Genomic DNA, 60,948 nt, shown 5'->3' on the forward strand with positions numbered 1-60,948 from the left:
CATGCCAGCTCCCTGCAGAGGTCCTCTCTAAGGCTACACCTATAATGGTCCATCAGGGCCCTCTCATTCCACCCTGAGCCAGCGGCCAGGGTCCGGAACTCCAGCGCGAAGTTCTGAACACTTCTCGTCTCCTGTCTTAAATAGAACAGCTGCTCACCCGCTGCTCTGCCCTCTGGTGGATGATCGAACACAGTGTGGTGGCTAATTTCCGCATTACCAAATGAGGAGTTACAAACACACCAGTCCGAGTTAAACTACATCTTTAATACTTAACCTCTTGGGGCTAGGTGGGACGCTAGCGTGCCACCTGTGGTGCACTCCATCAACAGCAGGTGCATTTCAAGAGCGGCAAATTTGAATCCAAATAAATGTCAAAATTCAAATTTTTCAAAAATACAACTATGTTACACCATTTGAAAGATAAACATCTCCTTAATCTAACCACGTTTTACGATTTCAAAAAGGTTTTACGGCGAAAGCATAAATTTAGAGTATGTTAGGACAGTACATTTACAAGAGTTGTGTGTAATGTTTTGTCAAGTCAAAGACAGGGTCACCAAAACCATAAAACCAGCTAAAATGATACACTAACCTTTTACAATCTCCATCAGATGACACTCCTAGGACATTATGTTAGACAATGCATGCATTTTTAGTTCTATCAAGTTCATATTTATATACAAAAACAGCGTTTTACTATGGCATTGATGTTGAGGAAATCGTTTCCCTCCAATAACCGGCAGTCAAGTCAGCGTCACAAATTAAATAATTAAAATTAGAAAACATTGGTAAAATATTATATTGTCATTTAAAGAATTATAGATTTACATCTTTTGAACGCAATCAACTTGCCAGATTTAAAAATAACCTTACTGGGAAATCACACTTTGCAATAATCTGAGCACTGTGCCCAGAAAAATACGCGTTGCGATACAGACTAGACGTCATGTTGGGGAGATCTAAAATCGAAAATACTATGTAAATAATCCATTACCTTTGATTCTCTTCATCAGATGTCACTTCCAGGTATCACAGGTCCATAACGAATGTAGTTTTGTTCAAAAAAGCTCATCATTTATGTCCAAAAATCTCCGTCGTTAGCACATGATGTAAGCCAGCCGGACTTCTCGTCATGAACGAGGGGAAAAAATATATTTCCGTTCGTTCAAACATGTCAAACGTTGTATATGCATAAATCAGGGCTTTTTTAACCAGAAGATATCCAAGCGTGCAAATGCTGCCCCCTAGACCCAACAGGTTAAGATACTTTTGCAAAAGTTCTTGACCCCCAATAATGCACTCTCTCGAATGAATCATTTAATGAGGTGATTACAGAATGGCTACAGGGATCTTTTATAGCAACGATACAGCCCCTTCAACGTACATTGACAAACCACAGATACTTAGTAACAGTTCACAAAGGTTAAGTTTTGTATGACAGATATCAATAAAACACATCAGACAGTAACTGCTATGTCAACAGGATTAATGGTATAGCCCAGTATCTGGTCTCCTTAGTACCGTCCCTCCCTGGTACGGTATTGAACAGAACGATTTCATCCAATGGCATATATCAATTGTCAACTCTAGATACTCCCATCTCAAGCAAACCCCCTCTTGACCCCACTCCTGGACAGGCTCACTGGGGGGAGTGAGCCTCTAGGCCATATATTATCACAGGATAAGTGTGAGATCTAAGAGAGGACATACAAGGGTCCATTTACTGCCATAATCCTCCCCACAATAAAGAAAAGGAGGGAGTGACTTGCTCACAGACATTGTGGAGACAAGTCATTGGTTCCCCATTAATCACGCCATCCCTTCACATGGTTTAAGAAATAGGTAAAGACACATTCCCATGACGACAAGTCTGACCTCTCCCTTCTCTGGGCCCCAAGTGTCTGAGCCCCAGCTAAGGTAGACGTGCAACTGAAAAGACACCAGAGTCCAATGGACACTTTCTAATGACAAGTACCTCAAATAAGCATATTATACTAATAAAACATCTTAATTATCTATGTTACCCAACTAATTCTGATTCGTCCACGACAACAGCCCGGAAGCGACGGGTGAATTCTGGGTAATGGTCCCTAGCAGAATCCGGACCCTCCCAGACTGCGTTGGCCCATTCCAGGGCTTTAACAGTAAGACAGGAGACGAGGACGCTGACGCTCTCCTCTCCCGAGGGAGTCGGGTGAATGGTCGCCAGGTAAAGTTCCAACTGGAGCAGGAACCCCTTACACCCGGCAGTCGTCCCATCGTATTCCCTCTGGAGAGCGAGTTTAATCCTGCTGGGGCTGGACGCCGTCGGTGATGGTGGTGGCGCAGGTTGGAGAGCAGCTGAAGGTGGTGTAGGGAGAGCGCTTCTCTCCCAACTCTCCATTCTTGCTAATACTTGGTCCATGGCCGATCCCAGACGATGTAGGATGGTGATGTTTTGCGCGACACGCTCCTCCATAGATGAGTGGGGCGCGTCCACTCCTGCTGACTCCATTATATTTGGTGCGGGATTCTGTCAAAGCTCACTAGAGTGATGGGGTGAAGTCAGGCGCAGGAGACCAAAGATGCGTTAAGTCCAACAATACCATAACCAGGCTATGAACAAGGAAAAATGAACCAGACAAAAAATAATGTCCACCTCAACAGGGTCGGAACACAGTCCAGAAATAAAATAATGTTCTTCCACGAAAATATATCGGGAAAACAAAACAACCCCAAAACCCCACGACAGGTAACAACGAACAATCCCGCACAAAACCTAAACGTAGAAAGCAAGACTAAATACCCCACTAATTACCTAAACTCAAAACAGGTGTGACACAAAACAGACAAAACCAAACGAACAGGAAAAGGGGATCGGTGGCAGCTAGTAGGCCGGCGACGACGACCACCGAGCGCCGCCCGAACAGGGAGAGGAGCCACCTTCGGTAGATTTCGTGACAAATTGATTGCATTCGCCTGGCACCTTGTTTGTGTGAACATGCCAATGTAAACTGACTGACTGACTGCACCCTTCTGACTTAGCATTGCTCAGAAAATACCATAATTTCACAATTGTAATATGACACAGATGATACACTTTGGATTTGAATCCATTTCAACTAGATTGTGGTCTAGAAATTACTGCTTCAGGATGTCTTCTTTTAGACATACAGTTGAAGTCGGAAGTTTGCATACACCTTAGCCAAGTACATTTAAACTCAGTTTTTCACAATTCCTGACGTTTAATCCTAGTAAAAATTCCCTGTCTTAAGTCAGTTAGGATCACAACTTTATTTTAAGAATTTGATATGTCAGAATAATAGTAGGGAGAATGATTTATTTCAGCCTTTATTTCTTTCATCACATTCCCAGTGGGTCAGAAGTTTACATACACTCACTTCGTATTTGGTAGCATTGCCTTTAAATTGTTTAACTTGGGTCAAATGTTTCGGGTAGCCTTCCACAAGCTTCCCACAATAAGTTGAGTGAATTATGGCCCATTCCTCCTGTCAGAACTGGTGTAACTGATTCAGGTTTGTAGGCCTACTTGCTCGCACACGCTTTTTCAGTTCTGCCCACAAATGTTCTGTAGGATTGAGGTCAGGACTTTGTGATGGCTACTCCAATACATTGATTTTGTTGTCCTTAAGCCATTTTGTCACAACTTTGGAAGTATGGTGGAGGTCATTGTCCATTTGGAAGACCCATTTGCGACCAAGCTTTAACTTCCTGACTGATGTCTTGAGATGTTGCTTCAATATATCCACATACTTTTCGTCCCTCATGATGCCATCTATTTTGTGAAGTGCACCAGTCCCTCCTGCAGCAAAGCACCCCCACAACATGATGCTGCCACCCCCGTGCTTCACGGTTGGGATGGTGTTCTTCGGCTTGCAAGCCTCTCCCTTTCTCCTCCAAACATAACAATGGTCATTATGGCCAAACAGTTACATTTTTGTTTAATCAGACCAGAGGACATTTCTCCAAAAAGTATGATATTTGTCCCCATGTGCAGTTGCAAACCATAGTCTGGCTTTTTTATGGTGGTTTTGGAGCAGTGGCTTCTTCCTTGTTGAGCGGCCTTTCAGGTTATGTCGATATAGGACTCGTTTTACTGTGGATATAGATACTTTTGTACCTGTTTCCTCCAGCATCTTCACAAGGTCCTTTTTTCTGGGATTGATTTGCACTTTTCGCACCAAAGTACGTTCATCTCTAGGAGACAGAACGCGTCTCCTTCCTGAGCAGTATGATGGCTGCGTAGTCCTATGGTGTTTATACTTGCATACTATTGTTTGTACAGATGAACATGGTACCTTCAGGCATTTGGAAATTGCTCCCAAGGATGAACCAGACTTGTGGAGGTCTACAATTTTTTTTCTGAGGTCTTGGCTGATTTCTTTAGATTTTCCCATGATGTCAAGCAAAGAGGCACTGAGTTTTAAGGTAGGCCTTGAAATACATCCACAGGTACGCCTCCAATTGACTCAAATGATGTCAATTAGCCTGTCAGAAGCTTCTAAAGCCATGACATCATTTTCGGGACTTTTCCAAGCTGTTTAAAGGCACAGTCAACTTAGTGTATGTAAACTTCTGACCCACTGGAATTGTGATACAGTGAATTATAAATGAAATAATCTGTCTGTAAACAATTGTTGGAAAAATGTACTTGTGTCATCCACAAAGTAGATGTCCTAACTGACTTGCCAAAACTATAGTTTCTTAACAACAAATTTGTGGTATTAGTTGAAAAACAAGTTTTAATGACTCCAACCTAAGTGAATGTAAACTTCCGACTTCAACTGTATTTGTTCATGCGAAGGAGGTCTGTTTGTTCCTACGTTGGGGACATTGTGTTTGCGGAAGAACCAGCTACAGAATTCCAATGGACAGAGATTGAGTTCTGGGTGAATCTAGGGACTGTCAGTGGCTCTATGTGCTGTTGCGCTCGGCTCCGCTCTCTGTGACTTGGTTGTATACAGCCACATACAACCAGGAAATTAGTTATGAGTAATTAAAAGGCAAAGTCAGGTGAGGAGGTATATTTTAGTTTTTACAAACTTTAGACAAGTCTTTGGGCAACATTTATCCATTGTTTTTGAACTGAGGCTGGACCACTCAGGAAAACTCAACACCTCTTGGAAAGCCTTTCTGGCATGTCTTTGGCATTAACATATGTGTAATTCTCCCTTTGCTCCTTTCATATTTATTTTGATCCTGACAAATTCTCCAGTCCCTGTCTTGGTACATAACAGTTAGAGTTAAATAGCCATTCAGTGTTTAAAAAAATATGCTCAGGAAACATGGCAAAGCTCACCTGTCACAGCATGTAAAAATTATACTGTGTGTGTTGACCGATTGATTGACCTACCTGGGGCTAGTAGAAGCAGGTTTGTTTATGCTTTCAACCAGACGCTATTACGGGAGAGGAATTCCAACTATTTATAGGTGTTGGCACTTTTATATGTTTGTGCAGGCAGACGCCATATATAGAGTGAGATGGGGAGTGTAACGCCCTGGCCATTGAGAGGGGTTTTTGTTCTTTATTTTGGTTAGGCCAGGGTGTTACATTGGGTGGGCGTTCTATGTTCTTTTTCTAGGTTTTTGTATTTCTTTGTTTTGGGCCGTGTGTGGCTCCCAATCAGGCACAGCTGAAGTTCGTTGTTGTTGATTGGGAGTCACACATAAGGAGCATGTGTTTCCTTTGGGTTTTGTGGGGGATTGTTTCTGTTTAGTGTTTTGCACCTGACAGGACTGTTTGGATGTCGGTTTTGTTTTTGTATAGTGTTCTTGCTTAAATAAATGCAAAGATGAACACTAACTCCACTGCATATTGGTCCACTTTCTCAGACGATGACTTCTCTGTTTTGTCTGAGGACGAAGACAGCCGTTACAGGGAGAGTGGAGTTGCACAACATTAGTATATTTTCAATATTTGCGTATCCACACATACAGTACATATCTATCCTCTTCCATCTCCTTCTGCATCCTAGCGTGTCAAAGTATGGGGGAGGATCCCCTGCCCTATATGTGGTAAATCCTCCCTGTATTCCTCCCTTCTCTACTCCTCCCTTCTGCCTCTCCCACCCATGTCCACCTCCCACCCTCCCTCCCTCATTCCGCCCTGTGCAGCATAAAAAGGGAACAGAGGCTGGGCAGTGCACCACATTCTCTCTGCTCTTCATCCCAGGCAGGCAGACTCCCTCTCAGCAGCCATGTCCTTTTCCAGATCTAGCATGTCCTACAGCAGCAGCGGCGGTGGAGGTGGAGGTGGCACCATGTCCATGAGGTCTGGAGGTGGAGGTGGAATGGGTATGGGCTCCTCCCGCTTCTCCTCGATGGGTGGTGGTGGCGGTGGAGGAGGCCGTGTCACTGCCATGAGGGCCGGCAGTGTGTATGCAGGTGCAGGAGGCTCTGGGGTGCGCATCTCTAGCTCCTCGTTCGGTTCCGGTGGCGGAGGTGGTGGTGGCGGTTATGGTTTCGGAATGGGAGGGGGTGGCGGCGGTGGCGGTTTTAGTTTTGGCATGGGAGGGGGTGGTGGTGGTGGTGGCGGTGGTGGAGCCGACCTCCATGTGTCGGTCAATGAGAAGGCCACAATGCAGAACCTGAACGACCGCCTGTCCACCTACTTGGAGAAGGTGCGCATGCTAGAGGCGGCCAACGCCGAGCTGGAGCTGAAGATCCGTCAGTTCATGGAGAGCAAGACGTCCCCCAGCGCTCGCGACTACTCTGGCTTCTACGCTACTATCGCCGACCTGCAGGACAAGGTACGTGACATGTTTCCTAGAGCGCAAGAGCACTCAATAACGACATCACAGCATGTCAAAACATGATAATGTCTGCAAAGTGACAATGTTATGCTTTATTAGAGAGTATAGGTACATGGTGAACACATGTCAGTTACTGAGAGTGATATATGACTATAAGAAAATGCAAAATGATATACATTTGTTATAATTGAATCAACCAAGATATTTCACCGAAGATAAATGACAAGACAGTATGCATATTTGCAGCTGAAGCATTGAAAACAAAGCAGACAATTGAAGCCAATCCTTCCTCTCTTTTATGAGCCCCTAGGCGATTGCAAAAGGTGCAATTAGTTTCTTTGTGTAATTCTTTACAATGTTCACCAAGATAACAGGTTCCCTGTTATGCTTCTATTAGCTATAGTGCAGCTGAAACTCAGAACTCAGTGATAACAGTGTGATTTAACAGTTTGTGTCTACTGTATTAGTGTGAAATTCCATGCATGCCCCATTCTGAAATGTTTTGAAATCCTCCACCTCTCAGATCCAGGCTGCCACCTGCTTGAACGGAAGCATCTATCTGAACATTGACAACGCAAAGCTCGCTGCAGATGACTTCAGAACGAAGTAAGTACACCCAACACCATCCACAGATACAGTACACTGCTGGTGCATTACATTAACCACATGGAATAACCCCAAATCTGTAAAAACCCTCATACTGTATTTTATAACTTTTGTGTAGAATCTATAAGAAAGGAAATCAAATGACATTACCCTTCAGCTCCACCATAACCACACCCACCCAACAGACAAACCAGAAGCATGATGTTACTTCTTGATATTTTCCCAAAACTTAATGGAATACTAGAATCTATAACCCCCCTGCTATTCTCACAGAGGAACACATTCCGGCAGTTCTTTGACCTAAGCTCTCTCTATCTCTCAGGTATGAGAACGAGCTGGCCATGCGTCAGTCAGTGGAGGCGGACATCGCCGGGCTGAAGAGGATGCTGGACGAGATGACCATGGCCAGATCTGACCTGGAGATGCAGATCGAGGGGCTGAAGGAGGAGCTCATCTATCTCAAGAAGAACCATGAGGAGGTGGGTGTGGGCTGATGGAACATATCCATACATCCTTAATGTATTACATCTATTGACCATGTCAACCTGCTAAGGGTCTTCATTAGAACACCATTGCTGGCTTTCAAGCACATCTGTATCAAGCAATGGTGTTCAAATGTATAATGAAGACAGAGGGCAGGTCAAGTTGTTACCATCAGGCAGTGGTCAGTCATGTCTTAATCCTTTAAACTCACCCCTATGTTTTTCTCCACAGGAGCTGCTTGCCATGAGGACGCAGATGACTGGACAGATTAACGTGGAAGTGGACGCAGCACCACAGGAGGACCTGTCCAGAGTCATGGCTGAGATTCGTGAGCAGTACGAGGCCGTTAGTGCCAAGAACCAGCGTGACCTGGAGGCCTGGTTCCAGACCAAGGTAGAACCTCTAGAACCCCTAAAATATGTTAATGGTGTAGATGTTCCTTTACTTCTAGTTGGTAACGCAGTCACATTCTATCATGAGCTGAAATGTTGACTTCTTTCTGTGATGATTGACCACTTATTGTGTTTAACAGACAGAGACGTTGAACAAGGAGGTGGCGTCCAGCACAGAGGTTCTCCAGACCTCCAAGTCAGAGATCTCAGAGATCCGTCGCACACTGCAGGGCCTGGAAATTGAACTGCAGTCACAGCTCAGCATGGTGAGCCGTAATTACAAACATCTGACCAAGGACCACAGTTTAGGGCACATTACGTACACAACTTTCTGCAACTTTTATCAATAATCAATATTTGACACTTTCATCATTCTCTACCATTCCTCAAGTACCTTACTTTCACTTGGACTCTAACACTATCCCTCAAGTTGTTGGGACCAGGCACCACTCCATTACTATAGCTAACCTCTACCTGCCTTCACATTCAATTACTAGAGCTAACTTTTTTAATATGACAGTAAACATTCCAAACTCCAAACCTACTCCCACAGTTCTTGACCCATCATCTCTATCTCTCCTGGCCAATAGAAAGGCTCCCTGGAGAACACGCTGGCGGAGACGGAGGGCCGTTACTCCATGCAGCTGGGACGCCTCCAGAACCAAGTGACCAGTCTGGAGGAGCAGCTAATGTCCCTCCGCAGTGACATGGAACGCCAGGGCCAGGAGTACAAGATGCTGCTGGACATCAAGACACGCCTGGAGATGGAGATCGCTGAGTACAGGAGGCTGCTGGACGGAGAGGCTAGCGGGTAAGGCAGAATGAGATGGGATGTCTCCCTCAACATTTGATTTTAAAAACAATGTTAGTTTGAAGTTGACCTTACTATGAGCCATGGTTACTTTTGACATGAATCTACAGCTATGTGACCTTTAATAGATATTTATTATGATCATAGATCATAGATGCTAACTATGCTAACCATTGGTTTCCCTTCCTAACAGACTTGTTCACAGCTCCATGAAATCCGGCCACGGCTCCTCCAGCTCCCACATCAGCTCCTCCAGCTCTGGCCTCAGCTCCGGCGTCAGCTCCTCCAGCTCCGGCCCCAGCTCATCCACCTCCACCACACGCAAGGTGGTGATTGTCACAGAGGAAATGGTGGATGGCAAGGTTGTCTCCTCAAGTGAAACCAAACACACCTCTTAAGGTTCTACACACAGAGCAAGAACTGCAGCAAGCAATGGGTTAACCACATAGAAATATAATTACTAGAATGGTTATAGGAAATGAGAGGCCAGAAAGTGGAATATTACGGTTCCCCAGTCCTTTATTCATGTAACCTAAAATACAACGTTCCAACTTATAAAAAGTATTTGTCAGATAAAAAATCCCTATTCTCGTTATCAGTGTTATTTGTTTAGGCCAGCTCTGGTTTACTCTAGTTTAAGATGTGCATAACGTCCTCCTATACTTTCTAGAATGGCTAAAGCCCCTCAGACACCCATCATGGAACATTGACTTGAATGGGGATTTATTTTCTGGTAATTCTATTTCTATGGTTAACACCTCCAGAACAACATATTCTACAACATCTGGATGGAACACCAACAACAGACCCCATTGTGAATGCAATAAAGATGCTCTGACTTGCTGACACCATCATTCTGTTTTCTGTGTCTTTCAACTTGATGTATCTGATCTGGCATGCTCCTATACATCTGACTATCATATAAGTTGTCATCTTTTGAACATGAGGCCAATTCTATTGTCTTGAGAAAGTATATGTGTCAGTATAATCTTGAATATATTTAGGACATTCACTTGTACTGAGTTTAATACTTGCCAATATTTTTAGAAATGCTGATAGTAGAAACTTAAATGCAAGTTCTCAGCAAAAGTATATAATTCTATCTCTATTAATCAAACTCAGTTTTTCAAGCATTAGATTCAGAGTTATATACTGTATGGAGAGTGTTTGTGGAGTCAACTCTAGTGCTGGACACAATGTTTTGGTGGAAAGATGTAAATTGAAATCAAGTCATATGAAATGAGAGCACAAAATGTATCTGCTATGACATCCATACTCACAGATTCATATAGTCAGTCTATGATAAAGCATTAATATCTCTGAAACAAGTGAGACCACACAGTGGAGTTAGAGGGTTAGTGTTGACAGATATGACTGTGGGAGACTTGAGAAACTCATACAAGGCTTGAAAAGTAGAGTGCTCTACTCACAGTGGTGCACAGCCATAAATCAAGCTGCAGACCACATGTAAGGGAAAGGGAAAGGGGGATACCTAATCAGTTGCACAACTGAATGCATTCCACTGAAATGAGTCTTCTGCCTTCATCCAATATAGTAATTCATGCATTCAGATGAATTGCTTTTATCTAAACTGATTTCATTGCCCTGGCTCCTTCTTTGAGTGAACATGTCAATGCGGACTGACAAACTGACTGCACATTTCTGATTTAGCATTGGTTGTAAAAGCCATAATATCACTAGATTGTGTTCTAGAGAATATTGCTATAGAATGTCTTCTTCATGACATATTTGTTCAAGAAAAGAGCGTCTGTTTGTTTCTACATTGTCTGTCTGGAAGAACCAGTTACGTAATGCCAATGGACAGGGGTTGAGTTACAGGTGAATCTAGTGAGTGACAGTGGCGACAACGTTGCACTGTGTCGTGGACGAATCAGAATTAGTTGGGTAACATAGATAATTAAGATGTTTTATTAGTATAATATGCTTATTTGAGGTACTTGTCATTAGAAAGTGTCCATTGGACTCTGGTGTCTTTTCCGTTGCACGTCTACCTTAGCTGGGGCTCAGACACTTGGGGCCCAGAGAGGGGACAGGTCAGATTTGTCGTCATGGGAATGTGTCTTTACTTATTCTTAAACCATGTGAAGGGATGGCGTGATTAATGGGGAACCAATGACTTGTCTCCACAATGTCTGTGAGCAAGTCACTCCCTCCTTTTCTTTATTGTTGGGAGGATTATGGCAGTAAATGGACCCTTGTATGTCCTTTCTTAGATCTCGCACTTATCCTGTGATAATATATGGCCTAGAGGCTCACTCTCAGTGAGCCTGTCCAGGAGTGGGAACAAGAGGTGTTTTACTGAGGATGGGCCACTATGAGATAGCACTGACAAAGGAGATGTATGATGTATTTTGATAAAAACGCCTAAAAAGCATTCCAGAGGACATGAGCTAATGGTTCTGTTCAATACCATACCAGGGAAGGACAGTTCTAAGGGGACCAGATACTGGTCTATATAATGAACCCTGTTGACATAGCAGTTACTGTCTGCTGTGTTTTATGGATATCTGTCATATAAAACTTAACCTTTGTGAACTGGTACTAAGAGCTGTTGTTTGTCAATGTACATTGAAGGGGGTGTACCTTTGCTATAAAAGATCTCTGTATCCATTGTGTAATTACCTCATTCAATGGTTCATTCGAGAGAGTGCATTATTGGGGGTCAAGTACTTTTGCAAAAGTATCTTAAGTATTAAAGATGTAGTTTAACTCTCATTTGGTAATGCAGAAATTGGCCACCACAACTGCTGTACTCTGCTCCGTGTGACAGCCACAAACAAACAGATAATAAGTTATGAATTATAAAAGGTTGAGGCTAAAATGAAGCGGTATACCTTAGTTTACAAACAAACAAGCTATTGTATGCTCTATTCATATAAAGAATCAAACTAAAATCAAAGTAAAACATAACATAACACTTCATGCCACTAGCTGAATGTCAGTGTAAAGTACATTCTAGTAGGGGGAATAATAATAAAAGTATTCCTAAACTAAAGTGAGGGAAGGGAGGGTGGCTGCCGTCACCGACGGCTCCCGTGCTACACCCCCCCTCCCTAAACCTCCTACAGTAGAGGTGGCTCAGGCTCATTCCTGTCCCCCACCTGACCAGTCCACCCCTACTGAATACCTCGGCCTGAAGCGTGTCACTGTAGACCCTGGACTGTACTCTGGGAGCTCCAGACTGTAGCGCGATTCTGGGAGCTCCGGACTGTAGGTTGACTCTGGGAGCTCCGGACTGTAGGGTGACTCTGGGAGCTCCGGACTGTAGGCCGTCTCACTCGGTTCTGGACTGTAGGCCGACTCACTCGGTTCCGGACTGTAGGCCGGCTCACTCGGTTCCGGACTGTAGGCCGTCTCACCCGGTTCCGGACAGTGGGCCGTCTCACTCGGTTCCGGACTGTAGGCCGTCTCACTCGGTTCCGGACTGTAGGCCGTCTCACCCGGTTCCGGACAGTGGGCCGTCTCACCCGGTTCCGGACAGTGGGCCGTCTCACCCGGTTCCGGACAGTGGGCCGTCTCACTCGGTTCCGGACAGTGGGCCGTCTCTCTTGGTTCCGGACAGTGGGCCGTCTCTCTTGGTTCCGGACAGTGGGCCGTCTATCTTGGTTCCGGACAGTGGGCCATCTCTCTTGGTTCCGGACAGTGGGCCATCTCTCTACGGGGCACTGTCGCCGGAAGCTCTGGACGAGGCACTGTTGCCGGAAGTTCTGGACGAGGCACTGTTGCCGGAAGTTCTGGACGAGGCACTGTTGCCGGACACTCTGGACGAGGTAATGTTGTCGGAAGCTCGGGACTGGGCTGACGCACTGGAAGCCTGATGCGTGGGGCTGGTACTGGAGGTATCAGACTGTAGACACGCACCTCAAGGCTAGTGCGAAGAGCGGGAACAGGATGTACTGGACTGGGCTGATGCACTGGAAGCCTGGTGCGTGGTGCTGGTACTGGAGGTATCAGACTGGAGACACGCACCTCAAGGCTAGTGTGAGGAGCGGGAACAGGACGTACTGGACTGGGCTGACGCACTAGAAGCCTGGTGCGTGGTGCTGGTAGTGGAGGTACCAGATTGGAGACACGCACCTCAGGGCTAGTGCGAGGAGCGGGAACAGGATACACTGGGCCGTGAAGCATTACTGGCGGTCTGGAGCATACAACCCCTACGGCCTGAGTACTCGCTCGAGCATGGCACTTGAGAGGGGCTGAAATCATTTTTACCGAACTGTTCGTGCGCATAGGCGAGATCATGCACACTTCCGCATAGTACTGTGTTCCTCTGATCCTCTGTTCCCCATAATAATCACGGATAGTTGGCTCAGGTCTACTGCCTGCCCTTGTCAAACTACCCGTGTAGTTTGGGGGGGGTGCCTCTCCTTCTTCCTTATCGGTGCATATATAGCCTCATACCGGCACCGCTCTGCCTTGGCTGCCTCTATCTCCTCCGGTGGGCGACGGTATTCCCCAGCCTGGTGCCATGGTCCAGCCCCGTCCAGAATTTCCTCCCATGTCCAAAACTCCCGATAGTCCACCTGCTGCTCCTTTCTCCGCTGCTTGGTCCGTTGGAGGTGGGAGGTTCTGTCACGGTCGTCGTAGTGAATGGACCAAGGCGCAGCGGGTCGAGTGCTCATCTTAACTTTATCAGTGAACACTTAAATAAACAAAACAAGAAACGAACGAACTAACAGTCTTCCAGGCTAAATACAGCAGTGCTAAGAACAACCTCCCACAATACCCATAACAAACATAGTCCTAAATATAGGACCTTCAATCAGAGGCAACGATAACCAGCTGCCTTCAATTGAAGGCCCCAATCCCAATTACCTAAACGTAGATCTAAATACCCTAGAACAGACAGAACTAAACCAAAAACCCCGGAATACATAAATCAAACGCCCCTCTACATAAACAGACACTCAAAACCATATAAAACAAATACCCCGTGCCACGTCCTGACCAAACTATAATAACAAATAACCCCTGTACTGGTCAGGACGTGACATTAAGATTAAGATTAAGAACTTTATTGGTCAATTGCACACAAGGTCCAAACCGAAATGACTTCCTCTTTTTACCCGACCCACACATACATACAGATTTTTTGGAGAGGTGTGGGGTGCTGCCACACTGGATGCCTGGGGAGCTTTTGTTGTGGGGGGTTAAGTGCCTTGCTCTAGGGCACAACAGCAGGCAATGATGTCTAAGATTTGATACCAGTAATCCTCCGGTTGCCAGCTCACTTCCCGACTGATTTTTCCCGTCGGACCCGGGATTCAATCTTGCAACCCGGTTGTTGGCTCCCCTCTCTAACTGCTAGACTACCTGCCACCCTTTATGGGTGATTGCACAGTAGGCACAAGCTGCAATCCAAACTTAGAGGTGGGTGTACACCATTGCTTTATTTAACCTTTATTCTACCAGGTGAATTGACTGAGAAGAGAACTCATTCTTATTTATAGCAACAACCTGGGAATAGCTGCAGGGGAGAGCTGAGGGGGTGAAAAAGTCCATTAGAAAGCTTGGGATGATTAGATGGTCATCACGGTTGGAGGGCCAGATTTGGGAATTTAGCTAGGACATAATCAGATTGTGCGGTCTCATCTTTTTGGAGGGGAGAGGACAGGCAGAGGTCACTTTACATAGTTCACGCTTCATACATTTTCTCCTGGGGGTGTTCTGCATGTTCATTCCTGCCAAACATGTACATTCTTTGCTTGTGTCTGATCAACAGAGTAGCAGCAGCGAATATGATGATTGTGTGTGTGAGTGTGTGTGCATGTGTGTAGAGTCAGCATGAATGTGTGTGTGTGTTCTGTGTGTGTGAGAAAATTAAGTGTGTGTGTGTGTGTTTGTGTGTGTCAAATCAAATCAAATTTATTTCCAGGGGGTTTGGGGTTAAGGTTAGAATTAGTGTTAGGGTTAGAATTAGGTTTAGGAGCTAGGGTTAGTTTTAGGGTTAGGTTTAGGAGCTAGGGTTAGGTTTAGGGTAAGGTTAGGGTATGGGTTTAAGGTTTAAGGTTAGGGTTAGGGTTAAAGTAAGGCTACGGGTTAAGGAAAATAGGATTTTGAATGGGACTGAATTGCATGTCCCCACACATGCAAGACAGTGTGTGTGTGTGTGTGTGTGTGTGTGTGTGTGTGTGTGTGTGTGTGTGTGTGTGTGTGTGTGTGTGTGTGTGTGTGTGTGTGTGTGTGTGTGTGTGTGTGTGTGTGTGTGTGTGTGTGTGTGTGTGTTTGTTGGAGTATCAATGTGAGTGTGTAGAGTCCTGCAAGGGTGCATAAAGTAAGTGCAAAAATAAAGAGATCCATAAAAAGGGTCAGTACAGATAGGCCGTGTAGTGATTGAGTTAGCTATTTAAAACCTCATCGACAGATTTTCGTGGACAGATGAAACGGCGAGAATCTGTCAAGGCTCACGTAGAATATTGTGATTACCAGCGGCAGTGGTTTCTGATTTTCCGTTTTCATCATTGAATATTTGGAAGAATCAGAATTGGGGCGAAGGCGGTGCGTAAACTGGTACATTGATTTTTAATATAGAAGTCATGGATGGTAGGGAACTTGGCCCCAGGGATGTACTGGGCTGTCCACCCCACCCTATGTGGCACTATGAAATCGAGGGTGGTGCAGTTGCCATACCAATCAGTGATGCAGCCAGTCATGATGCTCTCAATGGTGCAGCTATATAACTTTTTGAGGACTTGAGGGCCCATGCCAAATCTTTTCAACCTCCTGAGGAGGAAGACGCGCTGTCATGCCTTCTTCACGACTGTGTGTGTGGGCTATTTTAAGTCCTTAGTGATTTGGACACCGAGGAACTTTAAGCTCTCGGCCCACTCCACTACATCCCCATCGATGTGGATGGGGGAGTGCTCACCCTCCTCTTTAATGTTGTCCACAATCAGCTCCTTGGTCTTACTGATGTTGAGGGAGAGGTTGTTGTCCTGGCACCACACTGTCAGATAACTGACCTCCCTGTAAGCGGTCTCATAGTCACCGGGGATCAGGCCTACCACCGTCGTGTCGTCAGCAAACTTGATGGTGTGGGAGTCGTGCGTGGCCAAGCAGTCGTGGGTGAACAGGGAGAACAAGAAGGGACTAAGCACACACCCTTTTGGGGCCGCCATGTTGATGGTCAGTGTGGCGGAGGTTATGTTGCCTACCCTCACCATTCAGGATCCAGTTGCAGAGGGAGGTGTCAATGAACAGCATTCTCACATAGGTATTCCTCTTCTCTTGGTGGGTGAGAGCAGTGTGGAGTGCAATTGAGTATACGTTGATCTGTTGGGGCGGTATGCAAATTGAAGTGGGTCTAGGGTGTCTGGAATGATGGTGTTGATGTGTGCCATAACCAGCCTTTCAAAACACTTCATGATTACAGATGTGAGTCCTACAGGGCGGTAGTCATTGTGGCAGGTAGTCTTAGAGTTCTTGGGAACAGGAATGATGGGGGTCAGCTTGAGACGTGGAGATTAGAGACTGAGACAAGGAGAGGTTGTTAATGGCTGTTCTGCGCACGCACTGAGAACGTGCCCTGGAATACTGAGTGTTAACCGGATTAGCGAGATCCCTCAGACCTCTGAATCGGCGGGTGCGCTCATGCACGGCTCGGTGTTGTTTTTGTTGAAGCGTGCATTAAATGCATTGAGTTCTTCTAGTAGAGTGACATCATTGGGAAGATCATGATTGGGCCTTCCTTTGTAATCCGTAATGGACTATAGCCCTTGCCACATGCGGCGGGTGTCGGAGTCTGAGTAATAGGATTCCAACGTGTTCCTATGTTGTCCTTTTGCTTGTTTGATGGCTGTCTGGAGATCATAGCAGGACTTCTTGTACTTGTTTGTGTCCTCAGCCATAGCCTTGGAGTTGGCTGCGATATTCCTGTGTGCGCTAAACCTGTCCTTTAGCTTAGCGCCAAACTCTGTGTTAAATCAGGGCTTTTGATTGGGGAAGCAGCGTCGCTGATGTATTTCCTAATAAAGCTGTTGACGGAGGTGGTTAGCTTGTCGATGATATCGGCTGAGTAACGTAAAATATTCCAGTCAGCGCTAGCAAAGCAGTCTTGTAGCTTAGTCTCCGATTCGGGGGACCATTCCTCTATGGAGCGGGTATTTCCTGTTTGACCTTGTAGACAGGAAGTAGGAGTATAGAGTCATGATCTGATTTGCCGAAGTGGGGACGAGGAAGGGCCTTGTATGCTTGCTTGTGAATAGAGTAACAGTGGTCTAGGACTTTATCGCCCCTACTGGAGAAGGAGACGTGTTGATTGGAAAAAACATCCCAGATACAGGTTTCTGTGATTATATTAATTATCAATACCAATCATTAAAAACAACATACAGACAGAACATTTTATTTTTGAGGTTGCAAAGGCTAATGGTGAAGACAAGGAAGTGTATAAAAGAAAAGGGCTATTATGGACCACATGAACCCCTTCCACCTCCCACAATCCTCGATCCCACGCCAGCACCAAGATGCCAGTTTCTGAGGGTTTGTAAAAGCCTGCAGAGTGCAGGTATGGTCATGAGAGTACATTGCACACTGCCATGTCATAGCACATGTTATTCTATATAGTTGAGAGATGCATATATGCACGACACAAACCAGGAGAGTTTAGGAGATGTTATAGAGATAGAAATGTTTGACTAATGCAAACTTCAACTTTTGTGACCAGAGGCAAAAACACTATTTTAATTTTACTCCTCTGGGTTTGAGAGTAATGAGGGTACGAAAGAAAGTGGGGAATGGAGAGATAAGATAAGAGTGGGATATGGATGTGCAATTTACTCTAGACTACATTTTATCATAATTATTATCATGAAATAGCATACCCAACAATAGATGTCATGCTGTCACAGAGTTCGTTGGGTTGTACAGACCAAAACGCAGCCGGGATGTGAATGCTCATCTTATATTTTAACCTCTATGGGCTAGGTGGGACGCTAGCGTGCCACCCGTGGTGCACTCCATCAACAGCAGGTGCATTTCAAGAGCGGCAAATTTGAATCCAAATAAATGTCAAAATTCAAATTTTTCAAACATACAACTATTTTACACCCTTTGAAAGATAAACATCTCCTTAATCTAACCACGTTTTACGATTTCAAAAAGGTTTTACGGCGAAAGCATAAATTTAGAGTATGTTAGGACAGTACATTTACAAGAGTTGTGTGTAATGTTTTGTCAATTCAAAGACAGGGTAACCAAAACCATAAAACCAGCTAAAATGATGCACTAACCTTTTACAATCTCCATCAGATGACACTCCTAGGACATTATGTTAGACAATGCATGCATTTTTAGTTCTATCAAGTTCATATTTATATCCAAAAACAGCGTTTTACTATGGCATTGATGTTGAGGAAATCGTTTCCCTCCAATAACCGGCAGTCAAGTCAGCGTCACAAATTAAATAATTAAAATTAGAAAACATTGGTAAAATATTATTTTGTCATTTAAAGAATTATAGATTTACATCTCTTGAACGCAATCAACTTGCCAGATTTAAAAATAACCTTACTGGGAAATCACACTTTGCAATAATCTGAGCACTGCGCCCAGAAAAATACGCGTTGCGATACAGACTAGACGTCATGTTGGGGAGATCTAAAATCGAAAATACTATGTAAATAATCCATTACCTTTGATTCTCTTCATCAGATGTCACTTCCAGGTATAACAGGTCCATAACGAATGTAGTTTTGTTCAAAAAAGCTCATCATTTATGTCCAAAAATCTCCGTCTTGTTAGCACATGATCTAAGCCAGCCGGACTTCTCGTCATGAACGAGGGGAAAAAATATATTTACGTTCGTTCAAACATGTCAAACGTTGTATAGCATAAATCATTAGGGCCTTTTTTAACCAGAACATGAATAATATTCAAGGTGGACGAATGCATACTCTTTTATAACGTATTGGAACGAGGGTACCCAACATCAACTCGCTCGCCAGGTGTCTAATGGGACATCATCGTTCCATGGCTCTTGTTCGGTCAGATCTCCCTCCAGAAGACTCAAAACACTTTGTAAAGGCTGGTGACATCTAGTGGAAGCAATAGGAAGTGCCAAAATATTCCTCAGCCCCTGTGTTTTTCAATGGGATAGGTTTAAAGGTAATACAACACATCAGGTATCCACTTCCTGTCAGAAAATGTCTCAGGGTTTTGCCTGCCAAATGAGTTCTGTTATACTCACAGACACCATTCAAACAGTTTTAGAAACATTAGAGTGTTTTCTATCCATATATAATAAGTATATGCATATTCTAGTTACTGGGTAGGATTAGTAACCAGATTAAATCGGGTACATTTTTTTTATCCAGACGTGCAAATGCTGCCCCCTAGCCCTAACAGGTTAATTGAAAAAAGAGAACACGGAGAAAAAACAAGAAAACGAATAAAGACTAGTGACAGTTTTACAGGCAGACTAAACGCAGTGCAAAATACAACTACCCACAACCTACCAAACAAACACACACCTACTTATAGGACTCCCAATCAGAGGCAACTAGAAACTCCTGCCTCCAATTGAGAGTCCAGCACCCAAAACTACACATAGAATAACAAACCTAGAACCTATACCAAAACTAACACACCCCACTACACCACACACAAAACCCCATAATACAAAACAAATATATCTCTGCCACGTCCTGACTAAATGTAATACAAATAATACCTAAATATTGGTCAGGATGTGACATTACCCCCCCTAAAGGTGCATACACCGAATGCACCAACATAAAGAGAACCCAATACAAAAATAAACCCCCTAAATGAAAGGGAGGGAATGGAGGGTGGCTGCCGTCAATGACGGCACTGTGCTACACCCCCCCTCCCCAACCCACCTATATTGGATGTGGCTCCGGTTCTGGCCTACTGCCCTCCAGACCGTAGACAGACTTGCTTGGCTTTGGACAGTAGGCAGACTCCTTCGGTTCCAGGTCATAGGCCGACTCCTTCGGTCCCGGGCTGTAGGCAGACTCATTACATTCACAGTTAATTAATTATATTTTGGGATCGTAGCCAGACTCACCCGGTTCTGGGTCACAGGCAGATGCTCTCAGTCCCGGTTCGCAGGCTGACCCCCTTGGTTCCGGGTCACAGGCAGATTCCCTTAGTCCCGGGTCGCAGGCCGACCCCCTTGGTTCCGGGTCACAGGTAAACCCTTTCTGTTCCGGGTCACAGGCAGACTCCGGACAGGCGGGCCACTCTGGCAGCTCCGGACAGGCGGGCCACTCTGGCAGCTCCGGACAGGCGGGCCACTCTGGCAGCTCTGGACAGGCGGGCCACTCTGGCAGCTCCGGACAGGCGGGCCACTCTGGCAGATCCGGCGCGGCGGGCCACTCTGGCAGATCCGGCGCGGCGGGCCACTCTGGCAGATCCGGCGCGGCGGGCCACTCTGGCAGATCCGGCGCGGCGGGCCACTCTGGCAGATCCGGGCAGACGGGCCACTCTGGCAGATCCGGGCAGACGGGCCACTTTGGCAGCTCCGGGCAGACGGGCCACTCTGGCAGCTCCGGGCAGACGGGCCACTCTGGCAGCTCCTGACAGGCGGGCGGCTCTGGCAGCTCCTGACTAGCGGGCGGCTCTGGCAGCTCCTGACTAGCGGGCGGCTCTGGCAGCTCCTGACTGGCGGGCGGCTCTGGCAGCTCCTGACTGGCGGGCGGCTCTGGCAGCTACTGACTGGCGGGCGGCTCTGGCGGCTCCTGACTGGCGGGCGGCTCTGGCAGCTCCCGACTGGCGGGCGGCTCTGGCAGCTCCCGACTGGCGGGCGGCTCTGGCAGCTCCCGACTGGCAGGCGGCTCTGGCAGCTCCTGACTGGCGGGCGGCTCTGGCAGCACCAGACTGGTGAGGCTGGGCTGACGCACTAGATGCCTGATGTGTGGGGCTGGTACAGGATGTGCCAGTCTGGGCACACGCAACTTAGGGCTAGTGTGGGGAGTGGGAACAGGCCGAGTCAGACTGGGCTGACGCACCTCAAGGCTCGTGCGTGTAGCAGGAAACACTGGACCGTAGAGGCGCACTGGCGGTCTTGAGCGCAGGACTGGCATCACCCCTAATGGCTGGATGCCAACTTTCCCCTGGCACTTTCGGGGCGCTGGTACTGCGCGTACTGGCCTAAAAATGCTCGGCCTCGCCACCGTACCCATCACCCCAAAGCACGGGACCTGTCCAGTTTGTCTCTGCCTAAACAGGGTATGGGGAGCTGGCCTGGGGATCCATCCTCGCCCCGCCAAACTGCCCTTGTGCACCCCCAAAAGAAATTCTTGGGGCTGCCTCTCGGGCTCCCTTACCAGCCGTGTTCCCCAGTCCTCGCCAGAATTCCTCCGCTGCTTGGTCCTGTTGTGGTGGGTCATTCTGTCACAGAGTTCGTTGGGTTGTACAGACCAAAACGCAGCCGGGATGTGAATGCTCATCTTATATTTTAATTGAATAAAGAGAACACGGATAAAAAACAAGAAAACGAATAAAGACTAGTGACAGTTTTACAGGCAGACTAAACGCAGTGCAAAATACAACTACCCACAACCTACCAAACAAACACACACCGACTTATAGGACTCCCAATCAGAGGCAACTAGAAACACCTGCCTCCAATTGAGAGTCCAGCACCCAAAACTACACATAGAAAAACAAACCTAGAACCTATACCAAAACTAACACACCCCACTACACCACACACAAAACCCCACAATTCAAAACAAATATACCTCTGCCACGTCCTGACCAAATATAATACAAATAATACCTAAATATTGGTCAGGACGTGACACATGCTAAATCAGCTCATTTGGTTGTGCTATTAGATGAAGCACAGTGACAGCACATTGAGTTGTACAAACACACAACATTTCTGTCATTGTTTCGCCATTTGAACGTGGTGCTAAACGGTTGAAAGTGCAGCTATAACACATTTAGGTGATAACTAAACGAGAAATCAGACAACGTTGTTCCATTGTTTTTGGATGGTTTAAAGCATAGTGATAACACTTTGGGAATTCAACAAACTTTTGTCTGTCTTTTTGAATGGGTGAATATAGGTTATAATCTCATTGATCAACATCTCAACCAAATGTCACCCAATTGTACATGTTGAAAATGTAACGTCTGCTTCCAACTCACACTCTCAAACACATAGATCTCCTGCACATAGCTCACTCTCCAGATTCCAATCACCCTAATTCTGATAACCTATTCACACACCTGTATGTCATTATCACACACTGTTTAGTTCAGTTCTTTGCACCCAATCGTTGTGAAGTATTGTTTGTTTTTGGACACACTTCTATTCGGAGCGCTGGTTTTCGCGTGATTTAATCCTCCTATGTATGATCGTTTTTGCCTGCCTCACTAACGACGCCTTTTGCCTGTACTTTAGCCTATCGGATTTCCTGTTATCTACCTATTTCCTGATCTCATTTCCCTGCCTGTACTGTTGCCTTTTTGGACCTCTGTGTATGACCTTCTGCCTGCCCCTGGACCCAGCTACCTGCCTCCTCCTATGGTCCTTTACATTAAACACCTGCTGTGCCCTGCGCTTGAAACCAGCTCTCTGTCTCCCTCGTGTTCATTACAGAAATGACATGGTGAGCCCAGTGAGATGTCACTGCAACTTACGTGTTAATAATATGTCAGCTATGGTGACAATTTACCTACAAAGGTTAAATGTAACTTTTCTGTTACATATTCTAGTTAGACCGTGTTGACTTAAAGGCAATAGCTGTATATAGTGCAACATCTCCACCAATGTCACAATAATCCATTCTACTGCAAATCATTAACATGAGAACATAACTTCTGCAATGCTCTTTGGCTTTAACCAAATGCAAATCAACTTTCCCACATACAGAACATAGGACTCAAATGGCAACATCTGGAGCATGCTCTGGTTATATGAAACTATGCAAACAAGCAATAGCTTGTTCTTGCACGCTGCAGATGCCAAATTCCTTGCCAAGGTGTTAAGGGAAAAGAACAGTACGTTCTATCATTAATCCCATCTGAGGTGATTTTTCATGGGGTACGATGCCTGGAGTAATGACTCATCCCATGGTGCTATAAAGTTGGAAAGGGAAGGAAAACTACTTTTGTTGGACCTGCAGACAACTACAGTGGATGGAAAATGCATAAAGTTGAGTGAAACTTAATATAATGGTACCTGAGTATATGCATAAAATCACAAACACTATGAAGCAATAATGGACTGTTAAGTTTAAGGAAAAGGACAGGCGGTGATGACTGGTTGCATCACCGCCTGGTATGGCAGCTGCTCAGCATCTGACCGTAAGGCGCTACAGAGGGTAGTGCGTATAGCCCAGTACATCACTGGGGCCAAGCTTCCTGACATCTAGGACCTACAGTATATACCAGGCGGTGTCAGAGGAAGGCCCCAAAATTGTCAAAGACTGAAGAAACTGAAGTCATAGACTGTTCTCTCGGTAAGCGACACCAGAGCGCCAAGTCTTGGACCAAAAGGCTCCTTAACAGCTTCTACCCCCAAGCCATAAGACTGCTGAACAATTAATCAAATGGCAACCCGGACTATTTACATTGACCCCCATCCCCCACTGCCTCCTACACCTTTGTTTTTTACTGCTGCTACTTGCTGTTTATTATCTATGCATAGTCACTTTACAAATTACCTCGACTAACCTGTGGTGGTGCGGTTAAGGTTTCGGCATGGGAAGGGGTGGCAGCGGCGGTGGCGGTTACGGTTTCGTCATGGGAGGTGGGGGGGTGGTGACTTTCAAGCACATCTGTGTTAAGCAATGGTGTTCTAATTCATAATGAAGACAGAGGCAGGTCAAGTTGTTACCATACTTATTATGATCATAGATGCTAACTATGCTAACCATGAGTTTCCCTTCCTCACAGCCTCAGCTCCTCGAAATCCGGCTACGGCTCCTCCAGCTCGCACGTCAGCTCCTCCAGCTCCGGCCTCAGCTCTGCTGTCAGTTCCTCCAGCTCCGTCCCCAGCTCCTCCACCTCCACCACACGCAAGGTGGTGATCGTCACAGAGGAATTAGAGGATGGCAAGGTTGTCTCCACAAGTGAAACCAAACATACCTCTTAAGGTCCCACACACACAGCGAGCACTGCAGCAAGCAACGGTTTAACCCCATAGAAATATAATTACTAGAATGGGTATAGGAAATGAAAGGCCAGCACATGGAATGTTGCTGCTCCACAGTGCTTTGTTCATGCAACCTAAGATACAACGTTACAACTTATACAAAGTCTTCGTCAGATGAAAAATCCCTATTTTCGTTATCTGTCTTATTTGTTAAGGGGAGCTCTGGTTAACTCTAGTTTAAGATGTGAATTCCATCCTCCTATTCTTTCTAGAATGGCTAAAGCCCCTCAGATACCCATCATGGAACATTGACTTGAATGGGGATTTATTTTCTGGTAATTCTATTTCTATGGTTAACACCTCCAGAACAACATATTCTACTACATCTGAATGGGACACCAACAACAGACCCCATTGTGAATACAATAAAGATGCTCTGACTTGCTGACACCATCATTCTGTTTTCTGTGTTTTCAACTTGATGTATCTGATCTGGCATGCTCCTATACATCTGACTATCATATAAGTTGTCATCTTTTGCACATGAGGCCAATTCTATTGTCTTGAGAATGCATATGTGTCAGTATGATCTTGAATATATTTATGACATTCACTTGTATTGAGTTTAATACTAGGCTAAAACATTTAAATATTGATAGTAGAAATGTTGAAAGTTGTCTGCAAAATTATATAATTCTATCTCTATTAAGAACATTTCAGAGTTTTAGATTCAGAGTTGTATACTGTAGAGAAAGTGTTTGTGGAGTCAACTGTAGAGCTGGAAACCAAGTTTTGGTGGAAAGATTTAGATTTGAAAACAAGTCATTTGAAATTAGATGATAGAATGTAAATGCTATGACATCCATTCTCCAAGATTCATATTTTCAGTCTATGATAAAGAATGAATATCTCTATAACAAGTGAAGCCACACAGTCCATTCTCATTCAACCACATAATCTTTATTGATGGTTCTGTTGACAAATTATTACTTGATCTCATCCACATCCACATCGAGGTTCTGGGTGGTCTCCATCAGAACTACCATGTAGGTCTATGGAAGTAGGTCAGGAGCAAGAGCGTCCTAGGTTTTGTATTGAAAATCGATGTAGCCAGAGGAGGATAGAAAATTGCTGTCCTCTGGATACACCAGGGTGCTACCATAGAGGGTCCTTTAGAGACTTCTGTAGACCTTCATTGTGAGAGTGTGTTTTAGGAAATCAGGTTTTTGGTGACGTGAATATATTTAGTAGAGTTTTATCTAAAAAGCATAACTTTTTAATTTGTAAATATTTAGTATTTTTCAGAAATCACTGAGTAGGGTGGTCCTCATATTCCTCCTCTGAAGAGCCTCCACTGTTACACAACATCAGTAGACATTGCAGGATGGTACAGTCAGTTTTGCCAGATATGAATGTAGGAGAATTGGGAAACTTATAAAAAGCTTGAAAAGTAGAGTGCTCTACTCACAGTGGTGCACAGCCACTTAAACACTTATTAAACAGACCACTTAAACACGACATTTTTTTATTTTGAAATGTAACCTTTATTTAACTAGGCAAGTCAGTTAAGAACAAATTCTTATTCTTATTGACAGCCTTCCGGGGAACAGTGGGTTAACTGCCTTGTTAAGGGGAAGAACGACAGATTTTACCTTGTCAGCTCGGGGATTCAATCCAGCAACCTTTACGATTACTTGCCCAATGCTCTAACCACTAGGCTATCTGCCACCTCAAAACACATGGCCAAAAGTATGTAGACACCTGCTTGTCGAAAAGCTAATTCCAAAATCATGGGCATTAATATGGAGTTGGTCCTCCCTTTGCTACTATAACAGCATCCACTCTTCTTAGAAGGCTTCCCACTAGATGTTGGAACATTGCTGCGGGTACTTGATTCCATTCAGCCACAAGAGCATTAGTGTGGTCGGGCACTGATGTTGGGTGATTAGGCCTGGTTCGCAGTCAGCTTTCCAATTCATCCCAAAGGTGTTCGATGGGATTCCAAACGTCTTCGATAGAATGTCATTGTATGCTGTAGCGTTAAGATTTCCCTTCACTGGAACTAAGGGGCCTATCCCGAACCATGAAAATCAGCCACAGACCATTATTCCTCCTCCACCAAACATTACAGTTGGCACTATGCATTAGGGCCAGTAGCGTTTCTCCTGGCATCTTCCAAACCCAGATTCGTCCGTTGGAATGCCAGATGGTGAAGCGTGATACATCACTGCAGAGAACATGTTTCCACTGTTCCAGAGTCCAATGGAGGTGAGCTTTACACCACTCCAGCCGAAGCTTGGCACTGTACATGGTGATATTATTTTATTACGTTTGTAATCCCAAGAAATAATCTGCTCAGACCCCAACCAAGGAGCATCAAAAGTCGTGCCATAAATTCTCAGACAACCCAAAGATTCCTTGATGCCCTTCCAGACTCCCTCTGCCTACCCAAGGACGTCAGAGGACAAAAATCAGTTAACCACCTAACTGAGGAACTCAATTTAACCTTGCGCAATACCGTAGATGCAGTTGGACCCCTAAAAACAAAAAACATTTGTCATAAGAAACTAGCTCCCTGGTATAGAGAACATACCCGAGCTCTGAAGCAAGCTTCCAGAAAATTGGAACGGAAATGGCGCCACACCAAACTGGAAGTCTTCCCACTAGCTTGGAAAGACAGTACCGTGCAGTATTGAAGAGCCCTCACTGCTGCTCGATCATTATATTTCTCCAACCTAATTGAGGAAAATAAGAACAATCCAAAATTTATTTTTGATACTGTCGCAAAGCTAACTAAAAAGCAGCATTCCCCAAGAGAGGATGGCTTTCACTTCAGCAGTAATAAATTCATGAACTTCTTTGAAGAAAAGATCATGATCATTAGAAAGCAAATTATCGACTCCTCTTTAAATCTGCGTATTCCTCCAAATCTCAGTTGTCCTGAGTCTACACAACTCTGCCAGGACCTAGGATCAAGGGAGACACTAAAGTGTTTTAGTACTATATCTCTTGCCACAATGATGAAAATAATCATGGCCTCTAAACCTTCAACCTGCAAACTGGACCCTATTCCAACTAAACTACTGAAAGAGCTGCTTCCTGTGCTTGGCCCTCTTATGTTGAACATAATAAACGGCTCTCTATCCACCGGATGTGTACCAAACTCACTAAAAGTGGCAGTAATAATGCCTCTCTTGAAAAAGCCAAACCTTGACCCAGAAAATATAAAAAACTATCGGCCTATATTCCTCTCAAAACATTTTTAAAAAGCTGTTGCGCGGCAACTCACTGTCTTCCTGAAGACAAACAATGTATACGAAATGCTTCAGTCTGGTTTTAGACCCCATCATAGCACTGAGACTACACCTGTGAAGGTGGTAAATTACCTTTTAATGGCGTCAGACCGAGGCTCTGCATCTGTCCTTGTGCTCCTAGACCTTATTGCTGCTTTTGATACCATCGATCACCTCATTCTTTTGGAGAGATTAGAAACCCAAATTGGTCTACACGGACAAGTTCAGGCCAGGTTTAGATCTTATCTGTCAGAAAGATATCTGTTTGTCTCTGTGAATGGTTTGTCCTCTGACAAATCAACTGTAAAATTCGGTGTTCCTCAAGGTTCCGTTTTAGGACCACTATTGTTTTCACTATATATTTTACCTCTTGGGGATGTCATTCGAAAACATAATGTTAACTTTCACTGCTATGCGGATGACACACAGCTGTACATTTCAATTAAACATGGTGAAGCCCCAAAATTGCCCTCGCTGGAAGCCTGTGTTTCAGACATAAGGAAGTGGATGGCTGCAAACTTTCTACTTTTAAACTCGGACAAAACAGAGATGCTTGTTCTAGGTCCCAAGAAACAAAGAGATCTTCTGTTGAATCTGACAATTAATCTTGATGGTTGTACAGTCGTCTCAAATAAAACTGTGAAGGACCTCGGCGTTACTCTGGACCCTGATTTCTGTTTTGACGAACATATCAAGACTGTTTCAAGGACAGCTTTTTTCCATCTATGTAACATTGCAAAAATCTGAAATTTTCTGTCTAAAATTGATGCAGAAAAATGTATCCATACTTCTGTTACTTCTAGGTTAGACTACTGCAATGCTCTACTTTCCGGCTACCTGGATAAAGCACTAAATAAACTTCAGTTAGTGCTAAATACGGCTGCTAGAATCCTGACTAGAACCCCAAAATTTGATCCTATTACTCCAGTGCTAGCCTCCCTACACTGGCTTCCTGTTAAGGCAAGGGCTGATTTCAAGGTTTTTCTGCTGTCATGACGTTGGCCTCTTTGAGTACAGGGAGGACAGTTGACCCCCTCCCCCCTTGCACCATCCCCCAACCTACCTTCCCCCACCCAGGCCCTGTGTGAAAGGGTTGTAAAAACTCTAAGAGGAGAATCTCTTGCCACATGGCCCATAGAGAGACACAGGAAATTCTTCCAACTCACAGAATTGGGGAGCCAAGTGACATTTGTGTTCTGGAGAAGGTATGAAAGATTGGTGAAGAATCCAGCTACGAACTGGTCCGCTTGGTACAATTTTGTGATACTCAGAAGAGACAATATAGCCATATTACCATAAAACGGTTTATATAATAGCCTCAGCCTTGAGACTTGCATCCACATGGTTGTATAGAATGTATTAATAAGGATAAAGCTATTTGTAATACATTGAGATGCTATGTACTGATGTTAATGTGATAGAATTATATTTCTGTACCAAGCTTAACCTCTATGGGCTAGGCGGGACGAATTCGTCCCACCTACGTAACAGCCACTTGAAGCCTGTGGCGCGATTTTCAAAACCTTCCGGGGAATTCGCTAACATTTTACTAAATTACTCACGATAAACGTTCACAAAAAGCATAACAATTATTTTAAGAATTATAGATACAGACCTCCTCTATGCACTCGATATGTCCGATTTTAAAATAGCTTTTTGGTGAAAGCACATTTTGCAATATTCTAAGTACATAGCCCAGGCATCACGGGCTAGCTATTTAGACACCCGGCAAGTTTAGCACTCACCATAATCATATTTACTATTATAAAAGTTTGATTACCTTTTGTTGTCTTCGTCAGAATGCACTCCCAGGACTGCTACTTCAATAACAAATGTTGGTTTGGTCCAAAATAATCCATCGTTATATCCGAATAGCGGCGTTTTGTTCGTGTGTTCCAGACACTATCCGAAATGGTAAAGAAGGGTCGCGCGCATGGCGCAATTCGTGACAAAAAAATTCTAAATATTCCATTACCGTACTTCGAAGCATGTCAACCGCTGTTTAAAATCAATTTTTACGCCATTTTTCTCATAGAAAAGCGATAATATTCCGACAGGGAATCTCCTTTTCGGCAAACAGAGGAAAAAATCACAAAGGCGAGGGCGGTCGGGTCACGCGCCTAAGCCCAGAGTCCCTTGATCGGCCACTTGAGAAAGGCGATAATGTGTTTCAGCCTGGGGCTGGGATGACGACATTCTGTTTTTTCCCGGGCTCTGAGCGCCTATGGACGACGTAGAAAGTGTCACGTTAGAGCAGAGATCCTTAGTAAAAGATAGAGATGGAAAAGAAGTTCAAGAAATGGTCAGACAGGCCACTTCCTGTAAAGGAATCTCTCAGGTTTTGACCTGCCATTTGAGTTCTGTTATACTCACAGACACCATTCAAACAGTTTTAGAAACTTTAGGGTGTTTTCTATCCATATGTAATAAGTATATGCATATTCTAGTTACTGGGTAGGAGTGGTAACCAGATTAAATCGGGTATGTTTTTTATCCAGCCGTGTCAATACTGCCCCCTAGCCCTAACAGGTTAACTCAGTCATCGGCACGCCCCCAGGGACACAGACAGGACCAGGCGTCATTTGACATGTTCACTAAAAAACTAGACCCTGATTTACATTTCTTCAGACCTGGCCTCCACTCCATTGCGAGTTGGCCAATAGGTTTGACCATCCAAGTACTCTACTGAAAGTGAACTATACCACGTGGTTAACTTTTAGACTATTGATACCGACAGAATAAGAACAAGTCTTTGATATTAATTATTAGTCTGCAGCTAAGTAAATTATATCATTGAACGCGAAGACCAACGAAACATCCATTCTATGACGACATTAATGAATGTCGCTTTGAAAGATCCATTCTAACCGAGAGAGAGAGAGAGAGAGAGAACTCTCCATCAGAACGACGCTCCAACAAGGATCCCGACGACACACTGAGCGTAAATATATATTGATTGCAATTGTTCTCAAATGAGTGAGCGTTCATGTGCAAAGGATTAGCATGTCAATTGTTAATATTAATGAACTGTGTACCTCCTCAGCTGAACATTTTATGACCCATTGTTCTACAAGACACCAGCCATGCCTGTTTAGACCACTAGGGCACATTACTCTACCAATTCTTTGTGATGATAATTACTGTTTGTATACTTTATGTGAATTACTTAGTTTAGTAAATAAATGATTTTAAGACAATTGATGTATGGATGACTCTTAGTAAAGACTGGGTTCGGGCAGATACAACAATTTACGACGTTTGGAATGAGACTGGACGCGAGGTAAAATACACCATTTAAACCAGAAGATAATCGGCCTATACTATAATAGAATATAATATATAATGTTATAATATAGGAAAGTTATATTAGGAAAATTATAACTTTGTAATCTGAATATTTTCCTTGGTGCCCCGATCTCCTAGTTAATTACAATTAAACGATGAATCAGTTTGATCACGTGATAATAGAGTTAATTGATAAACATGTCTTCAGTTTAATGGTACCCCAAAGACACGACACTGCTAACCTACAAAGAATTACATGGGCTTGCTCCTACCTATCTTTCCGATTTGGTCTTGCCGTACATACCTACACGTACGCTACGGTCACAAGACGCAGGCCTCCTAATTGTCCCTAGAATTTCTAAGCAAACAGCTGGAGGCAGGGCTTTCTCCTATAGATCTCCATTTTTATGGAATGGTCTGCCTACCCTTGTGAGAGACGTAGACTCGGTCTCAACCTTTAAGTCTTTTTTGAGACTCATCTCTTCAGTAGGTCCTATGATTGAGTGTAGTCTGGCCCAGGAGTGTGAAGGTGAACGGAAAGGCACTGGCTGTCTCTGCCTAGCCTGCCTAGCCGGTTCCCCTCTCTCCACTGGGATTCTCTGCCTTTAACCCTACTACAGGGGCTGAGTCACTGGCTTACTGGTGCTCTTCCTTGCCGTCCCCAGGAGGGGTGCGTCACTTGAGTGGGTTTAGTCACTGACATGGTCTTCCTGTCTGGGTTGGCGCCCCCCTTGGGTTGTGCCGTGGCAGAGATCTTTGTGGGCTATACTCGGCCTTGTCTCAGGATGGTAAGTTGGTGGTTGAAGCTATCCCTCTAGTGGTGTGGGGGCTGTGCTTAGGCAAAGTGGGCGGAGTTATATCCTGCCTGTTTGGCCCTGTCCGGGGGTATCATCAGATGGGGCCACAGTGTCTCCTGACCCCTCCTGTCTCAACCTCCAGTATTTATGCTGCAGTAGTTTATGTGTCGGGGGGCTAGGGTCAGTCTGTTATATCTGGAGTATTTCTCCTGTCTTATCCGGTGTCCTGTTTGAATTTAAGTATGCTCTCTCTAATTCTCTCTTTCTTTCTTTCTTTCTTTCTTTCTTTCTTTCTTTCTTTCTTTCTTTCTTTCTTTCTTTCTTTCTTTCTTTCTTTCTTTCTTTCTTTCTTTCTTTCTTTCTTTCTCTCTCAGAGGACCTGAGCCCTAGGACCATGCCTCAGGACTACCTGGCATGATGACTCCTTGTTGTCCCCAGTCCACCTGGCCGTGCTGCTTCTCCAGTTTCAACTGTTCTGCCTGCGGCTATGGAACCCTGACCTGTTCACTATGACTTCTATTATTTGACCATGCTGGTCATTTATGAACATTTGAACATCTTGGCCATGTTCTGTTATAATCTCCACCTGGCACAGCAAGAAGAGGACTGGCCTCTCCTCATAGCCTGGTTCCTCTCTAGGTCTCTTCCTAGGTTTTTGCCTTTCTAGGGAGTTTTTCCTAGCCACTGTGCTTCTACACCAGCATTGCTTGCTGTTTGGGGATTTAGGCTGGGTTTCTGTACAGCACTTTGATATATCAGCTGATGTAAGAAGGGCTATATAAGTACATTTGATTTGATTTTATTTGATCTTAGGCTTTTGTGCCGCAGCTCGGCTATGGAAACCTATTTCATTAAGCTCCAGACGGACTGTTTTTGTACTGACCTTGCTTCCAGAGGCAGTTTGGAACTCGGTAGTGAGTGTTGCAACCGAGGACAGACTATTTTTACGTGCTTCAGCACTCGGCGGTCCCGTTCTGTGAGCTTGTGTGGCCTACCACTTCGCGGCTGAGCTGTTGTTGCTCTTAGAGGTTTCATCTTCACAATAACAGCACTTACAGTTGACTGGGGCAGCACTAGCAGGGCAGAAATTTGACAAACTGACCTGTTGGAAAGGTGGCATCCTATGACGGTGCCACGTTGAAAGTCACTGAGCTCTTCATGAAAGCCATTCTACTGCCAATGTTAGTTTATGGAGATTTCATAGCTGTGTGCTCGATTTTATACACTTGTCAGCAACGGGTTTGGCTGAAATTGCCAAATCTACAAATTTGAAGGTGTGTCCACATACCTTTTGGCCATGTACCGTATGATAGATGATATAGTGATTAATGCGTTCAGATTAATTGCTTTTATCAAAATGAATTGCACTGGCCTGGCACCTTGTTTGTGTGAACACGCCAATGTACACTGACTGACTGACTGCACCCTTCTGATTTATGGCAACATTTATCCATTGTTTTTGGACAAAGACTGGACCACCCTGGAATACTCAACACCTCTTGGAAAGCCCTTCTGGTGTGTCTTTGGCACACCACCTCCTTCTGCATTCTCGCGATTGCCAGCAGGTTGTCAAAGTGGGTGGAGGAGCCCTGCCCTGCCCTGCCCTGCCCTACATGAGGTAATGACTCCCTGTATTCCTCCCTTCTCCTCCCTTCTGCATCTCCCACCGATGTCCTACTCCCAACCTCCCTCCCTCCTGCCCTGTGCAGCATAAAAAGGGAACAGTGGCTGGGCAGTGCACCACATTCTCTCTCCTCTTCATCCCAGGCAGGCAGACTCCCTCTCAGCAGCCATGTCCTTCTCCAGATCTAGCATGTCCTACAGCAGCAGCGGCGGTGGAGGCGGAGGTGGCACCATGTCCATGAGGTCTGGAGGTGGAGGTGGAATGGGTATGGGCTCCTCCCGCTTCTCCTCGATGGGTGGTTGTGGCGGTGGAGGAGGCCGTGTCACTGCCATGAGGGCCGGCAGTGTGTATGGAGGAGCAGGAGGCTCTGGGGTGCGCATCTCTAGCTCCTCGTTCGGTTCCGGTGGCGGAGGTGGTGGTGGCGGTTATGGTTTCAGAATGGGAGGGGGTGGCGGCGGTGGCGGTTATGGTTTCGGCATGGGAGGGGGTGGCGGCGGCATGGGAGGGGGTGGCAGCGGCAGTTATGGTTTTGGCATGGGTGGGGGTGGTGGTGGCGGCGGTGGAGCCGACCTCCATGTGTCGGTCAATGAGAAGGCCACAATGCAGAACCTGAACGACCGCCTGTCCACCTACTTGGAGAAGGTGCGCTCGCTGGAGGCAGCCAATGGTGAGCTGGAGTTGAAGATCCGTCAGTTCCTTGAGAGTAAGACGTCCCCCAGCGCTCGCGACTACTCTGGCTTCCACGCTACTATCGCCGACCTTCAGGAAAAGGTATGTGACATGTCTCCTAGACGGCAATAGCACTCAATGATGACATCACAGCATGTCAAAGCATGATAATGTCTGCATTGTGAAAATATTATTCTTTGTTAGAGAGTACATGTACATGGTGTACACGTCATCAGCTTGTTTTTCCAACAAGTTACTAATAGAGAAATTAATATGACTTTTAGAAAATGCAAAATTATATACATTTGTTATAATTGATTCAAACAAGAATTTGCACCAAAGATAGATGCAAAGACAGTATGCATATTTGCAGCTGAAGCATTGAAAATAAAGCAGATCATTGAAGCCAATCCTTCCTCTCTCTTAATAGCCCCTAGGCGAATACAGAAGTCGCAAATTGTTTCTTTGTGTCATGTCATGGTTTACAATGATCATAATGACAACAGGGTCCCTGTAATGATTCTATGGTCTATCATTTACAGTGCAGCTGAAACTCAGAACTCAATCATTACATTGTGGTATCACAGTTTGTGTGTACTGCATTTGTATCAAATTCCATGAATACCCCATCCTGAAATGTTTTTGCCATCCTCCACCTCTCAGATCCAGGCTGCCACCTGCTTGAACGGAAGTATCTATCTGAACATCGACAACGCAAAGCTCGCTGCAGACGACTTCAGAAACAAGTAAGTACACCCAACACCATCCACAGATACAGTACACTGCTGGTGCATTACATTAACCACATGGAATAACCCCAAATCTGTAAAAACCCTCATACTGTTTGTTATTACATTTTGTGTTGAATCTATTAAAAGTAAACCAAATGACATTACCCTTCACCCCCACCATAACCACACCCACCTAACAGACATATCAGAAGCCTGGTGTTACTTTCTGTTATTTTCCCAAAACTTAATGCAATGCTAGAATCTATAACCCCTGCTATTCTCACAGAGGAACACATTCCGGCAGTTCTTTGACCTAAGCTCTCTCCATCTCTCAGGTATGAGAACGAGCTGGCCATGCGTCAGTCAGTGGAGGCGGACATCGCCGGGCTGAAGAGGATGCTGGACGAGATGACCATGGCCAGATCTGACCTGGAGATGCAGATCGAGGGGCTGAAGGAGGAGCTCATCTATCTCAAGAAGAACCATGAGGAGGTGGGTGTGGGCTGATGGAACATATCCATACAGTCCCTTAATGTATTACATCTATTGACCATGTCAACCTGCTATGGGTCTTCACTAGAACACCATTGCTGGCTTTCAAGCACATCTGTATCAAGCAATGGTGTTCAAATGTATAATGAAGATAGAGGGCAGGTCAAGTTGTTACCATCAGGCAGAGGTTAGTTACTTCTTAATCCTTTAAACTCACCACTATGTTTTTCTCCACAGGAGCTGCTTGCCATGAGGACGCAGATGACTGGACAAATCAACGTGGAAGTGGACGCAGCACCACAGGAGGACCTGACCAGAGTCATGTCTGAGATCCGTGAGCAGTACGAGTCCGTTAGTGCCAAGAACCAGCGCGACCTGGAGTCCTGGTTCCAGACCAAGGTAGAACCTCTAGAACCTATAAACTATGTTCATTGTGTAGATGTTCCTTTACTTCTAGTTAGTAACATTGTGACATTCCATCATGAGCTGAAATGTTGGTTTGATCCTGTGATGATTGACCACTTATTGTGTTTAACAGACAGAGACGTTGAACCAGGAGGTGGCGTCCAGCACAGAGGTTCTCCAGACCTCCAAGTCAGAGATCTCAGAGATCCGTCGCACACTGCAGGGCCTGGAAGCCGAACTGCAGTCACAGCTCACCATGGTGAGCCGTAATTACCTACACAACTTTCTGCAACTTTTATCAATAATCAATATTTGACACTTTCATCATTCTCTACCATTCCTCAAGTACCTTACTTTCACCTAGAATCTAACACTATCCCTCAAGTTGTTATAGCCAGGCACCAAATCAAATCAAATCAGAATACACTCAATCATAGGACCTACTGAAGAGATTGAGACCGAGTCTGCGTCTCTCGCATGGGTAGGCAGACCATTCCATAAAAATGGAGCGCTATAGGAGAAAGCCCTGCCTCCAGCTGTTTGCTCAGAAATTCTAGGGACAATTAGGAGGCCTGCGTCTTGTGACAATAACGTACGTGTAGGTATGTACGGCAGGACCAAATCGGAAAGATAGGTAGGAGCAAGCCCATGTAATTCTTTGTAGGTTAGCAGTAAAACCTTGAAATCAGCCCTTGCCTTAACAGGAAGCCAGTGTGGAGAGGCTAGCAATGGACTAATATGATCACATGTTTTGGTTCTAGTCAGGATTCTAGCAGCCGTGTTTAGCACTAACTGAAGTTTATTTAGTGCTTTATCCAGGTAGCCAGAAAGTAGATCATTGCAGTAGTCTAACCTAGAAGTGACAAATGCATGTCTACATTTTTCTGCATCATTTTTGGACAGAAAGTTTCAGATTTTTGCAATGTTACGTAGATGGAAAAAAGCTGTCCTTGAAACAGTATTGATATGTTCGTCAAAACAGAGATCAGGGTCCAGAGTAACGCCGAGGTCCTTCACAGTTTTATTTGAGACGACTGTACAACCATCAAGATGAATTGTCAGATTCAACAGAAGATCTCTTTGTTTCTTGGGATCTAGGACAAGCATCTTTGTGTTGTACTTTACTATAGATAACCTCTTACTGCCTTCACATTCAATTACTCGAGCTAACTTTTTCAGTATGACAGTAAACATTCCAAATTCCAAAACTACTCCCACAGTTTTTGACTTATCATCTCTGTCTCTCCCGGCCAATAGAAAGGCTCCCTGGAGAACACGCTGGCGGAGACAGAGGACCGTTACTCCATGCAGCTGGGACGCCTCCAAGACCAAGTGACCAGTCTGGAGGAGCAGCTAGTGTCCCTCCGCAGCGACATGGAACGCCAGGGCCAGGAGTACAAGATGCTGCTGGACATCAAGACACGCCTAGAGATGGAGATCGCTGAGTATAGGAGGCTGCTGGATGGAGAGGCTAGCGGGTAAGGCAGGAAGCGATTGGATGTCTCCCTCAACATTTGATTTTTAAAAACAATGTTCATTTGAAGTTGACCTTAGTTTGAGCCATGGTTACTTTTGACATGAATCTACAGCTATGTAACCTTTAATAGATATTTACTATGATCATAGATCATAGATGCTAACTATGCTAGCCATTGGTTTCCCTTCCTAACAGCCTCGTTCACAGCTCCTCGAAATCTGGCCACAGCTCCTCCAGCTCCCACATCAGCTCCTCTAGCTCCGGCCTCAGCTCCGGCCTCAACTCCAGCCTCAGCTCCTCCAGCTCTGGCCTCAGCTCCGGCCTCAGCTCCGCCAGCTCTGGCCCCAGCTCATCCACCTCCACCGCACGCAAGGTGGTGATTGTCACAGAGGAAATGGTGGATGGCAAGGTTGTCTCCTCAAGTGAAACCAAACACACCTCTTAAGGTCCTAGACACACAGCGAGCACTGCGGCAAGCAATTGGTTAACTACATAGAAATATAATTACTAGAATGGTTATTGGAAATGAGAGGCCAGAAAGTGGAATATTACGGTTCCCCAGTCCTTTATTCATGCAACCTAAAATACAATGTTCCAACTTATAAAAAGTATTTGTCAGATAAAAAAATCCCTATCCTCGTTATCAGTGTTATTTGTTTAGGCCAGCTCTGGATTACTCTAGTTTAAGATGTGCTTAACGTCCTGCTATACTTTCTAGAATGGCTAAAGCCCCTCAGATACCCATCATGGAACATTGACTTGAATGGGGATTTATTTTCTGGTAATTCTATTTCTATGGTTAACACCTCCAGAACAACATATTCTACTACATCTGGATGGGACACCAACAACAGACCCCATTGTGAATACAATAAAGATGCTCTGACTTGCTGACACCATCATTCTGTTTTCTGTGTCTTTCAACTTGATGTATCTGATCTGGCATGCTCCTATACATCTGACTATCATATAAGTTGTCATCTTTTGCACATGAGGCCAATTATATTGTCTTGAGAAAGTATATGTGTCAGTATGATCTTGAATATATTTAGGACATTCACTTGTACTGAGTTTAATACTTGCCAATATTTTTTGAAATGCTGATAGTAGAAACTTGAATGCAAGTTGTCAGCAAAATTATATAATTCTATCTGTATTAATCAAACTCAATTTTTCAAGCATTAGATTCAGAGTTATATACTGTATGGAGAGTGTTTGTGGAGTCAACTCTAGTGCTGGACACAATGTTTTGGTGGAAAGATGTAAATTGAAATCAAGTCTTATGAAATGAGAGCACAAAATGTATCTGCTATGACATCCATACTCACAGATTCATATAGTCAGTCTATGATAAAGCATTAATATCTCTGAAACAAGTGAGACCACACAGTGGAGTTAGAGGGTTAGTGTTGACAGATATGACTGTGGGTGACTTGAGAAACTCATACAAGGCTTGAAAAGTAGAGTGCTCTACTCACAGTGGTGCACAGCCATAAATCAAGATGCAGACACATGTAAGGGAAAGGGAAAGGGGGATACCTAGTCAGTTGCACAACTGAATGCATTCAACTGAAATGTGTCTTCTGCCTTCATCCAATATAGTAATTCATGCATTCAGATGAATTGCTTTTATCTAAACTGATTGCATTTCCCTAGCTCCTTCTTTGTGTGAACATGTCAATGCGGACTGACAAACTGACTGCACATTTCTGATTTAGCATTGGTTGTAAAAGCCATAATATCACTAGATTGTGTTCTAGAGAATATTGCTATAGAATGTCTTCTTCATGACATATTTGTTCAAGAAAAGGGCGTCTGTTTGTTTCTACATTGTATGTCTGGAAGAACCAGTTACGTAATGCCAATGGACAGGGGTTGAGTTACAGGTGAATCTGGTGAGTGACAGTGGTGACAACGTTGCACTGCTGTACTCTGCTCCGTGTGACAGCCACAAACAAACAGATAATAAGTTATGAATTACAAAAGGTTGAGGCTAAAATGAAGCGGTATACCTTAGTTTACACACAAACCAGCTTTTGCATGCACTATTTATATAAAGAATCAAACTAAAATCAAACTAAAACTGAGCTTTTGTTGTGGGGGGTTAAGTGCCTTGCTCAAGGGCACAACAGCAGGCAATGATGTCTAAGATTTGATACCAGTAATCCTCCGGTTGCCAGCTCACTTCCCGACTGATTTTTCCCGTCGGACCCGGGATTCAATCTTGCAACCCGGTTGCTGGCTCCCCTCTCTAACTGCTAGCCTACCTGCCACCCTTTATGGGTGATTGCACAGTAGGCACAAGCTGCAATCCAATCTTAGAGGTGGGTGTACACCATTGCTTTATTTAACCTGTATTCTACCAGGTGAATTGACTGAGAAGAGAACTCATTCTTATTTATAGCAACAACCTGGGAATAGCTGCAGGGGAGAGCTGACGGGGTGAAAAAGTCCATTAGAAAGCTTGGGATGATTAGATGGTCATCACGGTTGGAGGGCCAGATTTGGGAATTTAGCTAGGACATAATCATGGCCCACCAGATTGTGCGGTCTGCCATCTTTTTGGAGGGGAGAGGACAGGCAGAGGTCACTTTACATAGTTCATGCTTCATACATTTTCTCCTGGGGGGGTTCTGCATGTTCATTCCTGTCAAACATGTACATTCTTTGCTTGTGTCTGATCAACAGAGTAGCAGCAGCGTATATGATGATTGTGTGTGTGAGTGTGTGTGCATGTGTGTAGAGTCAGCATGAATGTGTGTGTGTGTTCTGTGTGTGTGAGAAAATGAAGTGTGTGTGTGTGTGTGTGTATTTGTGTGTGTCAAATCAAATCAAATTTTATTTGTCACACACACATGGTTAGCAGATGTTCATGTGAGTGTAGCGAAATGCTTGTTCTTCTAGTTCCGACAGTGCAGTATTATCTAACAAGTAATCTAACAAATTGTAACAAAATGTGTGTGTGTGTGTGTGTGTGTGTGTGTGTGTGTGTGTGTGTGTGTGTGTGTGTGTGTGTGTGTGTGTGTGTGTGTGTGTGTGTGTGTGTGGGTGGACGTGTTTAACTATACTTGTGGGGACCAGAATTCACAACAAAAATAGAAAACAAACAACATTTTGACCAACTGGAGACATTTTGTTGATCCCCACAAGGACAAAGGCTATTTCCAGGGGTTTGGGGTTAAGGTTAGAATTAGTGTTAGGGTTAGAATTAGGTTTAGGAGCTAGGGTTAGTTTTAGGGTTAGGTTTAGGAGCTAGGGTTAGGTTTAGGGTAAGGTTAGGGTATGGGTTTAAGGTTAGGGTTAGGGTTAAGGTAAGGCTACGGGTCAAGGAAAATAGGATTTTGAATGGGACTGAATTGTATGTCCCCACACGGTTAGCTGTGCAAGACTGTGTTTGTGTGTGTGTGTGTGTGTGTGTGTGTGTGTGTGTGTGTGTGTGTGTGTGTGTGTGTGTGTGTGTGTGTGTGTGTGTGTGTGTGTGTGTGTGTGTGTGTTGGAGTATCAATGTGAGTGTGTAGAGTCCTGCGAGGGTGCATAAAGTACGTGCAAAAATAAAGAAATCCATAAAAAGGGTCAGTACAGATAGGCCGTGTAGTGATTGAGTTAGCTATTTAAAATCTCTTCGACAGATTTTCGTGGACAGATGAAACGGCGAGAATCCGTCAAGGCTCACGTAGAATAATGTGATTACCAGCGGCAGTGGTTTCTGTTTTTCTGTTTTCATCATTGATTATTTGGATGAATCAGAATTGGGGCGAAGGCGGTGCGTAAACTGGTACCGTGATTTTTAAGCCTGTGTGCGGATGATAAGCGGTTTCCACTAGATTCCACAGCCACAAAGTCAAGATAAATACTGGTGAAAATAATTAAAGGGAGGACTTTAGCCGAGAGTTTCCATGTGGCGAAGGAGGAAACTTCGCTTCCTTCCTTTGCACAAAGGTAATCATAATTGTTAATGAAATTCCCTCCAAAAGAAAAAAAAGGAAATGGCAAACTTTTACGAGAAGCTTCTGGGTAACTGAGATGAGCTATTTAGCCATTTTATGGCTGAGGACAGAAGCTGTTCAGGAGCCCGTTGATGTCACGTACTGGTACCAATTGCCGTGAGAACAGTTTATGGCTTGGGTGGCTGGAGTCTTTTCTGGGCCTTCCTTTCACACCGCCTGATATAGAAGTCATGGATGGTAGGGAGCTTGGCCCCAGGGATGTACTGGGCTGTCCACCCCACCCTCTGTGGCACCATGAAATCGAGGGTGGTGCAGTTGTCATACCAATCATTGATGCAGCCAGTCATGATGCTCTCAATGGTGCAGCTATATAACTTTTTGAGGACTTGAGGGCCCATGCCAAATCTTTTCAACGTCCTGAGGAGGAAGACGCGCTGTCATGCCTTCTTCACGACTGTGTGTGTGGGCTATTTGAAGTCCTTAGTGATTTGGACACCGAGGAACTTGAAGCTCTCGACCCAGTCCACTACATCCCCATCGATGTGGATGGGGGAGTCCTCACCCTCCTCTAATGTTGTCCACCATCAGCTCCTTGGTCTTACTGATGTTGAGGGAGAGGTTGTTGTCCTGGCACCACACTGTCAGATCACTGACCTCCTTCCTGTAAGCGGTCTCATAGTCACCGGGGATCAGGCCTACCACCGTCGTGTCGTCAGCAAACTTGATGGTGTGGGAGTCGTGCGTGGCCAAGCAGTCGTGGGTGAACAGGGAGAACAAGAAGGGACTAAGCACACACCCTTTTGGGGCCGCCATGTTGATGGTCAGTGTGGCGGAGGTTATGTTGCCTACCCTCACCATTCAGGATCCAGTTGCAGAGGGAGGTGTCAATGAACAGCATTCTCACATAGGTATTCCTCTTCTCTTGGTGGGTGAGAGCAGTGTGGAGTGCAATTGAGTATGCGTTGATCTGTTGGGGCGGTATGCAAATTGGAGTGGGTCTAGGGTGTCTGGAATGATGGAGTTGATGTGTGCCATAACCAGCCTTTCAAAACACTTCATGATTACAGATGTGAGTCCTACATGGCGGTAGTCATTGTGGCAGGTAGTCTTAGAGTTCTTGGGAACAGGAATGATGGGGGTCAGCTTGAGACGTGGGGATTAGAGACTGAGACAAGGAGAGGTTGTTAATGGCTGTTCTGTGCACGCACTGAGAACGTGCCATGGAATACTGAGTGTTAACCTCTTACATCTAGACGTTCTGCTAGCGGAACGCCTGCTCCAATATCCAATGATAGGCGTGGCGCGAATTACAAATTCCTCAAATATACAAAAACTTCCATTTTTCAAACATATGACTATTTCACAGCATTTTAAAGACAAGACTCTCCTTTATCTAACCACACTGTCCGATTTCAAAAAGGCTTTACAGCGAAAGCAAAACATTAGATTATGTCAGCAGAGTACCCAGCCAGAAATAATCACCCATTTTTCAAGCTAGCATATAATGTCACAAAAAACAAAACCACAGCTAAATGCAGCACTAACCTTTGATGATCTTCATCAGATGACACACCAAGGACATTATGTTATACAATACATGCATGTTTTGTTCAATCAAGTTCATATTTACAGTGGGGCAAAAAGTATTTAGTCAGCCACCAATTGTGCAAGTTCTCCCACTTAACCTGTTAGGGCTAGGGGGGCAGTATTGACACGGCTGGATAAAAAACATACCCGATTTAATCTGGTTACCACTCCTACCCAGTAACTAGAATATGCATATACTTATTACATATGGATAGAAAACACCCTAAAGTTTCTAAAACTGTTTGAATGGTGTCTGTGAGTATAACAGAACTCAAATGGCAGGTCAAAACCTGAGAGATTCCTTTACAGGAAGTGGCCTGTCTGACCATTTCTTGAACTTCTTTTCCATCTCTATCTTTTACTAAGGATCTGTGCTCTAACGTGACACTTCCTACGTCGTCCATAGGCGCTCAGAGCCCGGGAAAAAACAGAATGTCGTCATCCCAGCCCCAGGCTGAAACACATTATCGCCTTTCTCAAGTGGCCGATCAAGGGACACTGGGCTTAGGCGCGTGACCCGACCGCCCCGCTTTTGTGATTTTTTTCCTCTGTTTGCCGAAAAGGAGATTCCCTGTCGGAATATTATCGCTTTCTACGAGAAAAATGGCGTAAAAATTGATTTTAAACAGCGGTTGACATGCTTCGAGTACGGTAATGGAATATTTAGAATTTTTTTGTCACGAATTTGCGCCATGCGCGACCCTTCTTTACCATTTCGGATAGTGTCTAGAATGCACGAACAAAACGCCGCTATTCGGATATAACGATGGATTATTTTGGACCAAACCAACATTTGTTATTGAAGTAGCAGTCCTGGGAGTGCATTCTGACGAAGACAACAAAAGGTAATCAAACTTTTATAATAGTAAATATGATTATGGTGAGTGCTAAACTTGCCGGGTGTCTAAATAGCTAGCCCGTGATGCCTGGGCTATGTACTTAGAATATTGCAAAATGTGCTTTCACCAAAAAGCTATTTTAAAATCGGACATATCGAGTGCATAGAGGAGGTCTGTATCTATAATTCTTAAAATAATTGTTATGCTTTTTGTGAACGTTTATCGTGAGTAATTTAGTAAAATGTTAGCGAATTCCCCGGAAGTTTGCGGGCGTATGCTAGTTCTGAACGTCACATGCTAATGTAAAAAGCTGGTTTTTGATATAAATATGAACTTGATTGAACAAAACATGCATGTATTGTGTAACATAATGTCCTAGGGTTGTCATCTGATGAAGATCATCAAAGGTGAGTGCTGCATTTAGCTGTCTTCTGGGTTTTGGTGACATTATATGCTGGCTTGAAAAATGGGTGTCTGATTATTTCTGGCTTGGTACTCTGCTGACATAATCTAATGTTTTGCTTTCGTTGTAAAGCCTTTTGAAATCGGACAGTGTGGTTAGATTAACGAGAGTCTTGTCTTTAAATAGCTGTAAAATAGTCATATGTTTGAGAAATTGAAGTAATAGGATTTTTAAGGTTTTGAAAATCGCGCCACAGGCTTAAAGTGGCTGTTACGTAGGTGGGACGAATTCGTCCCGCCTAGCCCAGAGAGGTTAAAAATATGAGAGAGGCCTGTAATTTTCATCATAGGTACACTTCAACTATGACAGACAAAATGAGAAAAGAAAATCCAGAAAATCACATTGTAGGATTTTTAATGAATTTATTTGCAAATTATGTTGGAAAATAAGTATTTGGTCAATAACAAAAGTTTATCTCAATACTTTGTTATATACCCTTTGTTGGCAATCACACAGGTCAAACGTTTTCTGTAAGTCTTCACAAGGTTTTCACACACTGTTGCTGGTATTTTGGCCCATTCCTCCATGTAGATCTCCTCTAGAGCAGTGATGTTTTGGGGCTGTCGCTGGGCAACACGGACTTTCAACTCCCTCCAAATATTTTCTATGGGGTTGAGATCTGGAGACTGGCTAGGCCACTCCAGGACCTTGAAATGCTTCTTACGAAGCCACTCCTTCGTTGCCCGGGCGGTGTGTTTGGGATCATTGTCATGCTGAAAGACCCAGCCACGCTTCATCTTCAATGCCCTTGCTGATGGAAGGAGGTTTTCACTCAAAATCTCACGATACATGGCCCCATTCATTCTTTCCTTTACACGGATCAGTCGTCCTGGTCCCTTTGCAGAAAAACAGCCCCAAAGCATGATGTTTCCACCCCCATGCTTCACAGTAGGTATGGTGTTCTTTGGATGCAACTCAGCATTCTTTGTCCTCCAAACACGACGAGTTGAGTTTTTACCAAAAAGTTATATTTTGGTTTCATCTGACCATATGACATTCTCCCAATCCTCTTCTGGATCATCCAAATGCTCTCTAGCAAACTTCAGATGGGCCTGGACATGTACTGGCTTAAGCAGGGGGACACGTCTGGCACTGCAGGATTTGAGTCCCTGGCGGCGTAGTGTGTTACTGATGGTAGGCTTTGTTACTTTGGTCCCAGCTCTCTGCAGGTCATTCACTAGGTCCCCCCGTGTGGTTCTGGGATTTTTGTTCACCGTTCTTGTGATCATTTTGACCCCACGGGTGAGATCTTGCGTGGAGCCCCAGATCGAGGGAGATTATCAGTGATCTTGTATGTCTTCCATTTCCTAATAATTGCTCCCACAGTTGATTTCTTCAAACCAAGCTGCTTACCTATTGTAGATTCAGTCTTCCCAGCCTGGTGCAGGTCTACAATTTTGTTTCTAGTGTCCTTTGACAGCTCTTTGGTCTTGGCCATAGTGGAGTTTGGAGTGCGACTGTTTGAGGTTGTGGACAGGTGTCTTTTATACTGATAACAAGTTCAAACAGGTGCCATTAATACAGGTAACGAGTGGAGGACAGAGGAGCCTCTTAAAGAAGAAGTTACAGGTCTGTGAGAGCCAGAAATCTTGCTTTTTTGTAGGTGACCAAATACTTATTTTCCGCCATAATTTGCAAATAAATTCATAAAAAATCCTACAATGTGATTTTCTGGATTTTTTCTCTCATTTTGTCTGTCATAGTTGACGTGTACCTATGATGAAAATTACAGGCCTCTCTCATCTTTTTAAGTGGGAGAACTTGCACAATTGGTGGCTGACTAAATACTTTTTTCAAAAACCAGCTTTTTACATTAGCATGTGATGTTCAGAACTAGCATACCCCCCGCAAACCTCCGGTGAATTTACTAAATTACTCACGATAAACGTTCACAAAAAAAAATAACAATTATTTAAAGAATTATAGATACAGAATTCCTTTGTGCAATCGAGGTGTCCAATTTTAAAATAGCTTTTCGGTGAAAGCACATTTTGCAATATTCTGAGTAGATAGCCCAGCCATCACGGCTAGCTATTTAGACACCCACCAAGTTTAGCCCTGACCAAACTCCGATTTACTATTAGAAAAGTTTGATTACCTTTGGTGTTCTTCGTCAGAATGCACTCCCAGGACTGCTACTTCATTAACAAATGTTGGTTTGGTTCAAAATAATCCATTGTTATATCCAAATAGCGGCATTTTGTTCGTGCGTTGAAGACACTATCCGAAGTGTAAATAAGGGTCACGAGCATGGCGCATTTCGTGACAAAATATTTTTAAAATTCCATTACCGTACTTCGAAGCATGTCAACCGCTGTTTAAAATCAATTTTTATGCAATTTTTCTCGTAAAAAAACGATAATATTCCGACCGGGAATCTGCGTTTAGGTAAACAGACGAAAGAAAATAAAGCATGGGGTCGACTCGGGCACGAGCCTGAGTCTCACAGTACTGTGACCAGCCACTATCCAAACGCGGCTACTTTGTTTCAGCCAGAGCCTGCAAAGCCACGATTCAGCTTTTTGCCGCCTTCTGAGAGCCCATGGGAGCCGTAGGAAGTGTCACGTAACAGCAGAGATCCCCTGTAATGGATAGAGATAATCAAGAAGGGCAAGAAATTGTCAGACAGGGCACTTCCTGCATGGAATCTTCTCAGGTTTTGGCCTGCCAAATGAGTTCTGTTATACTCACCGACACCATTCAAACAGTTTTAGAAACTTTGGAGTGTTTTCTTCCAAAGCTAATAATTATATGCATATTCTAGTTTCTGGGCAGGAGTAATAATCAGATTAAATCGGGTACGTTTCTTATCCGGCTGTGAAAATACTGCCCCCTAGCCATAACAGGTTAACCTGATTAGCGAGATCCCTCAGACCTCTGAATCGGCGGGTGCGCTCATGCACGGCTCGGTGTTGTTTTTGTTGAAGCGTGCATTAAATGCATTGAGTTCTTCTAGTAGATTGACATCATTGGGAAGATAATGGCTGGGCCTTCCTTTGTAATCCGTAATGGACTATAGCCCTTGCCACATGCGGCGGGTGTCGGAGTCTGTGTAATAGGATTCCAGCGTGTTCCTATGTTGTCCTTTTGCTTGTTTGATGGCTGTCTGGAGATCATAGCAGGACTTCTTGTACTTGTTTGTGTCCTCAGCCATTGCCTTGGAGTTGGCTGCGATATTCCTGTGTGCGCTAAACCTGTCCTTTAGCTTAGCGCCAAACTCTGTGTTAAATCAGGGCTTTTGATTGGGAAGCAGCGTCGCTGATGTATTTCCTAATAAAGCCGTTGACGGAGGTGGTTAGCTTGTTGATGATATCGGCTGAGTAACGTAAAATATTCCAGTCAGCGCTAGCAAAGCAGTCTTGTAGCTTAGTCTCCGATTCGGGGGACCATTCCTCTATGGAGCGGGTATTTCCTGTTTGACCTTGTAGACAGGAAGTAGGAGTATAGAGTCATGATCTGATTTGCCGAAGTGGGGACGAGGAAGGGCCTTGTATGCTTGCTTGTGGATAGAGTAACAGTGGTCTAGGGACTTTATCGCCCCTACTGGAGAAGGAGACGTGTTGATGGGAAAAAATATCCCAGATACAGGTTTCTGTGATTATATTAATTATCAATACCAATCATTAAAAACAACATACAGACAGAACATTTTATTTTTGAGGTTGCAAAGGCTAATGGTGAAGACAAGGAAGTGTATAAAAGAAAAGGGCTATTATGGACCACATGAACCCCTTCCACCTCCCACAATCCTCGATCCCACGCCAGCACCAAGATGCCAGTTTCTGAGGGTTTGTAAAAGCCTGCAGAGTGCAGGTATGGTCATGAGAGTACATTGCACACTGCCATGTCATAGCACATGTTATTCTATATAGTTGAGAGATGCATATATGCACGACACAAACCAGGAGAGTTTAGGAGATGTTATAGAGATAGAAATGTTTGACTAATGCAAACTTCAACTTTTGTGACCAGAGGCAAAAAAACTATTTTAATTTTACTCCTCTGGGTTTGAGAGACATGTGGGTACGAAAGAAAGTGGGGAATGGAGGGATAAGAGTGGGATATGGCTGTGCAATTTACTCTAGACTACATTTTATTATAATTATTATCATGAAATAGCATACCCAACAATAGATGTCATGCTGTCACAGAGTTCGTTGGGTTGTACAGACCAAAACGCAGCCGGGATGTGAATGCTCATCTTGTATTTTAATTGAATAAAGAGAACACGGAGAAAAAACAAGAAAACAAATAGAGACTAGTGACAGTTTTACAGGCAGACTAAACGCAGTGCAAAATACCTACTACCCACAACCTACCAAACAAGCACACACCTAGTTATAGGACTCCAAATCAGAGGCAACTAGAAACTCCTGCCTCCAATTGAGAGTCCAGCACCCAAAACTACACATAGAATAACAAACCTAGAACCTATACCAAAACTAACACACCCCACTACACCACACACAAAACCCCACAATACAAAACAATTATACCTCTGCCACGTCCTGACTAAATATAATACAAATAATACCTAAATATTGGTCAGGACGTGACATTACCCCCCCTAAAGGTGCATACACCGAATGCACCAACATAAAGAAAACCCAATACAAAAATAAACCCCCTAAACGAATGGGAGGGAAGGGAGGGTGGCTGCTGTCAACGACGGCACTGTGCTACACCCCCCCCTCCCCAATCCACCTATATTGGAGGTCGCTCCGGTTCTGGCCTACTGCCCTCCAGACCGTAGACAGACTTGCTTGGCTTTAGACAGTAGGCAGACTCCTTCGGTTCCAGGTCGTAGGCCGACTCCTTCGGTCCCGGGCTGTAGGCAGACTCATTACATTCACAGTTAATTAATTATATTTTGGGATCGTAGCCAGACTCACCCGGTTCTGGGTCACAGGCAAATTCCCTCAGTCCCGGATCGCTGGCCGACCCCCTTGGTTCCGGGTCACAGGCAGATTCCCTCAGTCCCGGGTCGCAGGCCGACCCCCGTGGTTCCGGGTCACAGGTAAACCCCTTCTGTTCCAGGTCACAAACAGACCCCTTCGGTTCCGGGTCACAGGCAGACTCCGGACAGGCGGGCCACTCTGGCAGCTCCGGACAGGCGGGCCACTCTTTCAGATCCGGCGCGGCGGGCCACTCTGGCAGATCCGGCGCGGCGGGCCACTCTGGCAGATCCGGCGCGGCGGGCCACTCTGGCAGATCCGGCGCGGCGGGCCACTCTGGCAGATCCGGGCAGACGGGCCACTCTGGCAGCTCCGGGCAGACGGGCCACTCTGGCAGCTCCGGGCAGACGGGCCACTCTGGCAGCTCCGGGCAGACGGGCCACTCTGGCAGCTCCGGGCAGACGGGCCACTCTGGCAGCTCCGGGCAGACGGGCCACTCTGGCAGCTCTGACGGCTCCTGACTGGCGGGCGGCTCTGGCAGCTCTTGACTGGCGGGCGGCTCTGGCAGCTCCCGACTGGCGGGCGGCTCTGGCAGCTCCTGACTGGCGGGCGGCTCTGGCAGCACCAGACTGGTGAGGCTGGGCTGACGCACTAGATGCCTGATGCGTGGGGCTGGTACAGGATGTGCCAGTCTGGGCACACGCACCTTAGGGCTAGTGCGGGGAGCGGGAACAGGCCGAGTCAGACTGGGCTGACGCACCTCAAGGCTCGTGCGTGTAGTATGAAACACTGGACCGTAGAGGCGCACTGGCGGTCTTGAGCGCAGGACTGGCATCACCCCTAATGGCTGGATGCCCACTTTCCCCTGGCACATGCGGGGCGCTGGTACTGCGCGTACTGGCCTAAAAATGCTCGGCCTCGCCCCTGTACCCATCACCCCAAAGCACGGGACCTGTCCAGTTTGTCTCTGCCTAAACATGGTACGGGGAGCTGGCCTGGGGATCCATCCTCGCCCTGCCAAACTGCCCATGTGCCCCCCCCAAAATGTTTTATTGGGGCTGCCTCTCGGGCTCCCTTACCAGCCGTGTTCCCCAGTCCTCGCCAGAATTCCTCCGCTGCTTGGTCCTGTTGTGGTGGGTAGTTCTGTCACAGAGTTCGTTGGGTTGTACAGACCAAAACGCAGCCGGGATGTGAATGCTCATCTTATATTTTAATTTAATAAAGAGAACACGGAGAAAAAACAAGAAAACGAATAAAGACTAGTGACAGTTTTACAGGCAGACTAAACGCAGTGCAAAATACAACTACCCACAACCTACCAAACAAACACACACCTACTTATAGGACTCCCAATCAGAGGCAACTAGAAACACCTGCCTCCAATTGAGAGTCCAGCACCTAAAACTACACGTAGAAAAACAAACCTAGAACCTATACCAAAACTAACACACCCCACTACACCACACACAAAACCCCACAATACAAAACAAATATACCTCTGCCACGTCCTGACCAAATATAATACAAATAATACCTAAATATTGGTCAGGACGTGACACATGCTAAATCAGCTCATTTGGTTGTGCTATTAGATGAAGCACAGTGACAGCACATTGAGTTGTACAAACACACAACATTTCTGTCATTGTTTCGCCATTTGAACGTGGTGCTAAACGGTTGAAAGTGCAGCTATAACACATTTAGGTGACAACTAAACGAGAAATCAGACAACGTTGTTCCATTGTTTTTGGATGGTTTAAAGCATAGTGATAACACTTTGGGAATTCAACAAACTTTTGTCTGTCTTTTTGAATGGGTGAATATAGGTTATAATCTCATTGATCAACATCTCAACCAAATGTCACCCAATTGTCCATGTTGAAATTGTAACGTCTGCTTCCAACTCACACTCACAAACACATAGATCCCCTGCACGCAGCTCACTCTCCAGATTCCAATCACCCTAATTCTGATAACCTATTCACACACCTGTGTCATTATCACACACTGTTTAGTTCAGTTCTTTGCACCCAATCGTTGTGAAGTATTGTTTGTTTTTGGACACACTTCTATTCGGAGCGCTGGTTTTCGTGTGATTTAATCCTCCTATGTATGATAGTTTTTGCCTGCCTCACTAACGAAGCCTTTTGCCTGTACTTTAGCCTATCGGATTTCCTGTTATCTACCTATTTCCTGATCTCTTTTCCCTGCCTGTACGTTGCCTTTTTGGACCCCCTGTGTATGACCTGCTGCCTGCCCCTGGACCCAGCTACCTGCCTCCTCCTATGGTCCTTTACATTAAACACCTGCTGTGCCCTGCGCTTGAAACCAGCTCTCTGTCTCCCTCGTGTTCATTACAGAAATGACATGGTGAGCCCAGTGAGATGTCACTGCAACTTACGTGTTAATAATATGTCAGCTATGGTGACAATTTACCTACAAAGGTTAAATGTAACTTTTCTGTTACATATTCTAGTTAGACCGTGTTGACTTAAAGGCAATAGCTGTATAGAGTGCAACATCTCCACCAATGTCACAATAATCCATTCTACTGCAAATCATTAACATGAGAACATAACTTCTGCAATGCTCTTTGGCTTTAACCAAATGCAAATCAACTTTCCCACATACAGAACATAGGACTCAAATGGCAACATCTGGAGCATGCTCTGGTTATATGGAAATATGCAAACAAGCAATAGCTTGTTCTTGCACGCTGCAGATGCCAAATTCCTTGCCAAGGTGTTAAGGCAAAAGAACAGTACGTTCTATCATTAATCCCATATGAGGTGATTTTTCATGGGGTACGATGCCTGGAGTAATGACTCCTCCCATGGTGCTATAAAGTTGGAAAGGGAAGGAAAACTACTTTTGTTGGACCTGCAGACAATTACAGTGGATGGAAAATGCATAAAGTTGAGTGAAACTTAATATAATGGTACCTTGTATTACAAACACTATGAAGCAACAATGGACTGTTAAGTTCAAGGAAAAGGACAGGCGGTGATGACTGGTTGCATCACCGCCTGGTATGGCAACTGCTCAGCATCTGACCGTAAGGCGCTACAGAGGGTAGTGCGTATAGCCCAGTACATCACTGGGGCCAAGCATCCTGACATCCAGGACCTACAGTATATACCAGGCGGTGTCAGAGGAAGGCCCCAAAATTGTCAAAGACTGAAGAAACTGAAGTCATAGACTGTTCTCTCGGCAAGCGACACCAGAGCACCAAGTCTTGGACCAAAAGGCTCCTTAACAGCTTCTACCCCCAAGCCATAAGACTGCTGAACAATTAATCAAATGGCAACCCGGACTATTTACATTGACCCCCATCCCCCACTGCATCCTACACCTTAGTTTTTATACTGCTACTACTTGCTGTTTATTATCTATGCATAGTCACTTTACAAATTACCTCGACTAACCTGTGGTGGTGTGGTTAAGGTTTCGGCATGGGAAGGGGTGGCAGCTGCGGTGGCGGTTACGGTTTCGTCATGGGAGGGGGTGGTGGTGGCTTTCAAGCACATCTGTGCTAAGCAATGGTGTTCAAATTCATAATGAAGACAGAGGCAGGTCAAGTTGTTACCATCAGGCAGTGGTCAGTCATGTCTTAGTCCTTTAAACTCACCACTATGTGTTTCTCCAAAGGAGCTGCTGGCCATGAGGATGCAGATGACTGGACAGATCAATGTGGAAGACCAATGTGGAATGTTGACTGGACAGATCAATCAGTCTGTTTTCTGTGTCTTTCAACTTGATGTATCTGATCTGGCATGCTCCTATACATCTGACTATCATATAGGTTGTCATCTTGTGCACATGAGGCAAATTCTATTGTCTTGAGAAAGTATGTGTGTCAGTATGATCTTGAATATATTTATGACATTCACTTGTACTGAGTTTAATACTTGCCAATATTTTTAGAAATGCTGACAGTAGAAACTTGAATGCAAGTTGTCAACAAAATTATATCTCTATTAATCAAACTCAGTTTTTCAAGCATTAGATTCAGAGTTATATACTGTATGGAGAGTGTTTGTGGAGTCAACTCTAATGCTGGACACCATGTTTTGGTGGAAAGATGTAAAATTGAAATCAACTCTAATTGAAGTCAACTCTAATGCTGGACACCATGTTTTGGTGGAAAGATGTAAAATTGAAATCAAGTCATATGAAATGAGAGCACAAAATGTATCTGCTATGACATCCATACTCACAGATTCATATAGTCAGTCTATGATAAAGCATTAATATCTCTGAAACAAGTGAGACCACACAGTGGAGTTAGAGGGTTAGTGTTGACAGATATGACTGTGGGAGACTTGAGAAACTCATACAAGGCTTGAAAAGTAGAGTGCTCTACTCACAGTGGTGCACAGCCATAAATCAAGATGCAGACCACATGTAAGGGAAAGGGAAAGGGGGATACCTAGTCAGTTGCACAACTGAATGCATTCAACTGAAATGTGTCTTCTGCCTTCATCCAATATAGTAATTCATGCATTCAGATGAATTGCTTTTATCTAAACTGATTGCATTGCCCTGGCTCCTTCTTTGTGTGAACATGTCAATGCGGACTGACAAACTGACTGCACATTTCTGATTTAGCATTGGTTGTAAAAGCCATAATATCACTAGATTGTGTTCTAGAGAATATTGCTATAGAATGTCTTCTTCATGACATATTTGTTCAAGAAAAGGGCGTCTGTTTGTTTCTACATTGTATGTCTGGAAGAACCAGTTACGTAATGCCAATGGACAGGGGTTGAGTTACAGGTGAATCTGGTGAGTGACAGTGGCGACAACGTTGCACTGCTGTACTCTGCTCCGTGTGACAGCCACAAACAAACAGATAATAAGTTATGAATTACAAAAGGTTGAGGCTAAAATGAAGCAGTATACCTTAGTTTACACACAAACAAGCTTTTGCATGCTCTATTTATATAAAGAATCAAACTAAATTCCAACTAAAACTGAACACTTCATGCCACTAGCTGAATGTCAGTGTAAAGTACATTCCAGTAGGGGGAATAATAATAAAGGTATTCCTTTACTTTGCAAAATATTGTTTATCTGCTTTCAGTTAGAGTTTATATTGTTTTTAAGATTAAGATTAAGAACTTTATTGGTCAATTGCACACAAGGTCCAAACCGAAATGACTTCAACTTTTTACCCGACCCACACATACAGATTTTTTGGAGAGGTGTGGGGTGCTGCCACACTGGATGCCTGGGGAGCTTTTGTTGTGGGGGGTTAAGTGCCTTGCTCTAGGGCACAACAGCAGGCAATGATGTCTAAGATTTGATACCAGTAATCCTCCGGTTGCCAGCTCACTTCCCGACTGATTTTTCCCGTCGGACCCGGGATTCAATCTTGCAACCCGGTTGCTGGCTCCCCTCTCTAACTGCTAGCCTACCTGCCACCCTTTATGGGTGATTGCACAGTAGGCACAAGCTGCAATCCAAACTTAGAGGTGGGTGTACACCATTGCTTTATTTAACCTTTATTCTACCAGGTGAATTGACTGAGAAGAGAACTCATTCTTATTTATAGCAACAACCTGGGAATAGCTGCAGGGGAGAGCTGAGGGGGTGAAAAAGTCCATTAGAAAGCTTGGGATGATTAGATGGTCATCACGGTTGGAGGGCCAGATTTGGGAATTTAGCTAGGACATAATCATGGCCCACCAGATTGTGCGGTCTGCCATCTTTTTGGAGGGGAGAGGACAGGCAGAGGTCACTTTACATAGTTCATGCTTCATACATTTTCTCCTGGGGGGGTTCTGCATGTTCATTCCTGTCAAACATGTACATTCTTTGCTTGTGTCTGATCAACAGAGTAGCAGCAGCGTATATGATGATTGTGTGTGTGAGTGTGTGTGCATGTGTGTAGAGTCAGCATGAATGTGTGTGTGTGTTCTGTGTGTGTGAGAAAATTAAGGTGTGTGTGTGTGTGTGTGTGTGTTTGTGTGTGTCAAATCAAATGTTATTTGTCACACACACATGGTTAGCAGATGTGTGTGTGTGTGTGTGTGTGTGTGTGTGTGTGTGTGTGTGTGTGTGTGTGTGTGTGTGTGTGTGTGTGTGTGTGTGTGTGTGTGTGTGTGAGTGTGCATGTGTGTTTGTTGGAGTATCAATGTGAGTGTGTAGAGTCCTGCGAGTGTGCATAAAGTAAGTGCAAAAATAAAGAAATCCATAAAAAGGGTCAGTACAGATAGGCCGTGTAGTGATTTGGTTAGCTATTTAGTAATATCTCGTCGACAGATTTTTGTGGACAGATGAAATGGCGAGAATCTGTCAAGGCTCACGTAGAATAATGTGATTACCAGCGGCAGTGGTTCCTGGTTTTCCATTTTCATCATTGATTATTTGGATGAATCAGAATTGGGGCAAAGGCGGTGCGTAAACTGGTACCGTGATTTTAACCCTGTGTGCGGATGATTAGCGGTTTCCACTAGATTCCACAGCCACAAAGTCAAGATAAATACTGGTGAAAATAATTAAAGGGAGGACTTTAGCCGAGAGTTTCCATGTGGCGAAGGAGGAAACTTCGCTTCCTTCCTTTGCACAAAGGTAATCATAATTGTTAACGAAATTCCCTCCAAAAGTAAAAAAAGGAAATGGCAAACTTTTACGAGAAGCTTCTGGGTAACTGAGATGAGCTATTTAGCCATTTTATGGCTGAGGACAGAAGCTGTTCAGGAGCCCGTTGGTGTCACGTACTGGTACCACTTGCCGTGAGAACAGTTTATGGCTTGGGTGGCTGGTGTCTTTTCTGGGCCTTCCTTTCACACCGCCTGATATAGAAGTCATGGATGGTAGGGAGCTTGGCCCCAGGGATGTTCTGGGCTGTCCACCCCACCCTCTGTGGCACCATGAAATTGAGGGTGGTGCAGTTGCCATACCAATCAGTGATGCAGCCAGTCATGATGCTCTCAATGGTGCAGCTATATAACTTTTTGAGGACTTGAGGGCCCATGCCAAATCTTTTCAACGTCCTGAGGAGGAAGACGCGCTGTCATGCCTTCTTCACGACTGTGTGTGTGGGCTATTTGAAGTCCTTAGTGATTTGGACACCGAGGAACTTGAAGCTCTCGACCCACTCCACTACATCCCCATCGATGTGGATGGGGGAGTCCTCACCCTTCTCTAATGTTGTCCACGATCAGCTCCTTGGTCTTACTGATGTTGAGGGAGAGGTTGTTGTCTTGGCACCACACTGTCAGATCACTGACCTCCTCCCTGTAAGCGGTCTCATAGTCACCGGTGATCAGGCCTACCACCGTCGTGTCGTCAGCAAACTTGATGGTGTCGGAGTCGTGCGTGGCCAAGCAGTCGTGGGTGAACATGGAGAACAAGAAGGGACTAAGCACACACCCTTTTGGGGCCGCCATGTTGATGGTCAGGTTATGTTGCCCACCCTCACCACCTTGGTTCGGCCTATCGGGAAATTCAGGATCCAGTTGCAGAGGGAGGTGTCATTGAACAGCATTCTCACATAGGTATTCCTCTTCTCTTGGTGGGTGAGAGCAGTTTGGAGTGCAATTGAGTATGTGTTGATCTGTTGGAGCGGTATGCAAATTGGAGTGGGTCTAGGATGTCTGGAATAATGGAGTTGATGTGTGCCATAACCTGCCTTTCAAAACACTTCATGATTACAGATGTGAGTCCTACAGGGCGATAGTCATTGTGGCAGGTAGTCTTAGAGTTCTTGGGAACAGGAATGATGGGGGTCAGCTTGAGACGTGGGGATTAGAGACTGAGACAAGGAGAGGTTGTTAATGGCTGTTCTGTGCACGCACTGAGAACGTGCCCTGGAATACTGAGTGTTAACCTGATTAGCGAGATCCCCCAGGGCTCGGAATCGGCGGGTGCGCTCATGCACGGCTCGGTGTTGTTTTTGTTGAAGCGTGCATTAAATGCATTGAGTTGTTCTAGTAGAGAGACATCATTGGGAAGATCATGGCTGGGCCTTCCTTTGTAATCCGTAATGGACTATAGCCCTTGCCACATGCGGCGGGTGTCAGAGTCTGGGTAATAGGATTCCAGCGTGTTCCTATATTGTCCTTTTGCTTGTTTGATGGCTGTCTGGAGATCGTAGCAGGACTTCTTGTACTTGTTTGTGTCCTTAGCCATAGCCTTGGAGTTGACTGCGATATTCCTTTGTGCGCTAAACCTGTCCTTTAGCTTAGCACCAAACTCTGTGTTAAATCAGGGCTTTTGATTGGGGAAGAAGCGTCGCTGATATATTTCCTAATAAAACCATTGACGGAGATGGTTAGCTTGTCGATGATATCGGCTGAGTAACGTAAAATATTCCAGTCAGCGCTAGCAAAGCAGTCTTGTAGCTTAGTCTCCGATTCGGGGGACCATTCCTCTATGGAGCGGGTATTTCCTGTTTGACCTTGTAGACAGGAAGTAGGAGTATAGAGTCATGATCTGATTTGCCGAAGTGGGGACGAGGAAGGGCCTTGTGTGCTTGCTTGTGGATAGAGTAACAGTGGTCTAGGACTTTATCGCCCCTACTGGAGAAGGAGACGTGTTGAGGGGAAAAAACATCCCAGATACAGGTTTCTGTGATTATAGTAATTATCAATACCAATAATTAAATACAACATACAGACAGAACATTTTATTTTCGAGGTTGCAAAGGCTAATGGTGAAGACAAGGAAGTGTATAAAAGAAAAGGGCTATTATGGACCACATGAACCCCTTCCACCTCCCACAATCCTCGATCCCACGCCAGCACCAAGATGCCAGTTTCTGAGGGTTTGTAAAAGCCTGCAGAGTGCAGGTATGGTCATGAGAGTACATTGCACACTGCCATGTCATAGCACATGTTATTCTATATAGTTGAGAGATGCATATATGCACGACACAAACCAGGAGAGTTTAGGAGATGTTATAGAGATAGAAATGTTTGATTAATGCAAACTTCAACTTTTGTGACCAGAGGCAAAAACACTATTTTAATTTTACTCCTCTGGGTTTGAGAGACATGTGGGTACGAAAGAAAGTGGGGAATGGAGGGATAAGAGTGGGACATGGCTGTGCAATTTACTCTAGACTACATTTTATCATAATTATTATCATGAAATAGCATACCCAACAATAGATGTCATGCTAAATCAGCTCATTTGGTTGTGCTATTAGATGAAGCACAGGGACAGCACATTGAGTTGTACAAACACACAACATTTCTGTCATTGTTTTGCCATTTGAACGTTGTGCTAAACGGTTGAAAGTGCAGCTATAACACATTTAGATGACAACTAAACGAAAAATCAGACAACGTTGTTCCATTGTTTTTGGATGGTTTAAAGCATAGTGATAACACTTTGGGAATTCAACAAACTTTTGTCTGTCTTTTTGAATGGGTGAATATAGGTTATAATCTCATTGATCAACATCTCAACCAAATATCACCCAATTGTCCGTGTTGAAATTGTAACATCTGCTTCCAACTCACACTCTCAAACACATAGATCCCCTGCACGCAGCTCACTCTCCAGATCCCAATCACCCTAATTCTGATAACCTATTCACACACCTGTATGTCATTATCACACACTGTTTAGTTCAGTTCTTTGCACCCAATCGTTGTGAAGTATTGTTTGTTTTTGGACACACATCTATTCGGAGCGCTGGTTTTCGCGTGATTTAATCCTCATATGTATGATAGTTTTTGCCTGCCTCACTAACGACGCCTTTTGCCTGTACGTTAGCCTATCGGATTTCTATCTACCTATTGCCTGATCTCCCGGACTACGTTACTAGCCTTTTCCCTGCCTGTACTGTTGCCCTTTTGGACCTCTGTGTATGACCTGCTGCCTGCCCCTCGACCCAGCTACCTGCCTCCTCCTATGGTCCTTTACATTAAACACCTGCTGTGCCCTGCGCTTGAAACCAGCTCTCTGTCTCCCTCGTGTTCATTACAGAAATGACATGGTGAGCCCAGTGAGATGTCACTGCAACTTACGTGTTAATAATATGTCAGCTATGGTGACAATTTACCTACAAAGGTTAAATGTAACTTTTCTGTTACATATTCTAGTTAGACCGTGTTGACTTAAAGGCAATAGCTGTATATAGTGCAACATCTCCACCAATGTCACAATAATCCATTCTACTGCAAATCATTAACATGAGAACATAACTTCTGCAATGCTCTTTGGCTTTAACCAAATGCAAATCAACTTTCCCACATACAGAACATAGGACTCAAATGGCAACATCTGGAGCATGCTCTGGTTATATGAAAATATGCAAACAAGCAATAGCTTGTTCTTGCACGCTGCAGATGCCAAATTCCTTGCCATGGTGTTAAGGGAAAAGAACAGTACGTTCTATCATTAATCCCATCTGAGGTGGTTTTTCATGGGGTACGATGCCTGGAGTAATGACTCATCCCATGGTGCTATAAAGTTGGAAAGGGAAGTAAAACTACTTTTGTTGGACCTGCAGACAACTACAGTGGATGGAAAATGCATAAAGTTGAGTGAAACTTAATATAATGGTACCTGAGTATATGCATAAAATCACAAACACTATGAAGCAATAATGGACTGTTAAGTTTAAGGAAAAGGACAGGCGGTGATGACTGGTTGCATCACCGACTGGTATGGCAGCTGCTCAGCATCTGACCGTAAGGCGCTACAGAGGGTAGTGCGTATAGCCCAGTACATCACTGGGGCCAAGCTTCCTGACATCCAGGACCTACAGTATATACCAGGCGGTGTCAGAGGAAGGCCCCAAAATTGTCAAAGACTGAAGAAACTGAAGTCATAGACTGTTCTCTCGGCAAGCGACACCAGAGCACCAAGTCTTGGACCAAAAGGCTCCTTAACAGCTTCTACCCCCAAGCCATAAGACTGCTGAACAATTAATCAAATGGGAACCCGGACTATTTACATTGACCCCCATCCCCCACTGCCTCCTACACCTTTGTTTTTATACTTCTGCTACTTGCTGTTTATTATCTATGCATAGTCACTTTACAAATTACCTCGACTAACCTGTGGTGGTGCGGTTAAGGTTTCGGCATGGGAAGGGGTGGCAGTGGCGGTGGCGGTTACGGTTTCGTCATGGGAGGGGGTGGTGGTGGCTTTCACGGACATCTGTATTAAGCAATGGTGTTCAAATTCATAATGAAGACAGAGGCAGGTCAAGTTGTTACCATACTTATTATGATCATAGATGCTAACTATGCTAACCATGAGTTTCCCTTCCTCACAGCCTCAGCTCCTCGTAATCCGGCTACGGCTCTTCCAGCTCGCACGTCAGCTCCTCCAGCTCCGGCCTCAGCTCTGCTGTCAGTTCCTCCAGCTCCGTCCCCAGCTCCTCCACCTCCACCACACGCAAGGTGGTGATCGTCACAGAGGAATTAGTGGATGGCAAGGTTGTCTCCACAAGTGAAACCAAACATACCTCTTAAGGTCCCACACACACAGCGAGCACTGCAGCAAGCAACGGTTTAACCCCATAGAAATATAATCACCAGAATGGGTATAGGAAATGAAAGGCCAGCACATGGAATATTAGTGCTTTGTTCATGCAACCTAAAATACAACGTTACAACTTATACAAAGTCTTCGTCAGATGAAAAATCCCTATTTTCGTTATCTGTCTGATTTGTTAAGGGCAGTTCTGGTTAACTCTAGTTTAAGATATGAATTCCATCCTACTATTCTTTCTAGAATGGCTAAAGCCCCTCAGATACCCATCATGGAACATTGACTTGAATGGGGATTTATTTTCTGGTAATTCTATTTCTATGGTTAACAACTCCAGAACAACATATTCTACTACATCTGAATGGGACACCAACAACAGACCCCATTGTGAATACAATAAAGATGCTCTGACTTGCTGACACCATCATTCTGTTTTCTGTGTCTTTCAACTTGATGTATCTGATCTGGCATGCTCCTATACATCTGACTATCATATAAGTTGTCATCTTGTGCACATGAGGCCAATTCTATTGTCTTGAGAATGCATATGTGTCAGTATGATCTTGAATATATTTATGACATTCACTTGTATTGAGTTTAATACTAGGCTAAAACATTTAAATATTGATAGTAGAATTGTTGAAAGTTGTCAGCAAAATTATATAATTCTATCTCTATTAAGAACATTTCAGAGTTTTAGATTCAGAGTTGTATACTGTAGAGAAAGTGTTTGTGGAGTCAACTGTAGAGCTGGAAACCAAGTTTTGGTGGAAAGATTTAGATTTGAAAACAAGTCATTTGAAATTAGATGATAGAATGTAAATGCTATGACATCCATTCTCCAAGATTCATATCGTT

At 44.6% G+C, this 60,948-nt stretch overlaps 2 protein-coding genes and 1 long non-coding RNA gene across 5 annotated transcripts; all 3 read left to right on the top strand.

Annotated features, from left to right (window-relative positions):
* The first annotated feature begins 6,140 nt into the window (after positions 1–6,140).
* LOC106564960 (keratin, type I cytoskeletal 13) lies at positions 6,141–24,588 on the top strand. 2 transcript variants are annotated; one of them, XM_014131517.2, is made up of 7 exons: positions 6,141–6,749; positions 7,276–7,358; positions 7,681–7,837; positions 8,073–8,234; positions 8,374–8,499; positions 8,824–9,044; positions 23,934–24,588. In XM_014131517.2, exons 1-7 carry the CDS (start codon positions 6,198–6,200, stop codon positions 24,130–24,132), a joined length of 1,500 nt encoding a protein of 499 aa, XP_013986992.2. In that variant the 5' UTR covers positions 6,141–6,197; the 3' UTR covers positions 24,133–24,588. The 2 variants fall into 2 exon arrangements, with proteins under 2 accessions (XP_013986992.2, XP_013986991.2); XM_014131516.2 differs by lacking the exon at positions 23,934–24,588 and adding an exon at positions 9,238–9,898 and having other exon boundaries at positions 6,142–6,749.
* Positions 24,589–33,237: 8,649 nt separating this feature from the next.
* LOC106597822 (keratin, type I cytoskeletal 13-like) lies at positions 33,238–37,807 on the top strand. Of its 2 annotated transcripts, none has more exons than XM_045691242.1 (7): positions 33,238–33,902; positions 34,464–34,546; positions 34,867–35,023; positions 35,261–35,422; positions 35,562–35,687; positions 36,686–36,906; positions 37,101–37,807. In XM_045691242.1, exons 1-7 carry the CDS (start codon positions 33,300–33,302, stop codon positions 37,348–37,350), a joined length of 1,602 nt encoding a protein of 533 aa, XP_045547198.1. In that variant the 5' UTR covers positions 33,238–33,299; the 3' UTR covers positions 37,351–37,807. The 2 variants fall into 2 exon arrangements, with proteins under 2 accessions (XP_045547198.1, XP_045547199.1); XM_045691243.1 differs by having other exon boundaries at positions 33,239–33,902; positions 37,194–37,807.
* Positions 37,808–53,846: 16,039 nt separating this feature from the next.
* On the top strand, positions 53,847–60,517 carry LOC123725470 (uncharacterized). Its single transcript, XR_006757961.1, has 2 exons — positions 53,847–54,110; positions 59,873–60,517. It is a non-coding gene; the product is annotated as an uncharacterized lncRNA (long non-coding RNA).
* Positions 60,518–60,948: the final 431 nt, after the last annotated feature.

Source organism: Salmo salar, chromosome ssa12 (assembly GCF_905237065.1).
Source record: "Salmo salar chromosome ssa12, Ssal_v3.1, whole genome shotgun sequence".
Classification (NCBI taxonomy): domain Eukaryota; kingdom Metazoa; phylum Chordata; class Actinopteri; order Salmoniformes; family Salmonidae; genus Salmo; species Salmo salar.

Bases quoted from the DNA above. Each gene is read 5' to 3' on its own strand.
- LOC106564960 (XM_014131516.2), top strand. From the start codon at position 6,198: ATGTCCTTTTCCAGATCTAGCATGTCCTACAGCAGCAGCGGCGGTGGA. The intron at 7,359-7,680 runs GTAAGTACACCC...TCTATCTCTCAG, and splicing joins GCAGATGACTTCAGAACGAA to GTATGAGAACGAGCTGGCCA. The intron at 8,500-8,823 runs GTGAGCCGTAAT...CCTGGCCAATAG, and splicing joins TGCAGTCACAGCTCAGCATG to AAAGGCTCCCTGGAGAACAC.
- LOC106597822 (XM_045691242.1), top strand. From the start codon at position 33,300: ATGTCCTTCTCCAGATCTAGCATGTCCTACAGCAGCAGCGGCGGTGGA. The intron at 34,547-34,866 runs GTAAGTACACCC...TCCATCTCTCAG, and splicing joins GCAGACGACTTCAGAAACAA to GTATGAGAACGAGCTGGCCA. The intron at 36,907-37,100 runs GTAAGGCAGGAA...CCTTCCTAACAG, and splicing joins CTGGATGGAGAGGCTAGCGG to CCTCGTTCACAGCTCCTCGA.